Source organism: Beta vulgaris, chromosome 5 (assembly GCF_026745355.1).
Source record: "Beta vulgaris subsp. vulgaris cultivar EL10 chromosome 5, EL10.2, whole genome shotgun sequence".
In the NCBI taxonomy this organism is placed as follows: Eukaryota; Viridiplantae; Streptophyta; class Magnoliopsida; order Caryophyllales; family Amaranthaceae; genus Beta; species Beta vulgaris.
The window spans coordinates 14,031,468-14,090,765 of record NC_079206.1 but is presented as its reverse complement, the minus strand read 5'-3'; the positions used below and the strand labels follow the sequence as shown (position 1 = coordinate 14,090,765).

General features: G+C 33.7%; 3 protein-coding genes and 1 long non-coding RNA gene across 5 annotated transcripts; 2 read left to right on the top strand and 2 right to left on the bottom strand.

Annotated features, from left to right (window-relative positions):
* The first annotated feature begins 6,000 nt into the window (after positions 1-6,000).
* Positions 6,001-10,693, top strand: LOC125497567 (vesicle transport protein GOT1-like). Its single transcript, XM_048644851.2, has 7 exons — positions 6,001-6,153; positions 6,301-6,377; positions 8,219-8,310; positions 8,411-8,491; positions 8,581-8,678; positions 8,760-8,841; positions 10,444-10,693. Exons 2-7 carry the CDS (start codon positions 6,347-6,349, stop codon positions 10,480-10,482), a joined length of 423 nt encoding a protein of 140 aa, XP_048500808.1. The 5' UTR covers positions 6,001-6,153; positions 6,301-6,346; the 3' UTR covers positions 10,483-10,693.
* A 7,829-nt stretch (positions 10,694-18,522) lies between these two features.
* Positions 18,523-21,915, bottom strand: LOC104892892 (putative invertase inhibitor; the record flags this gene model as incomplete). The annotated part of the gene is made up of 2 exons (XM_057394623.1): positions 18,523-19,193; positions 21,663-21,915. Coding segments are annotated over 2 exons (519 nt in total), but the record flags the coding sequence as incomplete, so codon positions are not given.
* Positions 21,916-30,191: 8,276 nt separating this feature from the next.
* LOC104892890 (ATP synthase subunit epsilon, mitochondrial) lies at positions 30,192-33,114 on the bottom strand. Its single transcript, XM_010678913.4, has 2 exons — positions 32,818-33,114; positions 30,192-30,418 (listed from the first exon to the last, which is right to left on the bottom strand). The coding sequence occupies exons 1-2, from the start codon at positions 32,999-33,001 to the stop codon at positions 30,390-30,392; spliced, it is 213 nt and encodes a 70-aa protein (XP_010677215.2). The 5' UTR covers positions 33,002-33,114; the 3' UTR covers positions 30,192-30,389.
* A 6,344-nt stretch (positions 33,115-39,458) lies between these two features.
* LOC104892889 (uncharacterized) lies at positions 39,459-46,851 on the top strand. Of its 2 annotated transcripts, XR_008969694.1 has the most exons (3): positions 39,459-39,778; positions 46,388-46,491; positions 46,582-46,851. It is a non-coding gene; the product is annotated as an uncharacterized LOC104892889 (long non-coding RNA). The 2 variants fall into 2 exon arrangements; XR_007273975.2 differs by lacking the exon at positions 39,459-39,778 and having other exon boundaries at positions 46,270-46,491.
* Positions 46,852-59,298: the final 12,447 nt, after the last annotated feature.

The window sequence follows — 59,298 nt, the reverse complement described above, 5'->3', positions numbered from 1 at the left end:
CAAAAGGAACACAAGGGATTTTTACGAGGAAAAACTTCTTGGGCCCAACAAGAAGAAACAACCTCGACCACTAGGGATTTTAAACTCAACACTTTCACTAATTAGGCCAAACAACTCTGTTACAACCTAATTCTAACTCGAGCCACACCTTGAGTTCCTAAACTCAAGTTCCTGAGCCACTGTTCCCTTAACAGCAGTTCCTCTCAACTTCACTCGAAGTTTTCTCACACATACAAGCTTCACTCAAAGCCTCTTCTCTTACAGAACTTCACTCAAAGTTCCCTTACCCCAAAAACCAAAATACAATTGATCGAAATAAGCTTAGTGGAATTAGAGTAAGAAGGCAAAGAACAAATGGCTATTATGAGAGAATGAAGGCACTGACACTTAATAAGTTAAACTCACTTAATTACTTAGTCAGACACAATTTGGAACTTATCTAGACTTCTATATTTATAGTGTTAATCATGAAGAACGTGGGATTAATGTTAGAGTACATGTTTAGTCCATTAACCATGATGTTCCTTCCCCTAAGGAACACGTTTTACATCATGTCCCATGATCCCATGAACTAAAATGAACGTGGATAAATTGCAGCCATTACTCCTAAGTAATAGGAGTTCCTTGAGCATTATCCGAAAATCAGTTTTTATAAACTCTTTTTATCTTTAAATCTGAATTTCTAATCTTTAAGAAAATAATTACTTTGAAATAAAATCTTTCTAACAACCGGATATTTATTTTCTTATTTTCCGAAAAATAAAATCTTTTTCCAAAACAGATTTTCTTTTTAAAACTGATTTTATCATTTGAAATTAGATAAACTAATTTCCTATTTTAGGCATGACTTACTCCATTATCATTTTAACCTTTACAATAATACACGCCTAAGTCTAGTTCCTTTTATTAACTCAGTTCCTTTAACATATTCGCTAAGTGCCACTTAGTTTGTTCCTTACAAAGGAACAAACGCTCATTCTCAAATAGCTGCCACAGTTCCTTACCATTCTTTCTTTGTTCCTTTACATTGGAACTAGAAAATAAAACGCCTAGCTTCTATTATTCTTGATCCAATGCTTGCTCCAGTATCAACATAGAAACTTCTTTACTTAGCCTTTGAAATCCTCTCTTGACTTCTTCATTGACTTCGTATTCTCCCAGTTCCTTGTATTGATACCTTAAACACCATACACTTAAATAATTCATTAGTTCACTACTTAGTTTGTTCCTTTGTTTCTTTGTCATTATCAAAACTAGGGTTCAACAGGTTAGAAGCTTTAATGTACTATTTTAATGATGAATCTATGATTATATAAATTATGTTTTGAAAGAATAAAAATTCAGATTTGATTATTATGTTTAAATTGGAATTTTAATTATCAAAACATGGATTTTTAGGGTGTTAAAGATTGGAAAAATCATAGTAGCATGTTATAAACTATGAAATTGGTTTAACTTATGAATTTAAGCACGTTTGAAGGGATTTTTAATAATTTATAAGTTGCTGGAATTCTAGAAAGTTTGTTATTAATGGGGTTTTATGGATTTTCATGACTAGTATAGTAGTACTATGCTAGGGAATATGAGTAATTGAAGTTTTAATAATAAAAATAACTTTTAAATATTTTAAAGGGAATTTAAAGTATTCTAAAGTTGCTGGAATTTATTTAGAGTATTGATTATAAATTCTATTGGTTATTTTAGGTGAAGATTTCTCTGTACACGACTTCTAAAGTTGTTAAAAGTGGCCTATCAATTTGTCTACACAAGGTACGTACATACCTATATGTTGTTTGATGCAGTATCATGATTTTAGGAAGGAAAAGTTATGTAGTATCATGTATAGGAACTATGTGAGTTCATATATGATTGCTATTATAATTGGATTTTACATGTTTTATGTCTGCATGCGAATATGTTAAGTATGAGATCTAATTATGAGATTAATATCATGTTTGTATGGAATATTGATGCAAGCATGTTGGTTGGGAACTTTATTTATTAATTCACATGGGGGAATTAGTATATTTATTAAGTTGAATCATGATTGAATCATGTTTCCTTATACCATTATTTTCACTACTCTACGAGGATTGTGGGCCTTATTTGGTAAGTTGATAATTTCTACCTTTGAAAGGTAAGTTGGTTGTTGGCTAGGTTCAACAAATAAAAAGGGTTGGAATAAAGTAGAAATTAATCTTGGGTTATAAGTTGTATGATCACTTACTTAATCCTAAGATAACAAGGAATAAAGTTGTGAATGTTTGATTATGTATTATCTGTATTGCGTGTTGTCATAACAAGTAATAATTGGTAAATCACGTAAAGTGAAACTTGGATTGTAATAAACTTTAGACTGGTGCACATCTGAAGTTGGACAATCAGGATTTGGGGTACATGGTGGTCATGCCATGTTTTTAATGGGAGTTGGATTGATCACGGTTCCTATTTTTATTAAAAAGGTTCCTCGACATCGCAGGTCATTATGGAATAGGGAGTCGTGCCGTATTTCGTCTTCCTAGGTGAAGGTTGGTTTTTAGATGAGACAACTCGGTCCAATGACTATTCCATTAAATTAATAAAAAGATTGTTAAAGTTTAGTTCAGTAAAAGTTATCTGCAGATTGTTAGATTGTTATGTTGTTATTTATCCATGCTTATATTTATTAGTATCATGTTAGGAATATGTATTTATTATTATGTAGTACTCAGCTTTGCTGACTACGTGCTTGTTTGTATGTGTTGATCATGGCTTTGCCTTATTGATTTTGTGATGACCCATTCTTGGTGAGCAGATTCTTTAGTGCATTGACATCTACATGTGTGCAGATGATGCATCATGGGGTTTGGAAATGGAGAGCTTGTGTAGCAGATTGCTATATTTATTGTGTTAGTGGATCAATTATACTTAAGTTTGGTTTGAAAGTAAAGCTAACAATGTTGTTTGGTTTTAAAGTTATTTCGTTATTAATTATATTTCAATTCTAAAGTCCAATTATATGTTTTATGCTGCAAAATTCTGAATAAGCCGATACGTTATCACACGGGCAAGAATGCTTTGATGATTGTCTGAGTTTTATATTGAAAAAGGTATTTTGGAAAAAAGAGAATTATCGAGGGGTTACAATTTTTGGGTCCATATATGTTTCCCAGTGGTTCAGTGCTTTGAAGATGTATGGCAATTCTACGCTATGATGATGCAGTGGGTCTTGTAGTGAGTCTTATATTTTTGCAGTGGGCTAGTGGTGGTAGTGTTAAGGGGTGTTGTGAGCCATGACAATGGATCCTAAACACCTCCCGGATATGTGAATTCATATTAGAATTCCAAATTCTTAACCCGATAGATACGGGTCGGATCTAGATCCCAGGGCTAAAATACGAATTTGATTTCGATTCCAGGACCTGACCCGGACTCGTACATTCATTATAAAAAAAAATCATTTTCAATATTTAAAATTAAATACAATATACTTGAATAAGCACTGAAGTAAATGAAACCCTAACTCACTTGCAATTCCCATCTTCTCATCCATCCAACACCGCCAGCGCACTGCTCCCTACGACCACCATCCCGCCACCAATGCCCTTCTCTCACATTTGCTCCCCTTCTCTCATGCTCATTCTCCTCCCTCGTCAGCCATGACTAGGGATGGCAATGGGTCCAGGACCCGACCCGACCCGCCAGGACCCGACCCATTTATATGGGTCTGGGTCTAGAAATTTTAGATCCAATGGGTCCGGGTCGGGTCTGGGTCCCGAAGAGTGTGGGTCGGGTCTGGGTCCGGGTCCGCATATGCTAGACCCAGACCCTCCCCGCGGACCCATTTACATATTAGAAATTTTTTTTTACCTAAACTCTAAAATTTTATGAGCGACAGTAACTTTATAAGTTGTAACATTTTAATATTTTATCAGTTAATTCTTAAAATTTTATTTAGAGAATTCTTTAACCATGGATACAAGAACCTATATATATTAGGGGGAAAATTTTTAATTACAAATATTTAAAAATGTGATGAAAACTTAAAACTAAGAAGGACCCATTTAGGACCCAGTAAGGACCCATGGACCCGCTAGACCCAGCGGGTCTGGGTCTGAAAAATCTAGACCCAACGGGTCTGTGAAAAATAAACGGGTTTGGGTCTGGGTCCAGGTGGACCCGACCCAGACCCGCCCCATTACCATTCCTAGCCATGACCAGCAACCACTAGCCGTAGCACCAAACACCACCTATTCCCTTCTCTTTTTCGTTAGCACGATCCCACCGTGACTGTTGAACTCTCTCTTGACTCCCACTCCCTCTCTCACCTTCTTTGGATTTGGATTCCTCGTGCTTCACACTAGCGCACCACTAGATGCATCGTTGGCCACCACCTCCCCTACTCTCATCCTTCTCGCTCATTCTCTCTTGGGTCGACTTTCGCGCTCTCGTTCGCACCGCTACCCATACTGCCACAAGGAGAATCATTTTTTATTATGTTTTTCTAATTTGATTTGGGAACATTCTAGACGAATCCGTTTGGACGCAGATTTGCGGGATCCTCAATATATGGACTTGGGGGCTTCCTTTTTCAGACCCGTCGACTTCGGGTTGGATCTAGATCCAACCCTTGAAAGCGGATATGGATCTGAGTCCATAAAGATATGGTCCGTATCGTCTCATTGCCATCCGTGTGATTGTGAGGAAAGAGGAGGGTGGTAGGACTATATGACGGAATAAAAAAGTATGGCAAGTGAAAAAATATTGTATAGACTTTCAAATGATATGAGCGATACTCTAAGAACCATTGACGATATACATCCTCAAAATAAGGGGGCATTATCTTCATTTGAACTTATGAAACTGCACCTAAAAACTCATGACACATTTTTTTTCTTGGAAAATATGGTAAAAACATACCTTTTTTAATGCTTCATTTTGTAAAAGCCTTTTAATTTTTTTTAGCCAAGACCTAAAAAAAAAATTGTTTGTAAAAAGTAACAACACGCCCACTTTATAAGTTAAGTTAACCAAACATCATCCTACTTTACACAATAATTTTTCAAGTGTTATCCCTTTCTCTCTCCTCTGTTCTTCTTCAACCTCTTCTCTCCTTCCATTAACAAGAAAAAAATCCTTTCTTGAAAAAGGTGAATTACAATCAAAAGAATATTTTGAAAAAAAAAATTAATATGAAGATAACACAACGTAGAGCTAATCAATTTTAACCTGACTGAAACTCAATAATCGGATCAGATCTACATTTTTATTTGTTTTTGGAACGTATTTTGGACAATCCAAATATAACTTTACAGTCTAAAATCGACATGACCCTATTTTAACCTGAAAGCCCGCTATCTTTGACTCAAAAAGACGGACTATGGATATAAAATTAGGCCCAAAATTATGCTTGACTAAGGCTATGTTCAGTTCATCTTATTTTTGCTTATTTCAGATCTAATCAGATCAGATCAGAAAAAATTAGTTCAGATCAGATCATATCATATCATATCAGATTTAAAAATCATTATTACTATTAAAAATCTGTACTCATTGAGACAAATCAAACAAGACCCCACATGACTATAATTTTTCTTATATATTGAGACTAATCTAAAAGATAAGATCTTGTAATCAGATCAGATCAGATCAGTTCAGATCAGATCAGATCAGTTCAGATCATATTAGATCAGATCAGAAAAAATAAATTCAGATCAAATCAAATAAGTTCAGAACAGAAAATTTCAAATGAAATAAACATAGCCTAAATCTGTCCCGATATATAAGCTAATTTTTTTACTACGGCCCAACCCGAACCCGACCTGTCATTTACTCACATCTAAAGACAACGTAAATGTTATCGCAAGAAAATTAGAAGGTGGACTATTTTTTTGTTTTTGTTTCCCGGTCAGCACTTGAACATCATTGCGAGGTTGCAACTCGCGCCTCCTTTGATTGGCCGAACAGCGTGGCAAAGACTCAAAGAGGCAACTCTTTGTCTCTAATTTTCAAATAATAAACGCCTCGCCTCCTACCTTCCTTTATAGGAGTAATTTTGACTCTATCTCTCCTCATGTCTTGCCAGTTGCCACACCTGAAGTGCAGTTGCAGGATTCTCTTTTCCTTTCTCTCTCCGCCATCAACTGCTACTGCTCGTTACGTTTCCTTCTCGTGGTAAGTTCCTCTGCACCTTAATTCTACTAAAAATACGATTGTTCAATATCATCATCGATTTCCTCGCAATTTGTAGTTAGCTGCACTTTTCGATCTTTATTCTTCTTCAAACCCTAACAAATTATTATTATTTTTTTTTTCTTAGAGAAATTCTCGCCAAATTTCGTATATTTGATTGTTTAAGTTGGCAAAGATGGCATCATTCGAGATGGATGATAGAAAAAGTAAGTATTAATCTTCCTTTGCTTTTTTTGTAATTTTACGATTGTTGTTAAGATTATTACATTTTGTAAGTTTCTTTTTGCTATGTTGATTTGTGGTGACTGAGGAATTTTAAGAGTAGCATGGTAATTGCTGTTAATTGAGTTATTCACTGTTGTATTGGAGTGAATTATATTCTTATGATGCTGAGAATGTGGATTCCACAACGCTGTTGTCAGTGCCTTGTGGATCGTTGAGCTCAATTGTGTTTGAATTTCTTGGATTATAGCTATAAATTGTAACCATTGATGGAGAATTGTGGATATAGGCATATCATAGTTCGGTTTCCTCAAGTCAGATGCGATCATTTTGGATTTGGATGAGCTCATAAGGCCTTAGTTGTTGGGAAATAAGCAACAAATACGTGAAATATCAGGAAGAAGAATATAGTACAAGATGACACACAATATTTTTACATGGAAAACCCTCTTTTAACAATAGGGAGAAACCAATGTCCCAATCTCTAGGGATGAGACTTCAATATTATTTGGGAGTATAATTAACTACTATAACTAAAATATTAGCTATATTGTATTTTAGAATAGATCACTCTTAGAACCCTCAACAATAGTACTTAACACTAATTCTAAAACACTCTCACTACTAATAATGTGTTTATTTCCCTCACTCTTGTATATTTGTGCAATACCTTCTTCTATAATGCACTTACGCACCTTCTTCTTTGCTGTGCTCATGAACTCTCATGGTAATGCTCATATATATAAGCACAAATCTTGCCATAAATTCAAGCTTTACATTAATGCACTTTAAGGAGACACACAAGTGCTATGACTATTGCCAACGAAGTCAAATTAATCTTCCAAAGATCTATTGCAAAGATCTTAGCTTTAGGACTTTGATGACTATCACTCTCTTATAGTCAACATGAGGAAACTTCCTCATTACTACCACCATCTGCTTCTCTCACCTTTTTTCTTTTTTTAATTTTAAAATTAATTTTAATGGTATGAATTATTTGGGATTTGGGGAGATTATCCCAATATTAGTAAATAGAGTTGCTGATATCTAGGTTTATTCAATACAATATTGTGTTAATATGGAATGCGTTGGCACCTGATTTTGATTTTCCGTACACTTCCGTTTGCAAATGAGTCTCACCTTTATTCTCGATGTCGAACTTTTTCTCCATGAAAATCACACGATGATTCTTGTTATGACATGTATTGGTGTCTATGCATTATGAATGGTTTTACAAATTGAATTTTGTATAGTCTTCATAAATGTACTGTAAGATAAATTTCAAGTATTCAATTTAGAAATCCATAAGTGACACTTTATTGTGGCCAGAGGGATTAGATAGGTTAATATCCTTGTAGCTCAAGGGTAGAGTTGTGGAGCTCACTGGTTTGGCTTATCAGGAGAGTGTTTATCGTATATCCTTACCTTCCCTGAGTAGCTACCCCCCAAAATTTCCTATTTTTGAGTGGCATCAAATATATGCGACATTGCGTCATTACCCCCACCATCTTGGTTGAACTTCTTGATTTGGACTTTGAAGCCTTCTGGTATCTATCCAACGTGTCGAGATTGTTTATAGCTTGCATGGATAGAAGGATTTGCTTTTCCTTAATTTTTTTGTCGCTGTGGAGGAATTTTTCCTGCTGGAGCATTCCCCTGCTCTTAGTGTTGGTTAGAGGCCTTAAAACAGAACCCTTAGATCATAATTACTACATTTTCTAAACCTGTTCATTCTTCTTCCTCTTAATACTGAACTTATTTTGGATAAATGAGGAGATGCTGGAGATGCTGAATTCTTTTATAATCTTTCATGTGAATAAAACAGAGATTGGACTGGGTTTGACTGGATTTGGCTTTTGCTTCACCTGTCTGGGGGTCATTTTCTTGTTTGACAAGGGGTTGCTTGCCATGGGAAACGTAAGTTTTGAGCTCGTACAGCTAGTCTTTCTTTTGTTCTATTGTCTGATCACCATGTTAACTCCCTTTTATCTCTGATGTGTTCATTATGTGCTTTCAGATCCTCTTCTTGTCTGGTGTGGCATTAACTATTGGGCTGAAATCTACTCTTGGATTTTTCACGAAACCTCAAAATTTTAAGGTTCTGGTGGCAACTTGTCCCCTTGTCTCTTTCATGTCTCTCTGAGGTCTCAGCATCTAACTACATGCTATTGAATGATGGTTACTCAGGGAACAGTATCATTTGGCGCTGGTTTCTTCTTCGTTATTATTGGTTGGCCAATCATTGGCATGATTTTGGAATTGTATGGGTTCATTGTACTTTTCAGGTGGGTTAATGCAATTTCTTTGTGTAACTTCATAGCTGTCTAGTGCTTCAATAATAGCTGACTGGTTGTTCTTTTCTGCAGTGGCTTCTGGCCTACTCTTGCAGTTTTTCTGCAGAGGATACCTATTCTTGGTTGGGTTTTGCAACATCCAATCTTTAGATCGGTAAGTGATCTGACTATATCGTTGTATGTCAGTTTTGATGCTTGGGCATGATCCACTCATTTTAAGACATGTCATACTCAAGATATTTGTTGTGCTCTATGTATCTTACAATCGAGAATGATGTTGGTGAAGTTGACTGCTGCTCGGAAACTGTGAAGCCACTAATCTTTTTATAGCATCTGGACACCAGAGCAAGACTTTAGTTTCGTCAGTGAGATTTAGATCCAAGTAAATTTTAGGAAAGTTTGGTCAATAGGATGGTTGTGCTATTGTAGATCTGAATCATCTGATTGTTTTTTTATTAGTACTGTGGTCACTGATAATACTTATTTCGAAAAATTTCCAAAATGATGAAAGAAGCCCAAGTTTTCAGGATGCGGGCATGGTGTTTGATGAAAGCGAGAGGAAACTAGGAAAATGATTGCTCAGTGAATATCTTTTAATATTGGTCTACAGAGGCTTTGTGATTAGGTAGTTACTTTGGTATGTGCATTGCATAGAAAGGTTTTAGGACATTAAGAATTGCATGCTTCATTGATTGCCAAATTTTATCCAAATCTCAAACAAGCACTCTTTGTTACCTCTTGATAGACCAAGTTTCAGCATGGTCTTAATGGGGTCCTTTTCCACTTTTAACCATCTATTAGATACAAGAATTGGGTGTCCAGTTATACTTGTGAGGATGTACATGCCTGCAGTGTAAAGCAACAGGAGGAGTAGCTGTCCACTCGTTTAAATTCTTGCTACTATTAGGAGGCTCCTTAGTTTATATCTTCCTTATGGTTCATGTCGCTTTTTATTACTTATTCTTATTTCGGGGGGTGGGTGGGTGGTGGTGGTGGTGTGTGTGTTCTGTTGGGCCTGGGTTAGGCTAGTGCGCACTGCTGGTGAGTTGGATGAGTTGTTCCACAAATCGTCGCAAACCAGGCTACTGGGAGTTATTTGTTTGTGTCCTGTCAAAAAGAAAATTTAGGCAACCACCATTAATGGGAAATTTTGTTGGGATTTAAGAGGGTGGATGGCTACTTTTAGTTATCCAGGCTTTGAAGATCTAGATAATAAATAAATTTTGTCCATGACTAGCCATTTTGACTTGTTGTTTACCTCACGGATGCAGCCTTGAGTTTACCATGCATAAATTCTCAACTTATGTATGAGGGAAGTAGATTCAACTTTTAGAAATATAAAAGAGTAAAATTTATCAGAATGCAGAAGTTTGATGCAACCACCAGACTTCTGGTTTTTACTTGGGTCTCTTGCAACAATATGTGATTATGTGCATTTACTCTAGAGTCTCTTCATTGATAATATCTCAGAAATTTGGGATAAGGCTGATACATCAGGTTTATAGTCTTATTGTTTGATAAAATTTATATACTGTATAGTACTTGTTTCCACTCTTTTGCAATATCAAGTAATCGATAGCATATAAAAAATGGATGCCTGCTAGTTGACTAGTTCTCCTGTCTTCCTGTTATATGTAACCCTTGTTGGAAACTGGGAATCCTTGAACCACTTGCTCGTAATTTTTCTACTTGGCTAGTTCATAAATTTATCATAGATACATGTCAGACTTATGTTGCCTGTTTCTGCGATTTGCAGTTGATAGACAGATATCGCGGGAAACGGGTACCAGTATAAAGCTACGGATGACTGGAAAAATAGTGAAGAAGTTGATTCAAATGTGTAGTTTTTTCTTTTTATAGTTTTCTTTAGGGATGTGTGTATCTTCATTACTCTACCTCAGTGATTCATGTTTTTGCCCACTTTCATGGGAGCTGATAATTCTACATTTCCTTGTACAGATCAAACTAGCACAGGAATAGTTATTTTGTCATCTTTTTTGAGTTCAGGATCGATTTTTTCTCTGCTGCTTGTTGACTTATTCGGGTTGTTGTCTATTATTATGTGATTCCGGTGTCCCCTAGTGAAATTACATCACCAGAGGGTGAAGATACGGAGGTTGTAGCTTAGTGGTACTGTGCTAGTACGCCAGATTTCCAGGTAGATGATGGATTTGCATTTGGACCTTTAGGTTGGGCCTTGAAAGAAGGCGGCCTAAAAAGACTACTTTGTGGACCAAAATAAAAGAAATACAGTTATAGAAAGAATTTGTGTATTACAGTCTTGCAAAAGACGATCTAACAATAGCCTTATTATCAGACGGCCCAAAAAAAATAAGCCCAATGCAATACAATAAATATATCACTAGGCTAGCAAAACGTTTGGGGTGAATCGTTAATTTTTATCACGCAAAAGCTGCATATATTAGGAAAAAAAAATCTGAAAAATGGATCAGAATACTTCAAACTTTGGCCCCTTTGCTTTTAATACCACCAACTATGAGTTATTTTTCAATACCTCCAACTATTTTTAATTCTTGATTTTTGAAGAGTACTACTGTCCATTGACTCCAAACGCCAGACGTCAGTTGTTTGACACCATACAAGACATTCATCACCAAATACTAGCTTTCGTCGTCAACATCAAGAGTAGTAAACAGTGAGTATGGTGAAGACAAGCGAGATAATACATGAAATAATGGCAAATGACAAAGAATCCTAAAAGTCTTAGAGGACAACAACACATAGTCAACAGTTGAGGCGCTACGACGAGAATAAATCATTGATGTTCCATGACCAATCACTAACGCTACTGAAACTCATCACGACACTTCAACAATTTCCAATTAATTTATGCAATTATTACTCCTATCATTGACCCCTTATGAATTTTTTGTTGCTAACATTTGAACGATTCGTTGTGCTTCTTATTTATTACACATGTTCCTTCATTGGTCTTTGCAATTACTATTAACTTAGTTATCACAGGAACAATTGTTGTTATATCCTTTCTTTCATAGAATTAATGTTGGACGACGGTCTCGTGATATCACATGTCGAATGACGTGACGTTTCCCCACTAGATCGACGACACGACGCCTGTCACAAGATTGACGGCATGACGCTAGTTAAAAGACGATGTGACGCTTGCCACCAGATCGACGACACGACGCCTGTCACAAGATCGACGACATGATGACAGTCAAAAGGCGACGCGACGCCTGCCTCCAAACGAGGCGACACGTATCCATACACAATACAATGCCTGTTACCAAAGGAACGCGATGATAGTTGCTAAGCACCAGAATGACATAGGGACCAACAATAATCTCACAAATGTGGATTACACAGAGTTTCAAAAGCATGGAAAATGCACCAATTCAATAGCATCACATGACATCAGATCACATGATCTACTAGCTATGACAACATAACAACATTCCTAAGGTGCTCATTTTTCGTTTCTCACATGCATCTCCTAAGCACATACAATTTAACGCCGGATATTGGCAGACACACTAATGATCACTTCATTTATCATGTTTAAACATTACATCATGAGGTAAAAATATAGACTTGTTCACACCACACGTATTATTTACACATGACGCCTAAACGACACACATAGACATGCATGGGCGCATTTAGACACACAACATATATTTCGATGATGAAATTTTATATGTTATGACATCTGTGTTTCAACATAAACGAAGTTTCGTAACAATGAATAATGCGTAGGCTAAGTGACATTAGATGACATGGTTTGCTATGATGGCATATCGACATGGAACTGTATTTACGCCTGAATTCACTAAAACAACATGGAACTATATTTACGTCTAAATTCACTAAAACACCTAGTAAGACCTTTGAGTTCAACATTGTGTATCAACAGATGCACCTATGATTATTTCAATATGTTGACTTAAGCTATTGCATCCTGAGCTAATGCATGCATATGTTCAAACACACAAAGCGTCCACACCTACGAGGACATGCATACATGTTTCTTAATGATGTGTAACCTATGACAACATCTGCATCATGACACAACAAGGCGACGTCGCTTATAAGGCAGCTTGAAACGAACCTTAATGATTACAATAGAAAGACTAATGTTCCTTTATACTAAGACACTCTAATGGCTTTGACGCCAAAATCTCATGCTTTGACACCTTGAGCGGCTTTATCGCCAGCCTTTGTTCCACCCCACTTTAGAGACTTTATCGTTAGACTTCGTCGTCGGACTTCGTCCTACAATAATTTAGATGGTCATTTTGCCAGATCTCCCTTGATGATGCTTCAAGTGGCCATATCGCCATAATTCTTTTTACAACATCATAAGTGGCCATGTCGCCAGATTTCCCCCTACGATATGTTATATGACATACGATTTGACTTTGCCTTATCTGTTCATTCCGAGACTCTTTATTGGTCATGTCGCCAGCAAACATACGATGACAAAAGAACCGAGGCACCTTGAACGACTCTGACACCCGTGTATGACGCTTATTACTAATGTCACCATTAGTTGTGACACTAGCTCATCTTCGATGACAAATATCACTTATTTACGACGCGACAAAGTTTCAAGAATGACGTTCAGATAGTTTCACTTGTAAGACAATGACTCTATGATAACAATCACAAAGATCAAAGACGTCAGCAGACAGGACGACGAACGGAAGTCGTCAATTGATAACTACACATCAGTAGCAAAGGATGCGAGAAGAACGGTAGACATGGAGTGATACGGAGTCAACGGAGACTATTTTCGTAACCTCCGGCGCGCTTCAATTAGGAAAATGCGGGCTATTGTTATGGGAAAATTCGGTATGCTCCGATGTTGCATTCGATCAACGTGAGAAAATGTAATCTAGAAGTCTTATCTTTGTGCAACTAACAAAAGAGTACCGTGGGGAATCAAAGTTAGTCCCTACAATCAAGGAGGTGATTACCGCCATTACTATCTTCAAGGAATGGCCAAAACAACATCAGGGATGTATCTATAACTATATGGAGACTACATTGATTCATATGAAAACCATATCTTGTGACTACCATTGAGAACCATGAAACACATCTGGCAGAACCTTCCTAAAGGCTTCCATATTTTATCTCCAAACACATGACCTTCATTTTCTAAGCTGCTACAGAGACATTTTCTAAGCTTCTACACAGACATTATTCCATATTTTACCGAGGGCCAAATCCCAGAACTACTATATTTTATAACCTACAAATGCAACCTTAATATTTTACTGTATAGTTCAAGTATTTATTTGTCTACATTTTACCCAAAGTGATGAATATCACATCACACGAAGAACCTCTACAGTGCTTCTACCATCAATATATACAAGTGTCTAGGTGCTATAATTATCTCTTGATATATTATCACTAGTTTTGAAGCTCGTGCATTGCACGGGCAATTGTTTATTTTATTTTTGAATTTTTTTTTGTTAACACTGTTGATTTTTTGTTGATGTGAAATGAGATTTTTCGATACAATTGTTATATAATTTCTCCATTCTTTTTCTATTGCAACAATTGCCACTTTGAGTAGTTTCATCTACTCGAATCACTTAACTGTACTTTTGACAAAAACAGCAACTATAGTTGACAACATCACCTTTATTTTATGTTAATAAAACCATCATTAATTGCTCAAATTTCCTCTTAAAGTTGCTTTTACTTTATTAAGAATTTACTTATCTCATACTCTAGTTTAACCCTCTATGCTAAACTACCTTTTTTATGTTCTTACAGACCATGCCCAAACCCATTGTTGCAGTACAAAAAGACAGAAAAAGTATTCGTCGTTATACTTTAACTTCTAGATTTATTATTGTTGTGATATATAAATTTATATTTTTAATGTTCAATTGAATATTGTAGCTAAGTCCATTATTAAATATTATCCCAATAATTGGTATGACTAACAACAACTAACACATTTTTAACATGAAACATATCCGAATGATACTTTGAGAAAGTAGAGGATAATAATTTAATAGATGCAGGACATAAGAAATAGAGAAAAAATATGAGTGTCAGCCACAACTTCAACCTTTAATTATTAGCACATAAACACTAACGGATATAGAATAGAAGATGGAAAAGCAAAAAAGAAGATCATAATGATGGTATCATGAATAAATTAAATTAAAAAGAAAACTAACCTCTATTAATAATCGAAAATACTATTTAAGAGAAAAAAAACATATATTCATCAATCATGACCATATCAAGACTTATCAAACTTCTCCCTTTTTTATGATATGCGATCTCAAATAGTCTAGAAACCCGAACCTTGATTTCCCAATTAGTTTTAGTAGAATTAAGTTCATTGAGGAAAGAATAAGATCTGACATACAGATATATGAAAAACAAAAACATACATAAATTAATTATACAACAAATATTATAGGAATTAAATAATTAGTCAATTGCATAATACCTCTACAATGTTGTTGACAAACTTTCATTTGATTCTTCATGTAATGTCATCATGGTATTGCTATAGATTCAAAACTACTATATGTTAGTATTTTTTTTTATCTTTATATAACTCAATTATTAAAAGTATGATTTTGAAAAAGCATAATTTCTATTGCTACATATAATACACTATTTTTAATGTAAATTTTATATGTATTTAAAATGAATAATAAATAATATATTGTAAAATTATACTCCCTCTGTTTTTTTATCTTTCTCACTTGGAATCTTGGCACTATTCATACTTAGAGAGAATCTTCTCCATTTCTTTCAATTTATAAGAAAAAATATAGTCATGTGGGGTCTTATTTGATTCGTCTCAATTAGTACATTATTAATATTCAATCATTATAATTTTTACTAATATATAATGAAAGATATTTAAGTTCAAAGAGGTGCATTGGGAGACGCGCATAGGAAAGTGAGAATGATAAAAAAAAACAGAGGGAGTATTGTATATGAAACTTATTTCGAAACATATTTTAAACACTCTCGATGGTAAAAAAAATATAAGATTGCAAATTATGTAGCAAAAGCTATATTATATTTACGTAGTTGAATAATTAAGATTGTTTATTCAAAATCAGAGTGTAATCTTCACTTATTAAAAACACCTTATATGTAATTATATCTATGTTAAACACTATTTTTTTAAAAAAAGTGAAAATTAAAAAGAATGACATGTCATGCTTAGGTGGAGCTCTCTATAATATTCTAAGGTTGTTTTCGTAAAATCATACTCTAATTTTTTCATCATATCGCTATGGATTTTAAATTTTGTTGTAACAACAAAATTTCCTCAATATTTTTTCTTGGAATACTAAATTATTTTGGTTTGGTTGAGTAAGGCTGGTGTTTGGATCCTTTAGAGTTCTAAAAGAGCTCTACAATGTAGAGTTTGAGCAATATCGACATTGAATAAAAAATCAATAGCTCATATATTATCTTTCCAAAATCCTTTCTATTTTTTCGCATCAAAATCCACCCCCTTATTTCCCCCCTTTCACCAATACACACTCTTGATCTTGTAGAATTTTATTAAAACTCTAGAGAATCCGGACTCGTAAGACTGAGGTTTTGAAAGATAATATGTTTAATCAAGTAAGTTGAACCTATGCTAAAATGTTATAGTCACATACATTACAGTATAGTTATAACTATTATTATTATATTTATCTAAAAGAAAGACTAAACGAAACTCTAATTTCTCGTTATTCACAACTCCTTTTATGTATTTAAATATATGTAGGACTCTATTTTTTAAAATATTTAAAAGAAAATTTATGACATGACAATCCTACATGATGCTCTCTTTTTCATAAGTTGTAGAACTATATTGTAAATGGATCTTATTTCGGAGCATATTTCTAGCACTATCCAATGAAACAAAAATTATAATATTCCAAATTACGTAACAAAAGTTATTCACAATTTACATAAATTAATAATTTAGGTTGTTCATGCAAAATCAAACTCTAATTTTAGCTTATGTAGAACTTCTTTTGTATATTTAAATCTATGCAGAACTCTATTTTTAAAAATATTCAAAATAAAAATAAATGATATGACAATCGTACGTGACGCTCTCTATTTCATAAGTTGTAGAACTATATTGTAAATGGATTTTATTTCAGAGCATATTTCAAGCAAAATCTAATGGAACAAAAATTATAATATTTTGAATTACGTAGCAAAAGTTAAACAAAATTTACATAATATAATAATTTAGTTGTTCTCTATTTTTAGCTTATCTAGAACTCTTTATTTGTATTTAAATCTATGTAAAACTCTATTTTTGTAAAAGAGTTCTCGTTATCGAAAACTCCTTTTATGTATTTAAATTTATGTAAGACTCACTTTTTAAAAATATTTAAAATAAAAATTAATGACATGACAATCCTACGTGGCGCTCTCTATTTCATAAGTTGTAGAACTATATTGTAAATGGATTTTATTTCGGAGCATATTTCGAGCATTATCCAATGGAATAAAAATTATAATATTTTAGATTACGTAGCAAAAATTATACACAATTTACACAATATAATAATTTAGGTTGTTCATGTAAAATCAAACTCTAATTTTAGCTTATCTAGAACTTCTTATGTGTATTTAAATCTATGTAGAACTCTATTTTTGTAAAAGATTAAAATAAAATTTGATGACATGACTCTAAGTCAGAATATGATTTTCTCGGATGCCGGTCAGATTTGTGTAATCCCAGAATAGGTTTCGGTCATGTGTCATGTCTGGGGACTGATCCTCACCGGGTCGATCTAAGTTCAAGTCAGGTCAATATCAGGTTGACCCAGCGGTCAAATCTGTTTCTGATACCACTAAATAGACCATAATGTTATTGGTCGTACCAATATATTGTTAAGTACATCATTTAATCCAAATAATAAAATATTCCAATATCTTAATTCGTATGAAAAATAAAAACAAGTGCAATATTTTTGGGACGGAAGGAGTAGTTACTATAGAAATCTATAGAGATTAATGCCCATGAAAAAAACCACAATACAGAACTTCAATGCTTCCTATCTGAATCTTTGATTGCTGGCATGTATTAAGATGATTAGATTGTGGTCAACGCCTCTATATTATGTACTTGATGAAGATGATTTTTGCCTTATAGTAGTAGATCATTAATCATGTTGCAGCAACATGACAACTAACTAAGCTAGTTAGATGCAAATTCCCTAATCCCATGATGAACGCCGGTGATCATGGGCGACGCATTGAGCATTTGGCTTTGTTTTGAATATCCTTTTTCCTTCTTTACCAGAGTAGAAGTAAGAGAGAAGACTCAAATTCTCAATCTATAAAAAGGGTACAAATTGCAAGAAAGAAAAGGCATCACTCTATAATCTATATATCATCTAACAAATTTCTAAGCCCATATTCTCATCAAACCTTTATTTTAGATCCGAAATGATGATGATGAAGAAGAGTAGTTTAGCAACAACCATATTTGTTTTGCTATTCGTCGGCATGTTCCTCTTCTTGCAAGCCAGCAGCCAAGTAAATCCAGGTGATTTCAGTGAAAATCTCGTGGATTCATCTACAGTATCAAGGAACATGGTGAAGGTACCCAAAGTCAGTATTGACCCCGTTGCAAGGGCGCTGCCAAGGGCCAACACCGTCGACCCAAGATCATGATTTTACACCCTTCATGCATGGAAGTTGTGATTAGTAATGGAAAGAGAATATATGAGCCGTTGATTTTTTATTCAATGGTTGATATTGCTTAAACTCTACCTTGTAGTGTTGTTTTACAACTCTAGAGGATCCAAACACCATGATTCATCACCCTCAAACACTTGTGTGCGTGCCTGTATTTTTTACTTTAATTTGGTGTCTACGGTATCGTTGTGTAATTGTGTTTAATCTTCTTCCTTATTTGTATGTGCGTCAGCGTCACATTGCTTATTATTATTATTGTGTGTAATTGCTCAGTTTCTTTCCATTACTACTTTGGAATAAACTTCTCTTTCTCATTCTTCTATGAGGAAGAGTCATCTGCGAACTTGCCAAGCAAACAAAAATAACATAGTAGCTCATTAACTCCTAACTAAATGCCGATCACTTATTAACCTATCTTTTGAGATACACATGTAGAGCTGATACCATGAATTTATTACCGATTTTAACTGTAAAACACAGTTACCTAAGAAACACTTAACTAAGAGAAACTACGTAACCTTTGAAAGATTTTATGCACCTTACTGAAGCTGAATCAAAACAATGAATTTAAATGTGGGATAATCAGGTCAATGATACACAAAACTATGCCATACAACTGACTTAAATTGTGGTTCTCCTTTGTTAGGGGAGATACTTTTCCATCATCCTTGAAGCTTAGTTCACATATCGTAGTTGCTTGCATTATTTCACTGACCCACAAATATAAAATGTCATGCTTCTTGCCAGACACAAATTCCTCGATGCACTCTTCCAATCTTTGACTAATATCTTGATATATCTCCAAGCAAGACACGAGCACTAGGGAAAAAAAGGAAGGGTTGCGCTGGAAGGATTGCGGTTTTTGGGCTAACAGCAACCCTATTAGTGAAGGGTTGCATTTTTTTTTAAAAAAAAAGATGTGGTTTTTTAAAAACGCAGCCCTTTAAGTAATAAAGGGCTGCGGTTTTAAAAAACGCAGCCTTTATGTAATAAAGGGCTGCGTTTTTTAAAAAAACGCACCCCTTTATGGGCTTTTTTAAAAATAACTTTAATTTAAAAGGAATTTTGGAGACTTTAAGGGTTTCTCACAAATTAAAAAAAAAGCCACAAAACAAACAATACCCACATTCACATTAAAAACTATATCAATCTAATTTTTGATTTTCTCTCTCTTCGTTGCTCGTTTCTTCATCTTCCTATCCTTCAAACATACATATATACATCACTCATCTTCATCACTCATGATAGGCGTGTCGCACACCTAACAAAAATAAATAACCTAACTAATCCTTCTAACTATGTAGTAGGGTAAGTCAGAGTCGATCCCACAGAGAGAAAGTTGTTCTATGATTAGTCCTTAAATAATGGTAAGACTAAAGGAGATTAATAACAATGATCGTCGAATCAACTATACTAATCAATATATAAATAAAAGACTCTACAGTTAAGTTCCCCACTAGCACGAAGTAATACATAAATTTCTACCCCAAACTAATCAGTTAAATGTTCACAAGAAAAGTCCACCCTATAAAGTACCATAAACCTCTCCCGAGTATCTATGACTTCTCTAACATGCATTCAAGCCTACTCCCGTGGAATCATGCAAATTAAAGACATTAAACGCGACACTTTAACTTCCTAACAATCCATTCTACCTACTCCCGTGATTCATGTCCTTAATTGAAGTACTCAAATCTGTCAAAATCCAACTCCCGTTGTGATCAAAACAATAGAATAACAACAATACTAATTATCCCTAATCTAGTATTGGAATATGCACAATCAATTAAGCAAGAACAATTAACAATTAATTTGGTTATTTAAAGAAATAATCATGGATTAAATCATACTAGAGTTCAACTTAACCATAGATAAAAGAAACTACTCTATCATGAAATAAATAATGAAATCTAAATCTACCAAGAAAAGAAATCAAGGAAAAAAACTAATGAAACTCATGAATTAATGGAAAACAATAAAAACTAGGGTTTACACTAAAAACTAGAGAGAAAGAGAGGAGAGAAAACTAAAACCTAAAACCTAAAAAAATACGTGACAGGGAGGAGGAGAGAGAAAGAATGAAAACCTATCTAAATAATACTCCCTCCGTCCCATAATATAGTGCTTGTTTCTTTTTTTCACGGTCTCCAAGACGTAACTTTGACCTTTAATATCTTCAATCCGTATTAATAAAAATATAAAAAGTTGATATTATGAAACTACACATTAGAGAAGTCTAACAAGATCACATGAATATGTTTTTTTATATATACAAATGAGAATATTCGGTCAAAGATTTTAAAGTTTGACCCACCAAAAATGAAATAGGCACTATATGATGGGACGGAGGGAGTATTCAATAACCTAATATGACTCAGAAAGTAATTTACAAGATAAGGAAAGTCTTAAATAAATCATTAATAGGCGGATTAGTGATCCGCGCGTACGCGTGGCAGATTCCAGCAGAAACAGTCCAACTTCAAAAAGGCATAACTCATTGACTAGAAGTCTCCTCGGGGTGTGCCACATATCGTTGGAAAGATCTTCAAGTCTAGTTTCCAAATCTGGTGGAATTACTCGATTCTAAGGATCACATCAAAAGTTATGATCATAAGAGTAGGCGTGACTCTTTTTCACATTTCTGCTAATGATTTTCCGCTTTGTTTTTGCTCAAACTCGTACTATGACATATCCATACGATCCTTATACATTGTAGCTTCTTTCCACATGCTCCTAATCCTCAAGTTTAGCTTATCATACTCCAAATACGTTATCAATGCCTGAAATTCATCAAAAATAAGAAAACATACCTAATAGGAGTAGAAAATCATAACTTAAGACTATAATGCAATAATGAACCTAAATATGAAACTAAATGCTCGAAAATGCAACCTAAATGCACCTAAAAACTATATATAAATATGACTTATCAACTCACATTCCCCAAACTCCTCGTTTCTCTCACGGTCTCACCTAATATTCCAACAGCTAAAATAGTACTACTACTACTTTCTTTCTACTACTACTACTACTTTAAATTTCTAGATTGAAAATCCCCCTTTTTAATTTTCTAGGGTTTGTTTGTTAATTCCGACGAAATCGAACCAGATCTCGCCGGAAAATTCAAAAATGGAGAATGGAGAAGTGACGGCAGCACCGGCGAGGTTGACGTCATCAGCATCATTTAAGTATAGGAAAAAGAGTAGTGGACTTTTAGTGAAAGGCTGCTATAGAAAGGGCTGCTGGCCAAAAACGCAGCCCTTCCGTTTTTTTTCCACTAGTGGAAACAATTGTTACAACGAGGACTCGAGTCATTTTTGTTTAAAATGTTGCTTAGGATTGATATTGTGTTGGTGGCATTTACTAAGGCTAGCTCCAGAGCGATGATCCCAAGTCCTCCAAGGTTAGTCGCGTGGCTAACGGGGATTGCATCGAGTGAGGTATAACAGAATTCGTAGCTGAAGTTGGATGAAGCTTTCGAGGCACATGTATTACATGTTTTGTTGATTATATCAACTGGTTTTTCCTCACTAGGGATGATACATTAATGAGGAACGAGTTGAGAAAGTATGATTAGAAGAGAGCAAGGGAAGATGATGGATAACCTCATGATTTCTTTTATGTTTCGTTCAGGCACGTTTATGTGGATATATATAGTAGTTCTTGTATGGAATTAATAAGGGGAAAGGTTCCTTGGTAATCCTGTGCAGATGAGTACATGTTTGAAGTTATGAGGGGATGATATGTGCAGTAATAATAGCTTTGGAGGAAGCTTCATTTATTTGTTTTGTATGGAGACATATCTTCCCATCATACAAATTAGTACAAACCCACTTCTCTGTTTGATTATGACACTAGTTTGTCTAACGATCCGAAAAACAAATGGCAATCGGCTTAGAATTTGCCTTTAGCGTTCATGGTCAGAATTTGCTCATGAGGGCCTGTTCTCTTCGGCATAAAACAACTGAACTGAACTGATTGGAGCTGAACTGAACTGAACTGATTGGAGCTGAACTGAATTGAATTGAATTGAATTGAATTAAATTGAATGTAATAAATATATAAATAATATTTAAACAATAATGATATGAATATTAAATAATAATTATAATGATAAGTAATAATAATGAATAATAATAATAATAGCATTTTGGATATTTTTAAATGATAGTTATACATAAATAATATTAATAATAATTAATTAATAATAATAATAATAATAATTAATGATAATCATGATAATTAATAATAATTATTTTATATTATTTGTATTGATATATTAATACTTGATGATGATTATATAATAACAATAAAATCTAAGAAGTAAATTAATATTACTATTTTAATAATTAGATTTAATAATATAATAATATTTATTAATAACAATAATGATTTGGTTGGACTAGCGAAAATTACATCATACACCGTTTTGACGCGATTTGATTGGTTTATGGGCTAAAAAACATGGGTTTATTTGTGCTTTGACCTAAACCATGTTCCTCCTAATAATAATAGTAATAATAATGAGTAAAGCTATAATGAACAACAACAACAACAGCAGCAGCAGCAGCAGCAGCAGCAACCACCACCACCACCACCATCACCACCACCACCACCACCACCAACAACAACAACACCAACACCACCAACACCAACACCAACACCAACAACAACAACAACACCAACAACAACACAACACCAACACCAACAACACAACAACAACAACAACAATACAACACCACCAAAACAACAACAAAACAACATAATAATATAATAATAATAATAATAATAATAATAATAATAATAATAATAATTAATAATAATAATAATAATAATAATAATAATAATAATAATATATACTTAATAGTATGATTTATAATAGTAATGATATAAAATAATAATAATAATAATAATAATAATAATAAGAGTAATTAGTAAAAATAAATTATACCAACATAATAATAATATTTAACAAAATGGCTATAAAAGAATGGAGCTGAAATAAACTGAACTGAACTGAACTGATTGGAGCTGAACTGAATTGAACTGAACTGAAAATAAGTTGGGGAGAACAGGCCCTGAGTACAATTTAAACCAGAATATGAACTTGGAAGTGAGTAGTTCCAACAGATTTAGTAACTTATCCTGACCATTTGATAGCTAGTTAGTCATTCAAAGTTGATAATCACACGTATTACTTCAGGAAGTTCATCGGAGTCCTCTTCTTTTCTAAGCTGGTAGTATGGTACTCCGTCTATGTTCTTTTGGACCAAACAAGACTTAAAATAATTTGTCTAAACTAAACTTAATTTGTCGAAACTATTTGAATTAAACTAAAATTGTGAGACCCTCAAAAAAAAAATTGTGAGAGGAAACTAACTGAACTAAATTATCAATAACTCAGTCCAAAAGAACATAGCCTTAATAGTTATCTCTGAAATTCAACACTTCAATTACGACTCAAACCTGATAGTTTCTCCAAACTACCAAAATTATTCTCATATTATTCCCACTCTTCCTAGACCACTCTATTTGCGTATTGAGATCCGCTTAATTTCTTTTCACCCATTTCTTATCTTAAAACCACGACACAAAAACCCAGTAAAAAAAGATTCCCAAAACAACCTCTCTAAATTCCAAAAACCTTCTTATTATAAAAGAAAAATTATCAGAAATAACCTTATAAAAGTTGCATTTTGTGAAAAACAACCTTATAAATTTTTTTTTTTGAGAAACAACCTTTAACCCTTTTTTTTCTGTGAGATGAAAGCTCAGGGAGTCTTTTCGCTGTTGACCACTAATTTCCGGTGTTGACTTCTTATTTCTTCTAATTGCACTCTATTTTATTCCTAAACACACTCTTCTACCATGCTAACCTCTAAAATATTCCACCCTCAAAATTAAACCCTCTCATCCCCCTTTCTTCTTTGCAAATCCCTTGCAAACCAATTGAATGAACTGCAAACTTATTGAATGAACTTGCAGGTAATGATTACTCTCCCTTTAAATTATGCATTTTTTTCTCTTCTTTTAATGTGGAACTAATATATTCAGAAAAACATCCAACTAGCATCCTAACTTTCGATTTTTTTTTTGTTTCTCTTTACTTTGTATCAATGGCTGGTAAAGGAAAAGCAAAGAAAACATCTTTGAGAATTAAAAAGGAGGAGAAGGTCGAAATTATCTACAAAACAAGGTAAATTTTCATTCCCCTTAATTAATTTCCAAAATTCAGGTGATTATTTGTAAGCCAGGGTTTATGGTATTAAACAATGGTAATGTGATGAGTGTTGTTTTTTGTATGAATGGCTGCTATGAATAAGAACCCTAATACCTAACTGGAAATTGTTTTGTTATGAGAGGATTTTTTTTTAGGAAAATTATATCTACTTTGGAGGTGACTAAGGTTTATATAAGGGAGGAAATGGAGGGAAATGATATATCTTCTGGTAAAAAAGAGAGGGAAAGAGAGTCCATTTAGAAGAAATAAGAAGTCAACACCGAAAATCAGTGGTCAACACCGGAAAGACTCCATGAGGTTTCATATCACAAAAAAACAAGGGTTAAAGGTTGTTTTTCACAAAATAAAATTTATAAGATTGTTTTTTACAATATATAATTTTTATAAGGTTGTTTCTGACAATTTTTCCTATTATAAACAACATTTTTCCATGAAAGAAAAGTACCAGTCATTTTAATGAAATTTGAAATCTTTTGTTTCCTAAATTTTCTCTTTCCTTAACTTCCCTGTTTACCCTCACTTTAACTATTATACTTCTTGTCACACTCTCCTCTATTATATAAACAAACCTAGTGGTGTCAAAACATGTTCTGAAACAAATTATGGGTATATCCACGGCGAATCAGGTCAGACCCGGACACGCAGGATTATGACAATCAGTTCCCCAGATCGTGATTGGTCGGGTTTGTTCAACTGGGTAGATCACATCTGAATCATGGGATTGTCAAGTGCCGAACAGGTATGAGCGCTCCATTTAGAAGTCAATTCATTCCCATGTATGATCTCATGTGGCCTTTTTAATTAAAATCTGGTTTGCGTAGGTCGTATTTGAGTTTCATGTATGCTTTGGTAGAGTCGAGTGTCATCGAGTTAAATCACTAATGACCTTGGTTTAATCATTGTGAATCATCGGGTCAATTCGCTATTGAACGTCAATTCAACTTCAGATAACTCGTGGTCGGGCCATTACCACCATTTTGATTTTGTAAACTAATCATATTACTAAAATTATTAACATCGACATATATATACATGTGTGTATGCGATAAATATATGGATGATAAGGAAAAACTAATAAAAACACTATAATTTTTACCGTAATGTTTAATGTATTCTCTTAGTCATCTTATGTTTGGACTAATCAACAGCGTAAAACCACTAGATGAGTAGAACGACTCTAAACCAACGACAATAATAATAATGAGTAAACGATCTATTTCATGGTTTATATAAATGAATATATTATTATAAGTTTTATTATTGATATAATAAGTTTGTATATAGCTATGATGATAGTGATAACAAAAATAATAATAATTAATAAACATAAAACGATAAAGAACAATAATAATACAAATAACACAACAGGAGTACTAACAATAATTATACAAATACTAACGGTAATAATAGCATCAATGCTAATAATAGCAATAATAATAATAATAAACATAACACGGTATATATGTATTATGTTGTGACAATATATGATAAAGTATAAAAAAAACTATTTTATCCATATGTTTAAACATTTTAGTACTACATTGGTATCAAAATAATTGTAAAACCGCTCTAATACTCTATTGATTATAAATTAGTATAACGACTCTTGATATTGTTATAATATTATAACAAATGATAATCATATGTTTATAACTACGGTTCATATGAGGTCTAAGTGATTATAACGATGATACATATGTTGCACAATGATAATAAACATAACAACAGTTTATATAATTGTGTAAAGCTACTAAACTAAGACTTATATTAGTGGCTAACGGCTTAGTATATTACATTTATGTGTTACTCCAACGAAGTATATAATTAAACAATATAAATTAAAGTCACTAATGAACAATCATCAAACAATTTGATCGAGCACTATCCTATGGAACAAAAGTTATAATATTTCGAATTACGTAGCAAAAGTTATACACAATTTATTCCCCTAAAAAAAAAAGTTATACACAATTTACATAATATAATAATTTAGGTTGTTCATGCAAATCAAACTCTAATTTTAGCTTATCTAAAACTCCTTATGTCTATTGAAATCTATGTAGAACTCTATTTTTGTAAATGATTAAAATAAAATTTGATGATATGACTCTAGGTAAGAATATTATTTTCTCGGGTGCCGGTCAGGTCTATGTAAAATGAAGACAGATTTCGGTCATGTTTGGGGACTGACCCTCGTAGGTCGACCCAGGTTCAAGTTAGGTCGATATCAGGTTGACCCAGCGTTCAAATATGTTTCTAATACCACTAAATAGATCATAATGTTATTGGTTGTACCAATATATTGTTAAGTACACCATTTAATCCAAATGATAAAACATTCCAATATCTTAATTCATATGAAAAATAAAATAAGTGCAATATTTTGAGACGGAAGGATTAGTTAGCTCCACATGGCTTATATAATAGAGATAGAGATTATTGCCCATGAAAAAAAAAACATAATACAGAACTTCAATGCTTCCTATCTAAATCTTTGATTGCTGGCATGTGTTAAGATGATTAGATTGTGAATTTGTGATCAACGCCTCTACATAATATACTTGATAATGGTGATTTTTGCCTTACAGTAGTAGATCATTAATCATGTTGCAACAACATGGCAACAAGCTAAGCTAGTTAGATGCAAATTCCCAAATCCCTTGATGAACGCCGGTGATCATGGGCGACGCATTGAGCATTTGGCTTTGTTTTGAATATCCTTTTTCCTTCTCTACCAGAATAGAACTAAGAGAGAAGGCTCAACTTCTCAATCTATAAAAAGGGAACAAATTGCAAGAAAGAAAAGGCATCACTCTATAATCTATATATCATCTAAACAATTTCTAAGCCCATATTCTCATCAAACCTTTATTGGATTCGAAATGATGATGATGAAGAAGAGAAGTTTAGCAACAACCATATTTGTTTTGCTATTCGTCGGCATGTTCCTCTTCTTGCAAGCCAGCAGCCGAGTAATTCCAGGTGATTTCGGTGAAAATCTCGTGGATTCATCTACAGTATCAAAGAACATGGTGAAAAAACCCAACATTAGTGTTGAAGACGTTGCAAGGGCGCTGCCAAGGGCCAACACCGTCGACCCAAGATCATGATTTTACAGCCTTCATGCATGGAAGTTGTAATTAGTGATTACACTCACACTCATGATTCATCACCCTCAACACTTGTGTGTGCGCCTGTATTTTTTACTTTAATTTGGTGTCTTACGGTATTGTTGTGTAATTGTGTTTAATCTTCTTCCTTATTTGTACGCGTCACCGTCACATTGCTTATTCTTATTATTGTGTGTAATTGCTCAGTTTCTTTCCATTACTACTTTGGAATAAACTTCTCTTTCTCATTCTTCTATGAGGAAGAGTCCTGCGCGAACTTGCCAAGCAAACAAAAATAACATAGTAGCTAATAAACTCCGAACTAAATGTCAATCACTTATTAAGCTATCTTTTGAGATACACATGAACAACTGATACCATGAATTTATTACCAATTTTAACTGTAGAACACAGTTACCTTAGAAACACTTAATTACTAAGAGAAACTATATATTCCCAAAAGATTTTATGTACCTTACTGAAGCTGAATCAAAACCATGAATCTAAATGTGGGCTAATTAGGTCAATGATACACAAAACTATGCCACACAACTGACTTAAATTGTGGTTCTCCTTTGTTAAGGGAGACACTTTTCCATCATCCTTGAAGCTTACTTCACATATCGTAGTTGCTTGCATTATTTCACTGACCCACAAATATAAAATGTCATGCTTCTTGCCAGACACAAATTCGTCGATGCACTCTTCCAATCTTAGACTAATATCTAGATATAGCTCCAAGCAAGACACGAGACAATTGTTACAACAAGGACTCGAGTCATTTTTGTTTAAAATGTTGCTTATGATTGATATTGTGTTGGTGGCATTTACTAAGGCTAGCTCCAGAGCGATGAGCCCAAGCCCTCCAAGGTTAGTCGCATGGCTAACGGGGATTGCATCGAGTGAGGTATAACAGAATTCGTAGCTGAAGTTGGATGAAGCTTTCGAGGCACATGTATTACATGTTTTGTTGATTATATCAACTGGTTTTTCCTCACTAGGGGTGATACATTGATGAGGAACAAGTAGAGAAAGTATGATTAGAAGAGAGCAAGGGAAGATGATGGATAACCTCATGATTTTTTTTATGTTTCGTTCAGGCAAGTTTATGTGGATATATATAGTAGTTCTTGCATGGAACTAATAGGGGGAAGGTTCCTAGGTAATCCTGTGAAGATAGGTACATGTTTGAAGTTATGAGGGGGTGATGTCTGGAGTAATTATAGCATTGGAGGAAGCTTCATTTATTTGTTTTGTATGGAAACATATTTTCCCATCCTACAAAGTACAACCCCACTTCTCTGTTTGATTATGACACTAGTTTGTCTAACGATCCAAAAAAATGGCAATCGGCTTAGAATATGCCTTCAGCGTTCATGGTCAGAATTTGCTCATGAGTGCAATTTAAACCAGGATAGGAACTTGGAAGTGAGTATTTCCAATAGATTTAGTAATTTCTCCCGACCATTTGATAGCTAGTTAGTCGTTTAAAATTGATAATCATACGTACTACTTCGGAAAGTTCGTCGGAGTCCTCTTCTTTTCTTTGTCGGAGTCCTCTTCTTTTCTAAGATAGTAGTACGGTACTCCGTCTATGTTCTTTTTGACTAAACTAAACTTAACTTAATTTGTCTGAACTAAACTCAATTTGTCGAAACTATTTGAATTGAACTAAAATTGTAAAACCCCTCAAAAAAATATTGTGAGAAGAAAGTAACCAAACTAAATTATCAATAACTCAGTCCAAAAGAACATAGCCTCTATGGTTATCTCTAAAATTCACTACTTCAATTACGGCTCAGACCTGATAGTTTCTCCAAACTACCAAAATTATTCTCATATTATTCCCACTCTTCCAAGACCACTCTATTTGGGTATTGAGATCAGCTTATAATTTCTTTTCATCCATTTCTTATCATTTCTTATCTTAAAATCACGACACATAAACCCAGTTAAAAAAAATTCCCAAAGCAGCCTCTCTGGATTCCAAAAACCTTCCTATAATGAACAACATTTTGTTTGTAAGTCAGAAAAACACCTTATTACAAACAATTTCATTTTTATGAGTTAGGAGTGCAACACCTCGACAGCTAGTGAATAGACCTGAGAATTGTGTTACAGCAACTATCCACTTTTATTTAGTAGATACGGAGATACCACACAAGAAACCTAAGTGCCCAAAAGCACTCTCGATAGCTACATATACACAAATGATTTATATACGTATAATGAAGTCCAGATTTAGATCAAAAGACAAATGGGATGAAAATTCTGAACAAAGAAAGTCATACGCTGGTGTATCTGAATTCTGATACCCAAATGGGAAAATTTAACACAAATGGGTCATTTTGAGCATTCATTGCATCAACATACGTATCAAGTGTGCTTCACAGCACCAAATGCTACACACCACCAATTGCATTCATAAGCCAGTCAAACTTAAACATGGACACTTGGAAAACAGGGTGCTTAAACCAGCAAAATGCCTCGTCAATTTTTCAAGTAAGATGATCAAAGTTGCATTATTATAACAACATCCAAAGCCCACAATGCTGTTATCTCGAGTCTTTGGGCTTTACAGCATAGACACTAGCAAAAAATAGAATGACATTTTAAGAGCAGAATTAATGTTGGAATCATCAAAAGACTGCACAGTAAACCTCCCTATGCCTGAGTATCATCAGATCGGATGGCTGTCGGACAAATAAACAGCAATTAGTGCATATAAAGAAAAAAATACATAATAGTAAGAAAGAGAAAGAAGAACAGCTGTTACCAAGTCCATACAAGCACATTATAAAGCAGTGTAATAAAGTGCACCCAAAGCAACAATAAGAAAATCCAAACAACTATACAATTTACAAGCATTACAATCAGAAGAGGATACTACACAAGCTCTTTGGAGCAAAGCTCCGTATAAATATGATCATGATGAAGTGAACAAATTTTCAAAAAATTAGTTGTGAGATAACTCTTTGCCATTTCACCATTTCTCTTATTAAGTTTTACCCACACTTTCTTCATTTCCCTCACCCACCCAAAGTTCTGCATTCCACATTGCTTCCACAATGCCCATCACTTCACCTACCACAAGCCTCACAATAACCGCTACCTTATATCACCACGACGATATAACACTAGTCTCCACTATCTCCAGCATCTTCGAGTAACCTCGATGCCACTGCTGCTTGAACCACATCTTCTCCATGTGACAAACATGCGAAGAGAGAGAGGAGGAAGAAAGAGACACCAAAACAAGGTTTCAGATCTAATATACCACTAAAAGTACCGAAAATTATGATACAGAGTTGGAGAGTGAGAGAAAATAGAAAAACGATGCTGCTGGCCTCCAAGTTGGATATGACTGTAATGAAGAAGGTGATATGGTTTTGGTGGTGGGAAAGGTAAGAGAGAGCACAAAGAATATGCTGTAGGCAAGAGGAAAGGTGGACATGATGGCAATAGTGAGGAAGGTGGCATTGTAGTGGTGACAATGAGGTGGGTAAGGTAGTGGTGAGCACCGGTAAGGGAGTTATAAAAAGAAAAAAAAATGGCCAGAGACAAGAGTCAAGTGTATATAAGTCCCCATCTTACAGACAGCCCACTGTTCTTTTCTCAAGACGTGCTCAAACTGAGGGGGGGAAATTCAGGGATAATAGGAAAGGAAGTTAAAAAATTGGTGAGCTTAGATGATGGTGCTTAAAAGGAGGAAAGAGTAAGAAAGTCGTTCCCGTTCAAATGAGGATAAGAGTTTCTGAAACACTCCCCTAAAGTACAATAACCCAAAAATAAATATAATACTTCCCGTATCCTTCCTTCCCTCCCTCTTTGTGTGGAGCTGAAACCCAACTACATGACAGAGAACTAGACTACGAACTCAACCGATCTATCTCCTCCTATTGTAGTCTTCATAACCCCTAAATGATTACCACCTGCCAGTATGAACCGGCAGGACAGCAACCTCTCATTTTATAGTTGTTCCACTTGCCATTAGCTACAAACTCGACTAGACAAGAAACCCAAAAAAGTTGAAGCTTAAAAGGGAAATCCAGAGAAACATCACCAGCATAAACCACATTAGAAATCTCATACATCTCTCATAAAGGAAAAGAAATGGCACATGGTGATCTCTGCTGCCGAGCATTAAAACTTCAACCAAATCAAAACTAAAGATGAGAAAGATCATATGACAAAGTTCCAACTAGTAAGCACCTCCAAATTCTCTATTATTGCCTGGATATGTAAACCCCTGGCAAGTTGATCTACAAAACAGACATTCAGAAGACCATTTACAGATAGGTCCATCCAAATGAGGTCCAATATATCCAAAACTTTGGTTCATCCCTTCAACTCCAAACACTTGCTCTAATTAACTCCAAACAAGCATCATTAACAGCAACAATTGACGCCCAAACTCCAGTAAAAACAATATCACCAAAAGAACAAATCATCACCGTTTCAATAAGCAAAGTTCGATAAACGTAAACCCAGGACATTCCCTCCCTCATTCCCTCCCGATAATACAATCTTACGAATATGATATTGCTATTGTACCCTAAATTTCGAACCATCAACCACAAATCTTTAAGCCACTAAAAACTTCTTGATGGTCTTGCAATACCCTCCAATTCTTTGCTCAATACAATTGACTAAGCTACTAATGACATCGGCGTAATTTTATTCAGTCCAAAGTTACTCAATCATCAGAGCAAACACAAACATTTAAAACGCGAGATTACTCTATTTGCTATACATACCATTTCTCAATCTAGCTTACAATCAACAAAAACAAATTCATAGAAAATCGATAGATTATCAATTCTCCTAAAATTAATTAATTACTGAAGTCAAATTCAACGATTGAACAACCTCATCAACTGAACACATATTACATCAACAAGTTTCTTCAAAAATGGGATAAGACATCAAGACAAGATTGACCACTTTCACTGCACATAAATCATATGAATCGAATTTAAATCATATTTAATCACAAAATAACAAATTCGAAAACCCTAGATCTCAATCGGTTGAATAAAAAACGAATAACACCAAAAATAACCCGAAAATGGAGAGAAAGTAAGAGAAATACTTGGTTTCTGAGGTTTTCCATTCTCGAATTTGGAGATGGAGTAATGAACCTTCTCCCTAGCAAGAGCTTCAGATTTGAAAGGTTCTTTAAGACAATTTCTGACGAGATTTGCGCAGATGTTAGAGTAGCTAATGTATGTCATCCCTGCTGCTCTCCAGAATGGTACTGCTGCGCTGCTGCTCATCTTGTCGATCGATCGATTTCTCTCTTTCTCTCTCCTCTTGTTCTTCAATGGCAGCTCTGTCCAAAAGACCTAGAAATTTTACTGTATGATAAGAGTACTTCGGTAGATGATGAATACGATTATTTCAAGTTGGTTGTTTTTCCTTTTTTTGGGTATTGGACTTGAACTTCTATGTTACATAGTTACATTACATCCAACATGGCCCAACTAAGAGAAAAAAGTTTTTTTTAGGGGAATAAAAGTTTTTTTTTCAAAGAAAGATAAACCAATTCATTCACACAATTTTTAGTGAACAAAACTAGTTCTTATGCCCATGTTATGTCTCGAGTAAGAAAAAATAACATTTTGTAATATTATACTTGAAAATGATAATATTAAATACAACTTGGTCTAGTGGTTTAAACTCTAATATATGAACTTGAGATCACGATATCAAAACTTATACTATAATGCAAATATTTAATTTTTTTTATTGTGCATGGATTACATGAACTTCAAACTCCCAAGGGAGAGCGCCACGTGACACAACGTCTTTTAATATATTTACTAGTATTTGGGCCCGGGTGTTGTCCCAAGTTGGTATGTTTTCCGAACTTGATATGTATTTTTTTCCATTCCCATTAAAATATATTAAGGAAAACTCAACATTTAAAAGGTACAAATATAATAATGTGGATACTTAAAGCATGTTTAAAAGTTGGATGAGATGGTAATTGTGTCATGTATAATAGTAAGAAGTCATGGGTTCAAATCTTGTTGCAAGGTAATTTTATTTTTGTTAATTGACATGACTTAGAGCACCCTTATTCATGAGTGAGAAATAAGATCAAGTTGATAATCATGAAAAAAATGTTCTCAATCACAATTGAGAAAAAGATTATGAGGTGAATGGGGGTGATTGGAAAAAAAAAAGGGTTGGTGTGAGTGAAAAGATGATCAGGCGTGGGAGTGGGACCCACTGTCTGGTCATCATTTTTTAAATTTTTTTCGCCGGCAACGCAGTAAAACGCAGCGTTTTGTTGCGTTGCCAGCCAAAAAAAATTAAAAATATAACCGTTGTAAATTTTGCAACGGTTATATTTTAAAAAATATAAATAAATAAAAAATTACTAACGGCTCTATTTTTTCAAGATCTATAAATAGAGACCCATTTTGCTATATTTTGGACACACTTGATTTTCTCCATCTTCATTAATTTCTTCTATTTGTTTTAACTCTTTTCCCATCGCTCTTTATTTTCAAATTCTTATAATTATGGATCCTAATCATCCTAATTATATATGAAATCAACCCCAAAATCGCTCAAAAAACCAAATGCCTAGGCAACAAAATTGCTTAATTAGCTCTCAAAATCAGTCAAATTATCGCCAACCTTCTCAAAATCAATCAAAAAGTTAAGGAGATGAGTGGGAAAAAGTAGTTGGGATGATTTTAAAATTATTAATTTAATTAATTAATAATAAAATATCAATTAGTAATGAATATTTCATATCATTAAAAAGTAAATAATAAAAATACTGTATGGTGGTGGTTCGGTGATGAGAGAGAAAAAGTAGTTGGGTGTGGTCAAAAAGTAAGAGAGAGAGGAAAAAATAGTTAGGATGATTGAAAAATGGTTCATTGTTAAGGAGATGAGTGGGAAAAGATTGTGGGATGTTATTTTTTAGAGAGAGAAAGTTAGAAAGAGAGTGGGATGATTTTTTTTTTCAATTGTGAATAATGGTGCTCTTATGTACACATTGGACAATTTTAGTGGAGTAACAGAGGTGTCACGTGGCGTATATAAATTGTCACGCATGCCTTTTAATATATTTGTATAGATAAATTTATTTTTTATCATTTGATGAATTAAACTTATTTTTAGGTTTAAAGCGAACTTATATCTATTGAACTAAGCTTAATTTTACTAAAGTGACTTATTTTTACTTAATTAAACTTAAAAGTACTTGTTATTTTTTCTTACATACTATATTGATTTACAAAACTTAATTGATTTTTGCTAAAATACACTTAATTTAACTATTACGAACTATACTGAACTTATTGTAAGGTAAACTGAACAGAGTATACACCCAAATTCATTTCATCCATCAAAGGTAGCCTAAAAATCGAAATATCTTGAAAATATGAGTCGACCTAACCTAACAAAAATAAGGACAAAAACCTCTAAAGTGAAGATCACCAAATTTCACTAAAACATATAATAAAAAAATCCTTACCCAAAAAATATGACTGAACAACGTGACCATCTAGTTTGTCAAGTTTGAATTTTTCCATAATAATGTTTATTTTTCTATATCAGTAGAATAGAAGTATAAAAAAAAGTGGAAAATTGAAAATATAACAAATTGAGTCTAGCTTGGATACTATCATTTTGGGTATTAAATAGCTTGTATATACCTCCTCTATTTTTTTAGTTGCACGTATTCCAACATACTTTTTTGGACATTAATATCTCTAATTGTACAAGTAAAAATTATAAAAAAAATTAATACTATTTAGAATCATGCGTTGAGATGAATTAAGCAAGATCCAACCTAAGACTTGACTATGAATTATGTCAAAACAGACAGTGGCGGATGCAGGATTTTCAAATCGGGGATACTGTGATTACTCAAATAAACCTTAATCTCGATATTTAAAATTGTAATGTTATAATCCAAAATATTGTTCAATATTTAACGTCATAAATCTCAAGATATGAAAATAAATAAGTAAAATTACACAAGTTGTCAAAGATCTAACTGAAAAATAACGCCACTAATCATTATTTAATAAATAGTAAATTAATAACCAAGAGAGTATTAATGATTTGATTGATCTAATTGAATTGTGATTCTATCCTTTTGCTTTTGTTGGTGATGATGAGCTAAGACATCACTAAACAAGATAAATTTATTGGCTTTACCTATATTTACATAGCTTGCAAATCTAGGTGGCCTACCATTATAGTGAAAAGCCCCAGTTCTTCTCTATCTCTCTCTTCGTTCTCCAAGTTAGAGATTGCAATTCCTTTAGCACATCTAAAACGACAATATTCTCAAGAACAGAAAAAACAGAAAATTTTTTAAAAACAAATTCACAAGGAAGCTTACATGGTTTTACTCTTTTCAACTCCTCCCTCCTCTCTGGTTTCTTTTATACTCAAATTCTCTCTCCTACTCAAATGCTTTTTCCGGCGAATTATCATAGAATCTAGGGTTTTTCGCTTTCCTTTTCCGACAAAAATGGCGGCGTCGAAACGCCAGTTAAAGATGATACTTCACCCAAATGAGCAGATCTTCTTTCTCTCCCTTCTTTCTCCCAGTTCCAGCTTCATCCTTCTTTTAAGTCTTCTTAATTGTGTTTCAATTTTCACAAAAAAAAAAATCACTTCGGGGCTACTGCAGTACCCCCGACGACCCCTCTGGATCCGCCAGTGAGAACAAATATAAACAATGGCCAAACAACTAAACTTCAAAATTGTGCCATGGTAGGAGACCATGACTTGAAAATAATTATGACCGAACAATGATACTGTTCAGAATGCACCCCAAGATTAACACAACAATACAAAAAGTGACCACTAGCTAACTTAGAGTGCTTGGAAAATAGCACACAATACCCAAATCATGGTTGTAATCAAGCTCCGAAATAGCTAATTGTCTTGATTAATTATATTCAAAACGTCACATTAGAGCCCTCAACTGAATTCGGTCCGAAAAGAAGTTCAACTCAACTCTATTTCTCATATCCCAGAACCTGGTTCAGTTGGATGGTGTGAACATATATGTCGTAGCAAAGCCCAACAACATGATTTCATATAATAGCAACTCAAAGAGAAGAGGAATGAAAGAATATGTAGACAATGAGAAAATCCTTCCTATGACCAATATGAGACTAAGGAGAAACAAAAAAACAAGGCTTTTAAAGACTTCATTCAACCAAATTAGACTTCCATGAGCCATTATTTTATCTCTTGTTACATATGGTATTTTTATTTTACAAATCTAATCTTGTTTTAATATTAAGAAGACGTCTTATTTCATAAAGAGTTCCAACAACCGAATAAACAAATCATTAACAATGACCTATACTATAAAAACTTTCAAAAAATCAACAAGACCACCAAAAAAAATTACAGATCCCAAAAAACCAATTTATTGTTATAAATGAGGTCGAATAGGCCATAATCTAATGAATGTGACCTAAAACAAAAGTCAATGAATTATGTGGTCATAGTTCAAACCTTCTACAAAAAAATTAGCCTTATGTTTACTAGAAAATTCCTCATACTATAAACTCACTGACCATAATAAAAATACAATATTCATTTCTCTCTGAGTATGCCCAGCAAAATAAGCACATCATTCCGCAACAAAACAAACTTATCAATCAAGCGAAATACCAACATATATGATGATCGGTGTGTAAACAAATTCAATTGGTGCAACTTATCTGACTCAAGAGGTGCAACTTATCTGATTTGTATCTGATAAACTCAAGACAAATATACATCTTCAAAGTTCTATTATAAAAATTCAATACCTGAACCAGTATAAAAATCTTCTACTAATTTAAATTACCTACTTCTTTAATTTTTTTTAATATAGATCAAATATGTTCTTTTGAGCATATACCTCCCAGTTCCCAGGCCACTCTGAAAATATATGAGATAGCTGAAACTGATATACTTCCTCCGTTTAGAAATAGTTGCACCATTTGCATAGTGTTTACTATTCACATCTTGCACTTTGATTGTCTTTGGTGATTTATATTTTAGGAAAAACAGTGTCATATGGGATCTTGTTAGATTCGTCTCAATGTATATTATTTTAATATCAACTTTTATTAAATATTTTACTTATTGATAATTAGAGATATTAATGTTTAAAATAATGTATTGGCAAACGTGAAAATATGAAATGGTGCAACTATTTCTAAACAGAGGAAGTACATAGGAAAGTCCTACTCTTGGCCCGTTCATATGATGAGTAGGCAGTCACACTAGCGCACATTCACTTGTAGGACAAGTGTCTAACCTTTGCCCTCCACCTTGCTTCTACCTATCTACTAGTCTACTACACACCAAAAGACTTAGCACATACATAAACATCTTTGCTCTTACCGATGCATTACCGGTGCAAGAATTAAGGCTATGTTCAGTTCACCTTATTTTTGCTTATTTCAGATCTAATCAGATCAGATCAGATCAGATCAGATCAGAAAAATTAAGTTCAGATCAGATCAGATCAGAAAAAATAAGTTCAGATCAGATTAGATCAGATCAGATCAGATCAGACCAGATCAGATCAGATCAGATCAGTTCAGATCAGATCATGCTTATATTTAAAAACTTATTATTATTAAATATCTTTCACTACATATTAATAAAAATTATAATAATTTAGTATTAATAAAGTACTCATTGAGACGAATCAAACAAGACCCCACATGACTATATTTTTTCTTATATATTGAGAAAAATCTAAAAGATTATCTCTTATTGTGAATAGTGTCAAGATTCTAAGTGACAAAGATAAAAAAATACAAAGGGGTATTATTATTTACTAGTACATTTGTTCAAAAGAATTATTATTATTGTTGTTGTTGTACTTATTAATTATTAATATTGGTAATTATTATTAATCTTATTGTTACCATTATAAATGTCATTGTTATTATTATATTAAGTTATTTTGTTGTTATTAAATAATAGAAAATTAAAAGCCACGTGTTAAGAACATAAGATTGACGCAAAAATAAGAAATATATAAAATATGATATCTCAAATTCATGATAACGAAACTACTATGTTCGGATTACATTTCAAAATAAGCTAAGTGTGAGATACAAATTATAAATTTAGATTCGGTATACCTCTTCCTACCGAATTCAAATCTCTCTAGCTATTTGAAGTTGCACGATATTTATTTATTTTTGCTCAAGTCATAGTTGTTTGTATATCTTGTTCTATTTTATATGGAAAAAAAAGAGTTCAGTTTGCCGACTTCTCAAGTGTGAAACTTTTTTTTAAGGGAAAGTGTGAAACATTATATAAGTGCTCTTATAAAATAATGACTTGAGTTATATAATTATTTTTAGTAATAATAATAATTATGATTATAATTATTATTGTTGTTCTTATAATAATGATAATAATAATATTATTTAATAATAAAAGTTGTATAAAAGTTGTAATAGAAATAAAATGATAATAATAGTAACACTATAAAGAATATCTTATAATGTATTGCATAATAATGATTTACAAAGTAATAATATAATAGTAATAATATATTTTATAAAAGATAAGATCTTGTTGAAAAAATAAGTTCAGATCAGATAAGATCAGATCAGATCAGAAAAAATAAGTTCAGATTAGATCAGATCAGAAAAAATAAGTTCAGATCAGATCAGATCAGATCAGATAAGTTCAGATTAGAAAATTTTAGGTGAACTGAACATAGCCTAAGAATAGCTTATTATATGAAGTATATAGTACTTATCATTCCATCAAACACCTCCCATTTTTGTCACTGATTTAATTAAGGTTTTGATTAATTTTAACAAGTTTTACCAGCTACCAACCTTAGATTATACTGCTCCTACATAGTACATATAATTATATAAGATATGAATCCAGACGATACAGTGAGAGGTGATAATGTAACACTACCAGAAGTCATCATCGGAAAGCAAGCCCCTCATCCCGCCCATGAACCCGGCGCCGTTTCACCTCCCCCTTCTTCTGCTGATCAATCCCCTCGTAACGAGGATGAGGTCCCTCAGCCCAAGGTTGTTACTTATTAGTCATTCTCTTATACTTTCATAGTCTAGAATTTATCTCCATATTTTCTACAAACTTGTTAATGTATGTGTATGTTACTTTACTACTTCCTCTGTTTCATAATATTCGCTACATTTTTCATTGTGGGAAGTTTTACATTATTTGCTACACTTCCTTTTTGGGCAATAAACTCTCTCTCTATCTCTCTCGTCTCACATGGGTCCCTTTTCTTTTTACTCTCACCTCTCTCATTCTCTAAAAATTGCGTAAGAGTCAGTGAATTAAGAAGTGTAGCGAGTAAAATGAAACCGAAAAAGTATTTATAATTTTGTAGAAATGTAAAAAGTTGTTTGGTTGATTAGAGAAAGTATAAATTGTCTTTAAAAGCTTAGGTAAACAACTCTTTTCATTTTCAACCCAGAAGTTGAACTTCTAGTTATTCAATTATTTCACATTCTTCCACTTTTTAGAAACTTTAACCTGCATAATTTGTTTGAGTTTCATGTTAATAAAATTCTATCTCATAAAATAAAAATATAAGAAGCTGGTTGAGTATGAATTTTTTTTTTTTTAAAAGCTTCACTTTCTTAGAACTAGGTAAGTTATTTCCTGAACTATTTTGTAAGAAATAAAATTTCTAAAAAATAGCAATTTATGTCTTTGTCAACCAAATATTCCCTCCGTTTCACAATATAAGGCACTGTTCGAGGTAAATTCAATGCTTGATATCTTCACTTCCTATGTGTGTTGTTGTCTACCCAACAAGCACTAAGACTATGTTTGGTTCAATGTATTATGACATATTCAATAAAAACATTTTCAAAGGAAAACAAATTGTAGTTTCCTTTTCCATTGTTGGCCTCGGAGCAAGGAAGGACGTGTTGTTTTCCTTCCTTCAAGAAGGAAAATACTTGTCACGAATTATTTGTCAAAGGACCAACTCAACTAAAAGGTTAAGCGAATAGCTGGAGTTTTAGAAATAGTTTTATACTCTTATCACTATTTTCTATCCTTTGGAAAACTGTTTTGCCTCCTTAATAATCAAACAAACGAAAATGAGAAACCACTTATTATTCAAGAAAATGTCACTTTCATCAATTTGACACACACTTAAGTTTTTTCTTAATCGAACATTCTCTAATTATAAGTTATGTAATTGTGCACGTTAATTAATCCGATTGAATTGCATCATTAATTGTTTGATATATTTTAATTTCTTTGTATTATGATTTACAAATTAATGGAATTTTATTTGGCATATCTATTAATTAAGGTTTGTTTATATGATTCCAATTAGACGGAGATTGAACTGAAGACAGCTCCAGGGGATTGGAGGTTTCCAGTTCAAAACCAAACACGACATTGTTACACTCGTTATATTGAATATCACAGGCATGCATGCATTATTGTTTTTATCTATGCTTTCTTTTAGAAAATAAGTACATTTATATGAGATTATGAAAATTATTTGATCGTGCTACTATCTCTGATACTGTTGAAGCTATGATGTATAGCGCACACCACATGTGAGTGTCCCACATTGATTAAATAAGAGAGATGAGTTCATATGAAGACTATTAGAAATATCTTTGTAATAAAGAAACTTGTATTACCTCTTACTATTCTGTTAGTTAGTTGGTTTGTTATAACTACCTAGCATATAAATAGTCTTTTGTAACAACTCCTCTCATATTAATTCATTCTGAAATAACAGAACCAAAAGGAGCTTTTGCTCTCTTCTCTCTATATTGATTCTCATGGTATCAGAGCAGGTTCATCAGATTGAACGCTGCTGATTCTAAAATTTCTTCTCATTTCTCTTGAATCTCATGATATTATGATTCATCGATCACAAATTTAAGCGATTTGCGAAACTTGCTGAAATTCCAGAAGTGTGAATTCTTTGTTTGATCTTCATTAATGGCGGAAAATTCTGAAGCAAGTTCAAATACTGGATCCAACACTGGAGATAGTAATGTGAGTAGTAATGATCCTTTCTATATTTCCAATTCAGATCAAACTATGAATAAATTGGTGGCAATTAACTTGAATGCTACTAATTTTGTAAGCTGGAAAAGAAACATCAAACGAGCATTAGTTGCGAAGAACAAATTAGGTTTTCTTGATGGTTCTATTGTGAAACCTAATTCAACTAGTAAAGATTTTAATCGTTGGTTAAGGTGTGATTATCTAGTTACATGCTGGTTAGTTAACTCTATGGAGCCAGAAATTGGTGAAAATTTTACTTTTGTGGAAAGTTCTACTCAGCTATGGAATGAGGTTTGTGAACGTTATGGTCAATCTAATGAACCACAGATTTACCAGTTAAAGAAAGATTTAGAGAAGTTGAAGCAAGAAAATATGTCAATTGTTGCATATTTTGGCAAGATGAAACGACTTTGGGATGAGTTACAGAATCTTAGAAACTTTCCTGATTGTAGTTGTGGAGTTATTTCTAAGTGTACTTGCAATTTCTTAAAGAAAATAGCAGATTTTCAGGCAGAAGAGAAACTTATAGAGTTTCTTTTAGGTCTTAATGATGGTTATGACAATGTGATCACCAATATATTGTCCATGGATCCTATACCATATCTGAATAGAGCTTTCTCTCTAGCTCAACAAATTGAGAAGCAGAAACAGATATCTGCTATACAATTTTCTACTCATGAAATCAGTGCTTTAGCAGTCCAAAGGAATTCTGGTGTAAGGAGGGACTGGAAGAAGGAGAAATTGGAGAAAATGAATTTAAAATGTGATTACTGTAAGAGTAAAGGTCATACAAAGGATCAGTGCTTCAAGTTAATTGGCTTTCCTGATTGGTATCACAAGAAGCCAATATCTACATCTGGTGGAAAACTTGCTGCTAATGTGGCTGTTGATGGCTATCTTGAAGAGTCTCCACTTGAATTTGATGCTGCTGGTCCTTCTGTAGCTGGTACATCCATGGCGAATCATGTTGACACAGCCATGATGCATTCATTATTTCAAGAATTCTTGAAATCTATGCAAGGCAAGCAGAATGTTGGTGATTCCTCTACTAGTTTACCCACTGCTCATGCCTATCATGCAGGTATAAAATCTTCTCATTTTTGGATAGTAGACTCTGGTGCTACTGATCATATGGCTTATGATGCAAATTTATTTTCATTTAGAAGAAAACTTGATAAAAAGATTGAAGTAGGATTGCCTGATGGGAGTATTACATATGTATCTGAGATTGGTGATGTGATTATTTGTCCAAATGTTGTGCTACATAATGTGCTGTTGGTTCCTAATTTCAAGCACAATTTGTTGTCTGTTGGACAATTAGCTTTTCATAACAAAGTTGAAGTGAAGTTTACTCTTTCTGGTTGTATATTCATTGATGATTCTGGTAATCAAATTGTTCAAGGCATTAAAATTGGAGGTCTATACTATCTGAACATGCATTCTGTTACTCAGGGTACTACAGTCTGTAATTCTTTCACTCCTAATCAAACCAAATCATCTGCCTATCAAGCACATATTTCTAAACCTTCACTTGAAACCTTACATGCCAGATTAGGTCATCCTTCCTTTTCAAGAATGAAATATATTGATTCTGCTTTGTGTTCTCATACAGACCATCTCTTTTGTGAAATATGTATCTTTGCTAAACATCATAGATATGCTTTCCCTAGGAGTCTATCTAGAGCTGCTGAATGTTTTTCTCTCGTCCACATTGACCTTTGGGGTCCATATAAGGTTAAAACTCTTCATGGAGCATCTTACTTTCTTACCATATTAGATGACTTTAGCAGATCAACCTGGACTTTTCTATTACAAAATAAACAACAAGTTTACAGGACCATAGCTAATTTCTTTATCCAAGACCAGTGCCTTAATTTGTTTAATAACAAAGGCATTATTCACCAAAGAAGCATAGCAGGAGTGCCTCAACAGAATGGGAGAGTAGAAAGGAAACACAAACATCTCCTAGAAGTTGCTAGGGCTCTTAAATTTCAATCCAATGTACCTTCACATTTCTGGGGAGAATGTTTATTGACTGCTACATTTCTCATTAACAAACTTCCTACTCCTATCCTCAATTTTAAATCTCCCTTTGAAGTTTTAACAAACAGTATTCCTGATTATTCTGTCCTCAGAGTATTTGGCTGTCTGTGTTATGCTCACAACACAGATAGAAAAAAAGACAAATTCACTCCTAGAGCAGTTAGATGTATGTTCATTGGATATCCTTTTGGTCAAAAAGGATACAAAGTCTATGATTTAGACTCTAAAAAATGTTTTGTTACCAGGGACATTGTCTTTCAAGAGTCTATGTTTCCATATAAAAATGTTCCTAACCATCAATCTTCACAGTCTATACCTATTAATCACACTCTTATAAGTATTTCTGATGATCCTATCACCTCTCATTCACAGTCTTCTTCTTCTGATCCTTTACTTCCTACTATTCTATCTCAACCTTCCCCTTCTAACTCTGATATACAGACACCAGATAACAATACAGTTGAACATAATATTACAACACCTTCTGTTCATTCTAATTCTGCTCCAAATTCTACTGCTACCACTTTTGTTCCAAATTCTACTGCTTCTAATTTTGTTCCGAATTCCACTGATTCTTCTTCTTCCTCTCACCTTTCTACTTCTCCTAATCTACCTAAAAGAATGATTAAACCTCCTATGAGATTTCAAGACTATGAATGTCCTACTTTGCATAAATCTTCTCACTCTCTTTCTTTCTTAGCCAATTCTTCATCTCCACATACAGAACCTATTTCATATCAACAGGCTTGTTTGTTTCCTGAATGGCAAGATGCTATGGATAGTGAACGCTTTGCTCTTGAACAGAATGATACCTGGTGTCTCACTGGATTACCTGCTGGTAAGAAGGCTATTTCTTCCAAATGGGTCTATAAAATTAAATATCTGCCTAATGGTGACATTGAAAGATATAAAGCAAGGTTAGTGGCTGTTGGATATCAGCAAGTGGAAGGCACTGACTATACTCATACATTTTCTCCAGTAGCTAAAATAGCTACTGTTAGAGTTTTAATCTCTCTTGCTACTACAAAAGGTTGGCCTCTATGTCAATTAGACATAAATAATGCATTCTTGCATGGTTTTTTGGATGAGGAAGTATTCAGGAAACCTCCATTAGGATACACAAAGGCTAAATCTGGTGAAGTGTGTAGACTTAAGAGATCTTTATATGGTCTTAAACAAGCTTCAAGACAGTGGAATAAAGAGCTAAGCAGATTTTTGTTGAGTCATGGTTTTATTCAATCTGTACAAGACTACTCTATGTTCACAAGGCATCAAGATGGAGAGTTTGTTATAATCTTGATATATGTAGATGACATGGTACTCACTGGAACAAGCCAAAGTCAGATTGATTTCATGAAAGTTGCTCTTGATACAGCTTACACCATTAAAGACCTAGGGGAGATGAAATACTTCTTGGGTATTGAGGTTATCAGAAATAAATCTGGGACTCTCTTGAGTCAGAAAAAGTACATGAATGACATTATTCAAGATTTTAATTTAACTGGTTCCAAAAATGTTGCTGCACCTTTACCTAAAGGTCTTAATTTATCTACTGAAGAAGGGGAGATCCTTGACCATCCTGAAATTTACAGACAGCTTGTAGGGAGGTTACTGTATCTCAACATAACCAGGCCTGATCTATCCTATGCCACTCAACATTTGAGTCAATTTCTCAGTTGTCCTAGGAAGCCACATCTGAATGCTGCCATGTATGTTGTTAAATATCTCAAGAGTACACTTGACTTGGGATTATTCTATTCTGCTCAGTGTGATTTGCAACTTTCAGCTTACTCTGATGCTGATTGGAGTTCTTGTGTGTTCAGTTGTAAGTCTTTAAGTGCCTACTGTATATTTATGGGTACACATTTGGTTTCTTGGAAAACCAAGAAACAAAAGACAGTCAGCAAGTCTAGTGCTGAAGCTGAGTACAGAAGCATGTCTAGTGCTGCTTCTGAGGTTGTTTGGTTAGAAAGTTTGTTGCAAGATTTGGATCAACATGTTGCTAAGCCTATAACCTTATTTTGTGATAACTCTGCTGCTGAACACATTGCACAGAATCCGGTTTTCCACGAGAGGACAAAGCATCTCAACCGTGATTGTCACTATGTTAGAGAGCAGGTGGTTTCTGGCTTCCTTCAAACCACTCATGTACCTAGTTCTATGCAGCTGGCAGACCTTCTCACAAAGCCTTTAGCAGGCCCTTTGCATCAAAAGCTCAGTTCCAAGCTAGGCCTTGTGTCTTCTTCATATGTCCAGCTTGAAGGGGGGATATGAAGACTATTAGAAATATCTTTGTAATAAAGAAACTTGTATTACCTCTTACTATTCTGTTAGTTAGTTGGTTTGTTATAACTACCTAGCATATAAATAGTCTTTTGTAACAACTCCTCTCATATTAATTCATTCTGAAATAACAGAACCAAAAGGAGTTTTTGCTCTCTTCTCTCTATATTGATTCTCAGTTCACTTCACAACACTTTTTATTTTCGCTGATTTTTAGCAAGTTGTTTATCTTGTTCATGAGTTCATATTGGAACAAGTTGTTTACTAATTAATACCTCAAAATCAAGTTAATATTTCGTCAGTGTGGTATCATGGTTAATTTAGGTGTATTAAGGCGAAGGGTTAAGACGATCCCACTTGTGAGAAGTTTGCCAGATATTACAGATCGTTGTGTCCTCTAGAATGGGTAAGCATTTAAGCAAGCTAAAGTGATTTAAGCATCTCTCACAGTCTTTATGTTTATATTATGTAATATAATTTTCTTCTTTATGTGTAGTTCGTATAGTGGATGATTGGCGTTGTTGTCGTTGCAAATTTTTGCAGATACAAAGATGGAATGAACAGGTGAAAGAAGGGACATTTCCAGGCCCTATTTAAAGAGATTTTGTTGGCTTGGTTTGGTACTTAGTGATGATATTAGCTGCCTAAACTTTCTGTTCTAATGTAGGGGTATTTTTATCAGTCTTGTGAGATTACAAACATCTTCTGTAAGTTAAGATCCTTTCTACCAATTTGTAGCTCCTAAGATCGGGAGCCTTTTTTTTTTTTATGTGCTATCTCATGAGACTATGAAGCTAAGTGGTCGAGTTGTGAGTTGTTTGATGGGATGATGTGGTATTCAAGACTTATAGCCATAATTGTGGATTGACGGTGATTAAATTTTAGAAAATTTGATAAGAAATGGTTCAACTATTACCCATTTTCTTTTATAAGTCTCAAATATGAATTATTCACTATAGGTTTTAAATTTAACATCTTGTGATTTTTATAGAGCTCAACAGGTAAGCACCCTGTTGTAGCAGGTTCAATGTCATGTAATTGTCATATGTTTATAGTTTAGGAAAATTTGATGGAAATAATCGCACTTTTGGGTGGTCTTCTTAAAACAATTTCAGTTTTGGGTTAACTCAATAAAATCCCACTTTTTTGTCTTATCTTCTTAAAATGGTCTCTCACCTGTTGGTTACTTACAACTACGGGTTAATGACACACGTGGCAACGACTGTTACCCACGTGATCTTTTGCCCGTTAGAATTTTCTCTAAATCCCTCATTTTCCTCATTTCCCCTTCATCTCTTTCTTCTCTCTTTCACATTGCTCTGCAAAAGGGGAAAAAATTTTCTTTGCCAAGGACCGTTATGGCTGGTGGTCCAACCAATTCAGGTTCTTCTTTAAACAATCAAGCAGAAGTTCCGGAATTCCCAACCCAAGGTTGAAGGTGAAATGTCGACATGAAGTTCAGGCTGCTGTGAGGACTTATAAGAAAGACACTAATGCTGGGAAGAAATTCCTTTTTTGCTCGATCTTCTTGGCCAGTAGGTATCAATTTTGAATTTTTTTTGGTTAAATTTGCAATTATAATTTTTGGGTTCCCGTTAATTTTTGATTCCAAATTGATGGGGTTCATGTGGTTCTTTGGTGTAGGAGGATGATTGTAGGTTTTTCATGTGGGAGTCCAAATTTATGTCTACTCGTCTCTCCAGTGAGATTGCAGATTTGCATTACAAGCTTTTGGAGAAGGACACAATCATTAATGAGTTGGAGTTTAGAAGCAGATGTTGGGAGAGAAGATTAAGAAACTGAAGCTGCAAAAAGAGGCCGTTGAACAGGAGTTGCAAAAACTGAAGAATGAGCATTTTGAGATGAATGTTGGGATGATTAGATTAGGTAGGAATGAGATGACTATTTCAATGGCAATGGTTGTATCTTGGATTTTACTATACATCATTTTTTACATATTAAAGTAGAAAAATGATTGATTTTTCTAAGATTTTAGGCATATGTGGGGGACAAGATTGTACTAAGTTAGTTATTAGTAAGTGGAGTAAGTTGATGTTGCAACTTTATTAACTAAGATGTATGCTCTATTGCATGGTAATAATATGAATTTTGACCCAAATCTGATTGCAATTGTAATATCTTAAAGTTAGAAACAATTCACATATGATTGCTTTACATGCCACAGTATTTGGAATGAAATATTGTCTTACAAAACTAAAAGCATTTAATTATCCTAAAAATAGATGCACCAAAATTGATTATTGGCCTACTTTGTTTGATTGAAGGTTGAGGTTGAAGCTTGACTAGCTTGCTGGTGACTAGTATCAACAAATGAGCTCTAGCTGAGCACTCTAGGCCCTCCTGATCTGCCTGGCACCTGAAAATGAAATATACTTGAGAGAGTTAGTATGATGAAACCAAAAAGTAGGTTGTCATTATGTGAAAGCATGTGAAAAAAGTAGCTTACATTTGTAACTGGACTTTCATTATCATTGAACATAACCCCAAAGCCTTGAGGTGCTCGTGGGAATTGATGATTTTATAAGGACTTGCATTAAATGAAATTAACTCCCACATTTCTTAGTTAGTTCCTCAATCCACCACAAGCATAGTTCATTTGTCTTCCCCTCCTAAGTACACTAACCCATTTTTCTGAGTTTTAAAGAGTCCACCATGCCAAAACCTTAATGTGGTTGTCTCCATTGAACATAACCTAATATTCAACTATCAACCTACTCCAAACAACAACAACAACAACAATAACAACAACAACAACAACAATAAGAAAAAGCCAACACCACAATCAATTTCAAGTTTATGCACCAAACCAAGCATTTACTTCCACAATCTAAGTATATTATAAGTAAATTGCAAGAAAAATTAAGCATCTAAACATTTCTAGGAAAATAGCAACACTACCAATAATTAAAAAAATGTAACACAAAGATTATTACTTTCGTCAAAGAATTGTTTAAGTTTCGCAATTTTTTCACCCTAACATGGAGACTAAAAACCCTGAACATGTTTGGGAATAATTCACTGAATTTTTTTTTCAGTTCCGCAAAGAAGAGCTGAAGAAAACGAACCTAATTATCCCTTTAAGCCTTCGAAATTTTGGGTTTTCGCCAAGCTTCAACAGAGATGGAGAGAATAAGATGAACAAATGGCCCATGTTTTTTTTGTTTAAAGCTCATTAATGAGAGTTAGCTGAAAAGTAACCTCTATTAAAGAGTTTACATGTTACCAACAGCAGTAACTGGTAAATGGAGACCACTTTGAGAAGATAAGACAAAAGGTGGGATTTTATTACGTTAACCCAAATCTGGGACTGTTTTAAGAAGACCACCAAAAGGTGGAATTATTCCCATCAATTTTTTCTATAGTTTAATGAAAATTATCCTCTTTCTCTCCACATTTTTGTGTACATTTCCCCTGTCATTTTCTCTCCTTTCTCTCATCTCACCATAGAGACAGTAATTTATTAACGCAGAAAGCAATTGGCAGTTGCTACTTCACAAAGTTTAATGACCCAATTTGACAATATAGGCAAAACTTAAGGGCTCTAGAGTAAGAACAGTAGGGTAGCACTTGCGATTACTAAGCAAAGGAATCTGCTACAATTATAGCTATATGACATAAGAAAAATTCGATCGTCACTAATCTACTAAATTCAAACAAAACTACCTAACTATACCACTTAGCTAAGTAAAGTGACAAGCAAGGGTCATTCTTCCACAAGGACTAATTAGCACCAATATGTGTTAATTTAACAATAAGCTAGGCCGAAGAAATCATCAAGTTTTGGTTAAACTAAGGGTATAAACTATTGAAATCAAATTAGGAAAAGCACTAGGAATGGGTAAACACCACAATCATACTTCACATCCAATAATCGATTAGAAATATAGAGATTGAAATATATTGGGGATATGCAAAGGAAATAAACAAACCTAAACACCTCTAAAATCGTTGTTAGGGAGTTTAGAGTCCTAATTATGCAATAAAACCTATATTTCGAGGTGTTATCACCTATTTAGGCCAAGTTAGGAATTAAAATCAAACCCAAGTTAAGACCAATTAACAAGTGATGTGTAACCACTAATCAATCTATCATGAAGGTCAACCACATAAAAGTAAACCATTAAATGGACAACAAAAGGATCGAAAGGTGATGGAGCTTACATCAACTAAGTCACTAATCAACATCAAAGATTGAAATTGCACAAATTCCAAGCATAACCAACCCAATAAACTCTACTCATGAAAATAAGATGCAATCAATGATTGGGCTACTCCCAATCCTAGTTAATGAATTACTCACTATCCATTATACTACCAAACATCCTAAATATGGAAAAATTAACAATAAATCACCAATTCAAAAATAGCAACAATCAAAAATCAAGAATTTAAAGCAAAAACAAAACAAAATCTAGTGAACAAACAAGGATAAATTAGGAAAAGATGAAAACTTTAATCTAGATCAACTATTAAACATGAAGATTAAACAATGAAAACAATTAAAATAAAGTCATAAAAGAAGAGAGAGAGAGAGAGAGAGAGTAAGAAATGATCATAAATAAATTGATGATACCCTTGAATCTCCAAATCTTCAATCTCTCTTTGAGTTTTCTCACTATTCCCGACTAAGCTATCCAGACTAATCCTCCCTAAAGCCCTCAAAATATTCTAAGTCTAAGAGTGTGAATTAAATAAAACTTTCCCTTTTTAAGATGGACTAAGGGGGTATTTTGTACTCCCCCAAATTACATTTTCGTAAACAAAAACGGCCCGAAAAAAAGGACCTACTCAACAGCAGCTCGGGCGGGATCCACATAGCCCGGACGGGAAGATCAAGGCAGGCCGGGCGGGCTGAGGAAGGCCTGGGCGGTGTAGGCTACATGGGATCAAGCGATAGCACCGAGCGTGGACCACCGTTTGCATAAACTGGCGGAAGGTTAGCTCGTCGCGAGCCCGGACGGGTTGAGGATCCAGGGTGGGCCAGGTCTCTGGGATCTGGAGCGGGCGCGCCGTTGTGGCAGACGTGCCTGACTTCCAAGAGCCATATCTTTTTCATTTTACATCGAAATCAGGATTGTGACCACTCGTTGGAAAGCTATCGAGCCAAACTTTCATCTTTAGCTTTAATCACTAAAAGTTATGACCATTTTAATAAGATCCCCTGTGCACAAATTCTTCCAAAAGCTTTTATTTTGGTAAAATTGCTCCACTCTATGCTTGGTGTATGGTAAGATTGATTGTACAAGATCAAACACAAAGAAGCATTACCAAACCCTATATAAATAGCCAAAATAATTAATATTCACAAATAAGGTACAAATAACTCAATTATTATAAATTACGCAAAATAAGCTAAAAAATGATAAATGAAGAGGAAAAATGAATGTAAACATGAAAAAATTAGGTATTTGAGTGATACATATATCACTAATCAAAATCCTTCAAGCTTAACCTTTGCTCGTACTCAAGCGAATGAAATAAGATAATAAAGAACTATCCTAAAAAACTAGAAATCCTAACTCACTGTCGTAGTAATCACGATTGCACTTAGCATGTACAACAAGCCCTTTAAAACCCTAGATCGCTCTAGTGGACGAGTTTGCCCTCGTGAGGGTTCCCTAAGAATCTTAACCCACAACTCTAGTCAAGCACAAATATAGATAATAAGCCCAAAGTCATCTCTTCATCCCATGATTCACAAAGCAATGGACAATTTTATCAAACTTTCAAAGCATAACCATCATCAATATGTATCCATGACTTGGGAATATAGGGGATAGGCTAATCTAAGGTGCAAAATTGACACTATCAAAAGTTTCAAACATCAATTAGAGTCTATTAAGGCATTCAAGAGTCAAAAATTGTTCTCAAATGGATGAAAAAGGTCCTAAGATCGATCCTAATCATCTAAAGGACACATGAAATCCCCCAAACTTGACTTGCTAAGATTATACCAATTGAGCAATGGGTCTAGAGTTTCAATGATTGAGCCATTATGACATTCATCATTAACAGAGAAACTTTACTTATCAAATTTTCGTTCTCCCTCTCAATCACTTCAACAACCTACTTCCTCAAAGATATATGAATGTTACCACTAATTAACTCTTTTTTGATTTCTTTTTTGTTTTCATGAACTTTAATAGGCTTATTAGGCGGTGTGGGCTCATTGCACCTTTTTTCTAATAATCGAATTTAACTTTTAAAATAGCTTATTCCGAGGTAAAAACTTGTGCAAAAAAGAATATTTCAAGATTCAACTAGGGTCAGTACAACTTCCAAAAAAGAAATAATTGGACTCTTTTCAATACAAAGTTTGACAACATTTAGAATTATAGAATGCTTTTTCGAGTAAAAAATCAAGCAACAAAGATTAATCGATCCCTAATCGCCCAAAATTACAATAAGCATCCAATGGAAACACATATACTAATCTACCCAAATGTCCAATGCAAAGGAATCCATGTAAATTTGTCATCAACAATCTTCCCTTGGACACAAAATGCATTGTACTTTTCTTATTCCTTATTTTTTTTAGATTTTCAATTTTTTCTATTTTTCTTTATAAAGAAAAACTCAAAACTTGAAGGAAAAATAGAAAAAAGGAATATATTTTTAGATTTTGACTTTTATTAAAAATAATAAAGGTAAAGAAATAAAGTATATACACCTCCCTCAAGCTAGCGAATAGTTACTCCCCCAAGCTAGCGAATAAAGTATTGTCCTCAATGCTTGAACAAGACGATCAAAAGGAGAGGGGGAGGAGAGAAATCCAATCCAAACAAGCAACATGTTCCACAATCATAAAGCATTAGAGAAAGAGAAAAGAAGGATGCTTCTGGATATTAGGTCGGTGTAAATACCCGCAAATGACCCGATTTCTCCATTTCTAATCAACTTCCTCAAAACTAGGGCTGGCAATCAGGTCGGGTCGGGTCAGGTTCAGGTCGACCTATTTAGGTAAACAGGTCAAAACCTATGAACTCGAACCCGACCTGTTTAGGTAAACAGGTTAGAAAATTAAACCTGAACCCGACCCAGAGTTAATCGGGTTAACCTGAACCCGACCCAGAGTTAATCGGGTTAACCTGAACCCGACCCAGAGTTAATCGGGTTAACCCGAACCCGACCTGTCTGACCCGATTGCTGAATAGCTTCAATTTTGCCCAAAACTGATTTTTTACAGATTTTTTTTCTAATACATATCGATCTATTCCGAATTTTCAACTATCCAACATTCAAATTTATAACAAAGAAACCAACACTCCAACAGACTTAAGAGTTAAAACTAAATATGCTAAAAGTTAATTTGCAACTAAAATATAAAAGTCTGCCAATTACAATACAAAATCCATCAAACATCATTATAAAATCAGCATCAAGCTTGGCTAGACATGGGAGTTCTCTTCTTCCTCAGATGAAGCCTCCAGATCAACATGATTAATTAGGGGGGAGGTCAGCCATCTGCATTAACAGATATAAAGCAAAAAATAAGAACAACTTAACTAAACTGTTATATTACTATAGTAACATCACTAACAAGAGAAAAAAATGAAGATAAAAAAATGAAGATACAAAACGACTATAAAAGAGGGAAAAAAACAGCGAATATCGAGTTCAAAAAAAACAGCAAACTAAACCTTTCCATCAGTAAGACTAACAACAGAACATAACAAAATGAAGATACAAAACAGAGGCGAAAAGAAATTACAAAACAGAGGCGAAAAGAAATTACAAAACAGAGGCGAAAACAAGATTAAACAAACTGAAGAACTAAACAAAATGATTAAACAAAAAATGAAATTTGAAGAACTAAACAAACTGAAACAAATTCGAAGAATTAAAGATAAAGTGACAAAAACAAAGTGAACTCACCAAGATTTGAACTAAACAAAATGAAACTTATGTAGCAAACTCACTAAACAAAAAATGATTAAACAAAAAATAAAATTTGAAGAACTAAACAAACTAAACAAATTTGAAGGATTGAAGATAAAGTGGAAAAAACCAAAATGAACTCACCAAAGTTTGGATTTAGGGCGATGCAAGAATGAAAGAGTGAGAGAGAGAGAGATGAAAATTGAAATGTTAGGGTTTTTGGCTTTATGCCGTTTGGGTTTTGTTAAATTTTAGGGTTTTACTTTTTAACCTTTGTTTTTATATAACTCATAAATGATAGGGTTGTATCTTTTATGTTTTTACATTGGGCTTGGCCCAAATGTGGTATATTAACTCAAATTTTAAACGGGTTATGCGGGTTATTTTCGGGTTTGGATTTTCAACCCGAACCTAACCCAATTAATTTCAGGTCAGGTTCAGGTCGACGCAATTACTTAAATAGGTCGATTTTTTTTCCCCAAACCCGTTTATTTCGGGTCGGGTTCGGGTCGGGTTATCGGGTTGGGTCGACTTTTGCCAGCCCTACTCAAAACCATGATTTGATTTCCACGTACTATTGAGAATGAGTATTATTCCAATTATGTACCTAAATTCAAATAAAAATATAGAACAAAAATGAGTAAAATCAAAATAAAGAAAACGAAAGCAAAATCACGGGTTACTTCCCGAGAAAAGCTTATTTAAGGTCCTAAGCTAGACCTTTCTAGTAAATAGCAATTCAAAGATCGCGAGACTTTGTTAAATGCACTGGCATACATTTCTATTACTATTAAGTATGCAATGGAAAGACAAAGAAATAAGAAGAAAAAGAAAATTGAAATGACAAACTCTGTTAAACAATCTTTTTTTTTTTTTGTGGCAATCGAACTCTCTTCCTCAAATATAATCAAACTAGCCTTTTGTGCACGCGATGCGTGCGATGATATTTTTAGGCCTAATACTAAGTAGTAAACAAACTGAAAATGCAAGTTAGTATTTAAGTTCACCCCCATTTTGTGAATAAGATTCTTCCATGTTCTTTTTATGTTGTTATTCATTTTTTTGATTTTGAATAGTTTTTTGTTTCTCAAGTCTTATATACGCATGTTATTTTATAATCAGAATGATGTTCTTTACTAAATGTCGCCATGTTGTTTTTTTGGTTTTATTCATTTTTGTAATTTATAATAGTTTTTGATATGGATTTCATTAATTTCTCTATGATCCCAAAATTGTAACTGAAAAGTATAATACAATTGCAGTTTTTTTTCCTTGTCTAACTTCTAAATTCTGAATTTTTTCTCCTTTTCTAAATGTTCACACTTTGAGTTTTAATTTTAAGTTTTTCATACACAATCTGATTTCGCATGAAATGGTCATTTTTATTTTTTCTCCTTTTCTAAATTTGAACTTTGAGTTTTAATTACAGGTGAAATGAAATTTCAAATTTTTCATACACAATCTGATTTCCATGAAATGGTTTTCGCAAATTAATGTATTTTTTTTCTGAAAATGGATTTTTGCAAAAGTTGTTCGCAAAAAGGTTTGATATTGTTTTGTTATTCAAAATTTATTTCTGAACATGGATATTCTGCAAAAATTTTGGGCAAAAATTTTATATTGGAATTTAAAAAAAAGAACTAAATTTGTAACTTTTTCATCAGTGTCATAAATGAATCAAATTTCATACACATCTTATTTTCTGATTTTATATGAAAATGAATCAAATTTAAGTCTAATTATATGAAAACCTTTTTCAACTAATTGTTATTATCTCCATTTTTTCAACTACATAAGAGTCGACTAATGTGAAATAACTTTGAAGATTAAAAGAATTATATACCTATTTGAAAGTTCGCAAACCGTCGATGGACGAATGTGTAATATCACTATCAAAATCTTGTGTTTTTCTCAAATTTGTGTTTATAGGTAATTTTTGTGAGTATGTAATTGTGAATGGTTATTAAGAACAAGGAAAAATTGTCAAGAATAAGTCAACCTTTGCGTTGACCGCTTTTCACAAGTCAACCTTCATTTATTCCAGTAGCAAGTAAAGCTTGTACATGAATTAGCTTTTAACGAGTTTTTTTACTTATGACCTGAACAACCCCTACAATTTTGTTCAGTTTTAAGTTTATCACGAAACTTTTATAAAATTCAAGCAGTGCAAATATGTTCTAGAGAACAATTTAATGAGTTCTAGAATACACACCTGTTAAAACTGAACAAAATTGTAGGGGTTGTTCAGGTCATAAGTAAAAAAACTTGTTAAAAGCTAATTCATGTACAAGCTTTACTTGCTACTGGAATAAATGAAGGTTGACTTGTTAAAAGCGGTCAACGCAAAGGTTGACTTATTCTTGACAATTTTTCCTAAGAACAATGATTTGTAAGTGAATTTTGTGAATGTTTTTGTATGTATTGACATCCTAGTGTATTCATTTTAGTTTGTAAGTTAATTTTTAGTTTTTGTAAAGTTTCCTGATTATTTGAGTGGTTTGCGTGATTTTTACAACGTTATTTTCTCAATTTATGAGTGATTTGTAAAGTTTCCTCATATAAGTGATTTCTGAGTGATTGTTGAAAATTAATTTTCGATGGCTTTGTTTGACAACATGTTGGTATTGAGATTCCTTTTGTAATTTAGTAAGGGAAGGAGGGCAAAATAGTCGGTTCAAAAGAGGACACCGTTTCTCCCCCCCTTCCCTTATGTAATAGAGATTAAGGAGGAAAGAGGCTCATCTAATGGAGATAATTTGGGTAAATAAGGAAAGAGGATGAGAAATGAAGGAATTAGCTCAAGCTTTCTTGAAAATGGGATATAGGGTGAGAGATTATAAACTAAGGTTTCACAAATGACTTCTCCTATATCACAAGTCTTCAAGTCACAAACTTTTTCAACCAATGGCTCCTTACCAACATTTCTCTCATCCTCTAAAGCCTCAAAAAATCACCAACCACCAAATGAGGTAATTCATTATATTATAATGATAAGATAAGTTGTTTCTCGAATCAACAAGTATAACTATATCCTAGTAATGGAAAGATTCGAAATCAACAAATGAAAAAGTAAGTGGATGAAAGATTCCTGTAAAAAGGTTTCATTAAGGCCTAATTTATGTCGAGTAGACCTTGTTGCTTTATTGTAAATATTTAAAATTGAAGTTGCAGGGAGGGACTTATGTCACCACATGCAGAGACTACAAGTATCTACGATACCTAAATTATCAACACGCTCCCCATGTACGTTAAAAATTTGTCCGAGAGTCGTGCAACCGACTGGAACACCTAAAGGAGCTCTTGTGCATAACAACATTGTTGTTCCAATGGAGAGAAGAACCGATGATTAGCTTTTTGGGAAATTTCCAAATGAACAATTTCAACGAAATCTTTCAATTTCTTATTTTACTATGTTAAACTCTATGTATTCCTCTATCCGTAGAGTACATTGAATGTACAGAAATGGCTCTAATAGTGTTTCTGTTATTATTCGTATTAATAGCTACTCTAGGAGGAATGTTTTTATGCGGTGTTAACGATTTAATACACTCTCAAATTGACCAAGATCCTTACTCAAGCATGAAGGGGTAGGAGAGGATGGGTACTCTAAAGCACAAGGAAGGATAATAAACTCCAAATCACTAGAGGTAGATACATGAGACTCAAAAAGGGTATATAGAGACTCATAAACATCCTCACTTTCAACAACATCCTCAATAATGGGGCCTTTCTCCTCAAAAGCATACCCTTCATCATCACTACTCCAAAAACCATCATCAAGATCTAGGCTACTCTTTCTCAATTGTTTTTCATTTTCAACATCCCTCGAATCAACATAATCAAACTTAAGAATGTCATCATTGCAACCCCATTTTTCTCTCAACAATTTCAAATTAATTTCCAATTATAAAAGGGGGTCATCAATAGGTTGGGGAGCATTTTGAGAATCAAATTGGGTTGGAGGTTCACAAGTAAGCATGTGAGAATCAATATCGGGACATGAGGCACATAATTAGGATCCATGAACAAATTCAATGAACATTGAGAAGTAGCATGTATATCTTCAACATCAAAATGCACCTCATTATTACAAGCATAGAAGGGGGGGTCCAAATCATGCATAATAGGCCCACTAGTGGAAATATTTGACTTATCAAAGGAATTCATGCCAACATTGATGAATCATGACAATTTGCACAATTGACATCATAAGTATCCCTATTAACCAAATATAGAAATCCCAAGCTTCATCTAAAGATATAGCTCGAAATTCACCATTAAACATATTTTCATCCACTTCTCTAATATGCTCAATTTAAACCCCAATAAGTAATCTTACAAACCTCCCAAAAACCATGACCATAGTACTATATAAAGTCCTCAAGTCTCTCAAAGTAAACCCAAAAGGACTCATTTTCATATTGAGGAAAAGAGATACTTACATTTTTTTAGTAAGAATAAGAAAAGAAAAAAAAATCAAAAAAAACAAAGAATAATCACAAATAGCCTAGACTAATCTAATCAACAAAAATCAATGTAAGCCGAAGTTTCCGGCAATGGCGCAATTTTGACAAAGGAAAAATAGATGTCACTAATCTCCTAAAGTCAAACAAAACCTAACTATACCACTTAACTAAGTAAAGTGACAATCAAGGGTCATTTTTCCACAAGAACTAAGGAGCACCAATATGTGTTAATTTATCAATAATTAAGGTCAAAGAAATCGTCAAGTTTTGGTTAAACTAAGGGTATATACTATTGAAATCAAATTAGGAAAAACATTAGGAGAAAAACACGACAATCATAGTTCACATGCAACAACCAAGTAGAGATATAGGGATTGTCACGTATTGGGGATATGCAAAGGAAATAAACAAACCTAAACACCTCTAAAATCGTTGTTAGGGTGTTTAAAGTTCTAATTATGGCAACAAATTCTATATTTCGAGTTGTTATCACCTAACTAGGCCTTTAGGAATTGAAATCAAACCCAAGTTAATATCAATCCACAAGTGATGTGTAACAACTAGTCAATCAATCATGAAGGTCAACCACATAAAAGTAAACCATTCAATGGGCAAAAAAGGATCCTAACTAAGCCAAGTTAGGAATTGAAATCAAACCCAAGTTAATACCAATCCACAAGTGATGTGTAACAACTAATGAATCAATCATGAAGGTTAACCACATAAAAGTAAACCATTAAATGGGCAACAAAAGGATCGAAAGGTGATTGAGCTCCCATCAACTAAGGCTATGTTCAGTTCGCCTTATTTTGCTTATTTCAGATCTAATCAGATCAGTTCAGAAAAAA

Bases quoted from the DNA above. Each gene is read 5' to 3' on its own strand.
- LOC125497567 (XM_048644851.2), top strand. From the start codon at position 6,347: ATGGCATCATTCGAGATGGATGATAGAAAAA. The intron at 8,311-8,410 runs GTAAGTTTTGAG...ATGTGCTTTCAG, and splicing joins GGTTGCTTGCCATGGGAAAC to ATCCTCTTCTTGTCTGGTGT. The intron at 8,842-10,443 runs GTAAGTGATCTG...TGCGATTTGCAG, and splicing joins AACATCCAATCTTTAGATCG to TTGATAGACAGATATCGCGG.
- LOC104892890 (XM_010678913.4), bottom strand. From the start codon at position 33,001: ATGAGCAGCAGCGCAGCAGTACCATTCTGGAGAGCAGCAGGGATGACA. The intron at 30,419-32,817 runs GTATTTCTCTTA...TTTGTCCGACAG, and splicing joins TGGAAAACCTCAGAAACCAA to CCATCCGATCTGATGATACT.